The sequence below is a fragment of the Electrophorus electricus genome, chromosome 22, assembly GCF_013358815.1.
Source record: "Electrophorus electricus isolate fEleEle1 chromosome 22, fEleEle1.pri, whole genome shotgun sequence".
NCBI classification, from domain to species: domain Eukaryota; kingdom Metazoa; phylum Chordata; class Actinopteri; order Gymnotiformes; family Gymnotidae; genus Electrophorus; species Electrophorus electricus.
In genome coordinates, this window is record NC_049556.1 from 179,241 (window position 1) to 251,329 (window position 72,089).

The 72,089-nt window shown below is 40.0% G+C and overlaps 2 protein-coding genes and 2 long non-coding RNA genes across 5 annotated transcripts; 2 read left to right on the forward strand and 2 right to left on the reverse strand.

Annotated features, from left to right (window-relative positions):
• Positions 1–16,726: 16,726 nt before the first annotated feature.
• On the reverse strand, positions 16,727–20,482 carry LOC118240602. The gene is made up of 3 exons (XR_004775515.1): positions 20,450–20,482; positions 18,719–18,835; positions 16,727–18,005 (listed from the first exon to the last, which is right to left on the reverse strand). It is a non-coding gene; the product is annotated as an uncharacterized LOC118240602 (long non-coding RNA).
• A 9,228-nt stretch (positions 20,483–29,710) lies between these two features.
• Positions 29,711–43,603, forward strand: LOC118240635 (the record flags this gene model as incomplete). The annotated part of the gene is made up of 6 exons (XM_035521706.1): positions 29,711–29,722; positions 30,231–30,296; positions 30,387–30,467; positions 42,510–42,524; positions 42,913–43,105; positions 43,209–43,603. Coding segments are annotated over exons 1-6 (762 nt in total), but the record flags the coding sequence as incomplete, so codon positions are not given.
• A 274-nt stretch (positions 43,604–43,877) lies between these two features.
• On the forward strand, positions 43,878–49,868 carry LOC118240595 (basement membrane-specific heparan sulfate proteoglycan core protein-like; the record flags this gene model as incomplete). Its single annotated transcript, XM_035521507.1, has 8 exons — positions 43,878–44,094; positions 44,427–44,675; positions 46,326–46,604; positions 47,528–47,632; positions 47,756–47,830; positions 48,785–48,862; positions 49,077–49,136; positions 49,667–49,868. Coding segments are annotated over 7 exons (1,014 nt in total), but the record flags the coding sequence as incomplete, so codon positions are not given.
• Positions 49,869–65,643: 15,775 nt separating this feature from the next.
• LOC118240597 lies at positions 65,644–70,424 on the reverse strand. 2 transcript variants are annotated; one of them, XR_004775508.1, is made up of 3 exons: positions 70,207–70,424; positions 66,696–66,812; positions 65,644–65,993 (listed from the first exon to the last, which is right to left on the reverse strand). It is a non-coding gene; the product is annotated as an uncharacterized LOC118240597 (long non-coding RNA). The 2 variants fall into 2 exon arrangements; XR_004775509.1 differs by lacking the exon at positions 70,207–70,424 and adding an exon at positions 67,562–67,881.
• Positions 70,425–72,089: the final 1,665 nt, after the last annotated feature.

The following is a 72,089-nucleotide window of genomic DNA, read 5'->3' on the forward strand; positions in this document are numbered from 1 at the left end:
CCCACAACATCCCCTGGACACACACACACACGCACGCACACACACACACACACACACACACACACACACACACACACACACACATTAATAAAATGGAGGCATGAGTTCAGAGGGAGGTGAGTGTTGTGGTTTCTGTTCTATTTCAGCTGTGTAGCAGAGGGAGGAAGTGCAGGGTGGTGGGTGTTATGGACTCTTAGAGGTGATAAATAGTGACCTGCTCTCTACTTCATGTTACTGATACTCAGTGGTGTTTAATAATATTCATTTAAAGTGTACAGAATCAGACTTAATTCTCTCTTCTTTCACCTGCACATTCTCTTTTCAACTCTCCACAAACTTTGTGTTGAGTTTGCATGGATCTGGTGTTAAAGTGTTTAGAGTGTGATCATCTTACTGTGGTGTCTGAGTGATGAGGGCTTGATACTAGAACACGTGTGTCTGTCCCTGTGAGACACCCTGAGGAATTCTCTAGTGCTCTTCCTCTGACTGCTACCCTTGTGTGCTGGAGCAGGACAAACTGCTCCAGGGGAGAGAAGTGGATCAGCGCTGCCTCCTGTTCCCTCCCCCAGCATGGAGGTCCTGCAAATGTGTATTCAACACATTTACATTAAATAAATGAGTTCAAATGAATAATATTCTTTATAATAATTATGATGAATAATTATGGCCTCACTGTGTCCTACATACACACCACACAGTGGAGGCACTTAATATAAAATGGAAACCATGGCCTCCTCTCTCTCTCTCTCTCTCTCTCTCCCTCACTCGTTCTCTTCCCTTCACACTCCCCCCTCTTGTTCTCTCGCTTTCTCAGAAATGTGCTTGCACACACACCACATATAGTAAAGACACTTAAAATAACCTTATTATAAGAACTCGCATTAATTCTGAGAAAACAGGTAGCATTGAGACTTTAACACACACAGTCACTCAGTCAGTCCATCATTACTGGGACAGTATGGAGCTCAGTCCACTCCCTGTGGTGCTCTGTGAGTAAATGTTCTCTTTATGCCTTCATTAGAGTGAAAGGTGCCGTATCAAGTTGGTAATGTGCAGGCTGAGGAGCCTGACTGACTGATGAGATTATGTGAGTTAGTTGTGTGGTTCCCTCAGAAGGGAGGATCAGAGTTTCTCTTCCATATGCTCAGGTGTTCTCACTGTATCCAGATGTGTTATGGAAAGGGTTCTGTTTGATGTACTGGCCTGGAGAACAGGAGGATAAGTTCTTGTACATATTTGTGCTCAATATGGGAACAGACCAGTTACCAGTGTACTTCTACACATCAGTGTAACTGATGAAACACGGAAGTAATATGGATGCTTACGACTCTAGCAGATGAGTTTGTCAGAGTTTTAGCAGTAAGACCAGTGAAGAGTGGATTTCAATAAACTACAAAGTGTGGGGTGAAGAAGACCCCCTAGATTCCTAATGTCTCGGTTCACTCCCCTTCCATTGGTCATGTGGTACATCCTGTCATGTGCAGGGAGAGTTCACTGTTGACTGTGTTCAGTGTCTTGTGTCTTGTTTTGTAACCACACCTGCATCCAGTTCTTTGTTTCATTTATGTATGTATTTTATTCCCTGTTTGTGTGTGTGGGGGGGGTCATTGTCAGTCATTGTTAGATGTACTTGAAGTTGTTAGCACATGTTAATGTTTTCGTTTGTGCTTTTGTTTCTGTGCATGTTTAGAGTTCATCGTTTGTATCACACTACATTGCGTGTTTAATGTGAGTACCACAGTGTTTTTTGTTTGTTCTTGATTAATAAATGTCTGTCCACATCGAGACAGATCTGAGTGTCCTGCTCCTTGCCCTGTGGCACTCGGCCGTCACACCTAACTATCAGCATGGGGTTAGTCTCTATGCTTGTCTTCCATTGCGTTTCAAGCCAAACCGTATTTGAGGTTCAAAGTATATACAAGAAGACACTTATATTAAGAGGGGGAAGAATGATCATGACCAACACAGACTGGTAGTTTTCAGCCTGAGGAAAGAGACACTCTTCATTTTATAGATATGAAAAGAAACCCTTTGACAAGAACCTCAACACACACAATTGAACACTGACACAGTAACTCAGCTGAGCTCTCTGCTGAGCACAAGCTCAATTCACAGACAAAACCTCCCCAACAAAGGACCCACTCACACTCACTCAACCAGGAACACCAACACCTACCCCCCTAACGAAAGACCCACTACCACATGAATATGTAGTATTAGCAGAGAGGCGGCACACACACAACTCCACTGGATTCTTTGTCAGAGCTTCATGTTATCAGCAGAAATGGGGAGATGGAGAACAACAGTTCTACAGTCCTGGAACAGCTCACAAACACTTTTATGTTCTACCATTAATACTGCATGACTATTTAACAGTTAATCCCATACAAGAATCTGAGAAACAGATTCACAAATTCAGCAGATTAGTGAATCAGTGTCACGATCCCATCGCTGCATTCATCTTCTTTCTGTTTCTGTTTCCATCCTGGTTTTCATCTCCATGTGATTCCTTGTTTTGGTTTCGTTAGTTCAGCCCCTCGTTTAGTTCTCTGGCCTTCATTAGTTTCCCCTGTTCTTCGTTTCTACCTTGTTAGGTCGTGTTTTTAAACCCAATGTTTTCCCAAGTGACTTGCTGGTGGTTGTTCTAGCCGTTATCTCCTCGTTGTGTTTGTACTAAGCCGTTGTCTGAGCTCTTGTCTTGTTTCACGTTTATTCAGTCAGTGTTCTGGGTTCTGCCTTGTTGTCTGTGTATCTGTACCTTGTTTTCTCTCCGTTTGTCTTTTGATTTATTTTCCAGATTTTGTACTTTTTGTTTAATATATTTCCTGCATCTATTCGTATCAGTGCTATGACCCTGGACTGTCTTAATGACCCAGATTCTGGATTTGCCCTTAATAAATCTCGCTCTTCTCAGTGTCTGCGTCCAGCTCTCTATCGCTCCACGTTACACAGTGTGTGTTCATTCTTCATAAACCTTCTAAACACTTAGAGAATGCTGGATAGGATGTCCATAAGTAACAGATACTGTGGAAGTGTGAAACAGCAGTAGTGAATCTGCTCATACCACAGCACACACCACTGCCCACAGAAACATAAATGACTGACACCCCCTTGTGTTCAAAACCTTCAGCACTCTAAACTACACTAAATGTGTTTTATCGTGAAAGATTCGTTTCTTTCTCTATTTTGGACGTTTGTGAAAACAGCAATCAGTTTCTCCACGCCCTTTGAGTTTAAATGAAAATTTATTAAAAGTTATTTAGCATGTTAAAGTGTCTTGCTTAGTTTTTTTATTTAAATGAACAGTTATACATACTTTTATTTTTACTGTTTTTAAAATGTGTTTTTTAAAATTGTGTTTTTTAATAAATTAATTATTTAATTGTTCATATTCATATGTTGCCTCTTTTATGTTTATAGTGCTGATTTCATTTGTTCAAGCTGCACTTGCTCAAGGTGATTAATATTCTGTTTATATATTATTTAAAACCCAAACTGCCATTACTAACTCTAATCAGCTACATATCATACCTCCCATGCAGCATAAATCTATGTTTACACAATAATTTCTCTTTTCTGTACTGCCATCATTGTCCACTGTTGAGCTGGATGATCTGTAAATGATCTTTGCTCTGTTGCTAACAACACATTCTATAAGATGTTTTATCGTAATCTGTTGCCAAGCAGATTTTTACGACCCCAGGTTGGTCGTTTTGTTTGTATGCTGTATGTACTCTGTTTCAGGTCGTGTCTCGTCGTCCACGTCACCAGGTGCTGACGGCCCTTAGTGACTGCGGTGCCCTTTTGTCCCGATTGGCTGTTCCACGTCACATGTACATCCCACCTGAGTGAGAAGAGCCACTGCAATACCTCCGCATACATCGTTGAAATGTGACTGATTTGTGCCTTTGTTAGTACAGTTAGTTTTTTTGTGGTATTAAGTATGCGAGCATTTGTGTTTCATTTGGTTACATCTGTGTAATTATCGGGAGTGTGTGTTTTGTTTTAGAACTCGTGTTTTGTGGACTAGACCTTCGGTGTTCTGACCTGTGCCTCATACATGACTGTCATTTGTGCCCCATTTGGAAATTGGTTGTGGATGTAAATTGTGCATATAGTGTGTTATACTAATTTCATTATTCTGTCATTATATGTTGGTTGTAGTTTGGGAAGTAGGGAGGTGATGCCATTTATTTTCAGCTTTCTCTTTGTCTTCTGTTTTGGTTCAGGGAGTTATGGGGACATTATTGTTGTTCATTTATGTTTGTCTGTTATTTTCTCGGTTAGGTATGTTACCTACTGTTTTCATTCTAGGACTGTATGTTTATTATTTTGGCACTGTCATCTCCCAAAGCACACCCCTCTAAAAAATAAATATCTCCTTTTTACTTTATGTCCTTTTCCCTGTCTCTCCTTTCCGTTACGGTCCAGAGTCTAGAACGGTTCATAACACATACAAGGAGTGCGGAAACTGCTGTTTTCACAAATATCCTAATTAAACAAAAGTGAAAGAAATGAATCTGTCACGATAAAACATGTTTACAGTACTTTAGAGCACTGAAGGTTTTGAACACAGGGGGGGGGGGGGCGTCAGTGATTTATGTTTCTGTGGACAGTGGTGTGTGCTGTGGTATGAGCGGATTCATTATTGCTGTTTCACAGTTCCAATGTCTGTTACTTATGGACATCCTATCCAGCATTCTCTAAGTGTGTATTCATTCTTCATATAACCTACTAAACACGTTATTAAGAGGAAAGACAGTCCAGGGTCATAGCACCGATACGAACAGGTCCAGGAACAGAAAGCAAAAACAAAAACAAAATCTGGAAAATAAATCAACAGACAAACTGAGAGAAAACAGGGTACAAATACACAGACAAGGCAGAAACCAGAACACTGACTGAATAAACGCGAAACAAGACAAGAGCTCAGACAACGGCTTAGTACAAACACAATGAGGAGATAACGGCTAGAACAACGACCAGCAAAACACTGAGGAAAACACTGGGTTTAAAAACACGACCTAACAAGGTAGAAACGAGGAACAGGGGAAACTAATGAAGGACAGAGAACTAAACGAGGGGCTGAACTAACGAAACCAAAACAAGGAATCACATGGGAACAAAAACCAGGATGGAAACAGAAAGCACATGAATGCATCGCTGTGGGAACCGCACCGTCCGGTAGGGGACGATCGTGACACAGATTCACTAATTTGTTGAATTTGTTTCTGAGATTAGTGTATGGGATTAATTGTTAAATAGTCATGCAGTATTAATGGTAGAAAATAAAAGTGTTTGTGAGCTGTTCCAGGACTGTAGAACTGTTGTTCTCCATCTCTCCATTTCTGCTGATAACATGAAGCTCTGAAAAAGAACCCAGTTGAAGAACTCCACTATATTCTTTTTCAGCAATTCATGTTATCAGCAGAAATGGGGAGATGGAGAACAACAGTTCATCCTGGTTTCCTGTGCAGTCCAACTACAGCAGTTTCACTCTCTGACATGTGATGGACGTAATTCTCATTGTTACTCTTTTTAGGTGATCTCGCATTACTAGATGCTCACACATTACTCAATGAGCACTGGTAAAATGGTGTTTTAAATGCCGTTGTAAGCACGCCAAAACGTTTAGAGCCCTTACAGCGACGCTTTTTACGGCTTTTCAACTGACATATAAACGGTGTAAAATGCGGCGTTTTTAGATGGTTTTTGGAGCAGATTTTACAGCGTAGTGAAAAACATTTTGTGGTGTAAAAGCGTCCAAAACAAATTTTACAAATAAAACGCGTTTCATTTGAGGATAATTTTGACCACTTTGCCTTGTTGTCTGTGTACCTGTACCCTGTTTTCTCTCGGGTTGCCTGTTGATTTATTTTCCATATTTTCATTTCCATATTTTTCTTTCTGTTTAATATATTTCCTGGATCTGTTCGTATTGGTGCTATGACCCTGGTCTGTCTTACGGACGCAGATTCTGGATTGTCCCTTAATAAATCTCACTCTTCTCATCGTCTGCGTCCAGCTCTCTATCGCTCCACGTTACACAGTGTGTGTTTTCTTCATATAACCTTGTAAACACTTAGAGAATGCTGGATAGGATGTCCATAAATAACAGACACTGTGGAACTGTTACGCTTCCAACAGGAACAAGGCGAGAGGTAGAATGCAAAATGCAGGAGGCGGTTTATTAAATGAGGAAACACGAACGGTAAAATAAACAGAGGCTAAGGGGTGCTGAGAGTAATATAACACACGGCTGGACTACACAGAAAAGCACTGACAACAGCGGCAAACCTGACAGAGAGACGTAACTTACCATAGACCAACAAGCAGAAGACCAAACTACAGAGCTTAAATAAGCAAGACAATCAGACACTAAACAGATACACGGGAACAGCGGAAGCTAAAACAAGGAGTGGAATAGGGGAACAGACAGGGGCGGAGAAAACGAAACTAAGGCATGGAACCAGGGAGATCTGGAAGACAGGGAAACCGTGACATCAGGCACGGGAGGAGGGTGGCCATTCGTGACAGGAACTGTGACACAGCAGTAGTGGATCTGCTCATACCACAGCACACGCCACTCTCCTCAGAAACATAAATCACTGTCGCCCCCTTGTGTTCAAAAACTTCAGCGCTCTAAAGCTCTCTAAACATGTTTTATCACGACAGTTTAATTTCTTTCACTTTTGTTTAATTAGGATGATTGTAAAAACGGCAGTTTCCCCACTCCATTTGAAGCAAAGTTTAGACTGTATACTTGTTAAAGTAATAAACAGGATGTTATGATGTTTGTGGTTAAATGAACAGTTATACATACTTTTTTTAACTGTGTCTGCAATGTTTTGCCATCATGTTTTCTTTAAGAAATTAATTATTTCATTGTTCATATTCATATGTTCCTCTTTTTATGTTTATAGTGCTGATGTCATTTGTTCAAGCTGGACTTGCTCAAGGTAATTTATATTCTGTTGATTTATTTCATATATTTGTAATGCTGAAGGGGTGGAGAGTGAACACACTTGCGAAGTGCCGACGCATTGGATGTTATGCGAAACTGAACTAACCAGGGAAGCCATAATATAAGGGACGGAGGGGATATAAAAACTAAATGTGTTTATTAACAGACACAGACTAACAATACCGACCAGAACAAAGAATAAGCAAACATAAGAGGAACAGGCTAATAGGGTGAGGGCGAGACTAAGTTAGACAAAATAACATTAACTAAAGCTCACAGACAATATTACAGATAAGGGAACAGCAGAGAACCAAACAAGGAAAACAACAGAGGGAAACTAAACATCAACGCGGGATGGGGATGCGATTAAACAGGAATATACAAGCTACATGTGATAGAGAACAAATGAGATCTAATGAGAGACAAGCAGGCATTGGAACAAACGACATAACTAAACATACAGGAGCCAGAACAAACGACATATAACTAAACACACAGGAGCCAGAACAAACGACATATAACTACACACACAGTGGCTAGAACAAACGACATATAACTAAACACACAGGCGCCAGAACAAACGACATATAACTAAACACACCTAGGAAAGGGCTTCACACAGGAATGTAATCAGAGACAAACTCAGAACAGCTGGACACAAAGGGGAGGAGACACGGAACCATGGAGACCAACGACAACCTGGAAGTGACTCGGTTGCTAGGGAAACGGGGAACGCTCAGGTCTGCGGACGTGACAAATTTAAACTCTTTAGTTCAAATAAACTCTTGGTAGTCAGTAACATAATACACACTGAGTCCACATGTATTCTGTTTCTTGTGGAGGGCAAAATGGAAACTATAACTATGCTTTTACTCTGCTGTTACAAAAGTGTTTAAGTGACATAAAAGAGCATCTCAGTCCTAATTACAAATGTCACATTACTGGACAAAGTGTCCAAGGTGGTACTGAATGGAATAATTAAGTGACTCACAGTCATGGGTTCACGTTTTACCCTCCAATCACAATCAGATCCCACATAATCTCCAGATAATCTCCACAAAACACAGTGATTAACAGATTAGAATGCAGCATCGTGGGTCTAACCTGTTTGTTATAATATATGTAAATACAGAGTGACTCCAGGAAGACACTGGGGGTCAGTCAGCTGTAACATGCAGTGTTCTCCATCTCTTTCCACAGATTTACCCACAACTACACTGACTGTGGAGCCTCAGAGTCCTGTGTTCACTGGAGAGTCAGTCACTCTGAAGTGTGAGGTTCAGGGTTATGATGCGTGGACATATCAGTGGTATAAGAAGAAAGCACAGAGTCAGTGGACTACAGTGTCTCAGTCTGTGTTTGACACTGTAAACAGAGACACTCTCACCATCAGTAGAGATGCTGTAGTTAATGGGGATCAGTACCAGTGTAGAGGAGCACGAAATAACAGACCAACAACATCACAGTACAGTAACACTGTTACCCTCACTGTACATGGTAAGATTACTGTCATTTCAGGAATTTAATGTCTATTTTATTAATTTTAATTATTGTTTGTTAAATAATTTACACTATTTGTATTCAGTAGCATAACACACACTGGGCACAAAGGAAATTGTAGTTGTAAAGTAATTACACAGTGCATTGTATTAGATATATATTGTATTTACAGTTACACTACATGATACTGGAACTGAAATGCAAACTTACTTCTTTTCTTGTTATCTTAATGTTATTATGTCATTACAAACTTATAATGGATCTTAAAAGTGATGCACAAAATTTATAACAATGAGTGAGCTCTGTTAGAGCAGGTGAAAACAGGGCTGTACTGTGGTCCTACAGGACTTTTATTTTGACAGCCCTACTTTAAAGGCATTTGTTTCCCCCCTGCACTACAAGACCTGATCTCACTAATAGCGCCCCCTTCTGTGCTGAAGAAGAGAGTACACAGTGACCTCACATAGTCTGGAGCAGAGAGACGTGTACTTCTCAGTAACCAGCAGCCAGTGTTCAGTTTTAGTAGGTTTTATAAGATTCCAACACATGAAATTATTGAGAGGTGAACATAAAAGCAGAATTTAAGTACTGTGTGATTTCTACAATGGAACCTGAGCTGGTTCTGACTGTGCAGTATAATTGTATAAAAATATTCAGTAGAGAGACCATCACACTCACATGTGAATGAGTTGGAGTGTAATCCTGACCCCAACCCCATCTCAAAGTCCAGTTAAAATCCAGTAACAATGTTAACAGCATGTCTATAACAGCTTGTTATGTATGCTAAGATGGTATGTATTATACCTGTTACATGTTCAGCGACTTATCAGGTTAACTGAAACTTTGCGCGGTAAGGAGACGTGTGGAGAAGAGCGAGATTTAACAGGAGCAAAACCAGAATCAGAGTCGTTAAAGCAGTCCAGGGTCATAGAGCCAACACAGAGAGCATGGGGACACATGAATAACAAGACAAGGGCTAGGATACACGAAAGCTAGGAAACACAAAGCAAAAGTGCATGAAGGCAAACAGGAAGCAGGCTATAACAAAGACTAGGGAACAAGGAGGCTAAGATAACACAAAGGCAAGGAGTGAAAACTTACAGGCTTTGCAAAAACATCAAAACAACCAAACACATTCAAGCCTAACAATGAACAGCAAAAACACCGGCATCAAGACAGGGTTTAAATACAAGAACCAAAAGGTAAAAACAAGGGACACGTGCAAGCAATCAAATGAGGGTAGGAGGAAAATTAAACTAAAGGTATGGAACCAAAACACACAAGACAGGGAAACCACGCAAGCTAGAACCTGGGAGGGACTAATCATGACATTAACATCTACAGACACTCTAAATAAAGTGAAAACAACTGCATTAATCAGATTATAAACAAATCTGACATAAACAGTTAATTAAAAGTCTGTTGATTAATCTACTGGTTCAATACTGCTGCACCATGGTACTGAGAATCTATTTTAATATATTTAAACTACTTAAATACTTCATCTATTTGTAATCGGAGAATGTTAGTCATTTATTTCATAGATATCTCTATGCGCTCTGCCTTTACATGTCCTGAACTGTGTTTCATCTCCATCAGCAGTTAAACCTACACCTGAACTCACATCAAGCCTTAAAGGAGCTGCACTGGTGGGAAACCCAGTGACTCTGCACTGTAAGCTGGACCAGTCTGCTGGATGGAGCTTTTACTGGTCCAGACACACACAGAACCCTGAGAATGAGACCAACACTGCAGCAAACTCCTACAACATCAGCTCAGTGGCGCCCTCTGATGGAGGCCAGTACTGGTGCAGAGCTGGCAGAGGAAACCCAGTCTACTACACACACTACAGTGATGCACTGTGGGTAAACGTTACTGGTGAGGAACAGTTTATAGTGTATAACTACCGTAGAAATTAAATTTATCAGTTAGATATTCAACAATATCAGTACTTGTCAACCCTCAGTAAAAGTTGGCACAATATTAGATTACAAGTGTCACTACATGTACTGTGGAGTCTTGGACATGTGCACAGATTGGCCACTAGAGGGCAGCAGTCAATTACACTTTAGTAGAAATATGACAATGCAAATCAGAAAATGTTTAATTTTCTGAATAACAGGAAGCTGTCATATCTGCTACAGGACATGCTTTATGTGTTCCTGAATTCATGGATTTATTCAGCATTAAAACATACTGGACCACACAGCAGTGACTTGTTTGAAAGATTTAGATTTAGTTCTGTATACTAGTGAGTTTAAAGTGTATAATTATAGAAAACATTGTGTTGGTTATCTGTGTGATAGATTTAGGTCTGTACAGTAACTCTGACTGTACATGTTAAGATCACAGTCATTTCATGAATTTAACATCTATTTTACTCATTTAAACTCTTTATAGAAATGAGCAGAACACACGCAGTCCACATGTATTGTGTTTACTTATTAAGGGTAAAAAATATACTGTAAATGTACCTTTATTCCAGTAATACTGCATGGTATTATAGCAATGAAATGCAAACTTACTACATTTCTTGTTAATATCATTACCAACTTATAATGGATCTTAAAAAATAATACACAAGACTGTTGTTTTGGCACCCCTGATTTAAAAGCATTTGTTTGCACCCTGCACTACAAGACCTGATCTCACTAATAGCGCCCCCTACTGTGTTGAAGAAGAGAGTACACAGTGACCTCACATAGTCTGGAGCAGAGACGTGTGACAAATCATTTTGATTCATGTGATGTTTTTGTTCCTATGAGTTCAGCTGGTGATTCCTCTTCTCTTGGCCTGGGTGGTTTGGCTGTGGGACTGAGTTTGGTCGTGTTCTTCATCTTACTGACCCTGCTGTGGTGCTACAAAACCAAAAAAGGTCTGAGATCAGCTGCAACTCATTTATGAATAGTTTAAATATTATATGTTTGTATGATACACATCATGAAACCTTTTACAGTATTAAACACTTTTCTTTTATTTCCATGTTGCCTTGGAGCAGAATCTCCGTGTCGCTGTACTGGGAGTCAGTCAGACATTAATCAGACATCAGATCAGACCCAGAGAGAGTCAGGAGGTGAGGGTTGTCAGTCACACCACTGCACACTGCTCAGACCATGAGACAACAGCAACTTTCCTTATTAACAATTAACTTAAAGCTTTATCTTCTCTAAGACAATTTAAATAATCCTTCATCACTTGTGATTCATTCTCTACTGTGTCCAGTAATCTTTCAGTTTAGCTTTATTTTCCTTTAACCCCAGAAGCTGCCCACATATATGACACAGCTGAGCCAGCAGACAGGAGCAGCACAGGTAATGATTTTATTTCCCACTGAGTGTAGCAGTGAAAGACTTGCACAGAGTGCAGCTTTACAGTAAAGAGCAGCAACCTCTTGTAGTAATAAACACACTGCAATCTGTGATAAACACACTGCACTCTATGTCAGATGAACCTGCAGACGACCTCAGTGATGTCACTTATGCTCAGGTCATGAAACACAACAAGAAAAGCAGGAATAAAGGTACATCCACATCTCCCTCACACTGGGATTTAATTCACACATGAGACAAAGGAAACACATGCTGGTCTCCAAAAGCAGCAGCAGTGCATTGTGGGAATGAAGCGTGTATGATGAGATGTTATTGGCTGGTGGGTTAGAATGCTAAAGGTCAGCAAGAGGTCACAACTGTGTTTGCTTTGGTTTTGTTCTCTGTTACTGCAGACACTGGTGCTGGACCCAGTGAAGTCACTTATGCTGAGATCAAACTGAAACCAAAACAGTAAGCAAAGAAAAAAGAAGGTGCATGAAAAGGAGAAACTTTAGTCACCTACAGCAGTGACACACCAAGATACAGCTGACCTGAAGAACTCTTAAGATTCTACGTTTTGATTCACTACTTAGTAACATTGTGTGTTTAGTTACCGACTGTAGGTTATTCAGTTAATGTTGTATTCATTCATTTGGAGGGTTGGAGTTCTTCCTGTGGTCTAATTCAGTCTCTTCTGTCCCTACTAGAGAAGAGCAGTGTGTACTCAGAGCTGAGGCAGGACACACAGAAAGGTCAGAGCTCCAAGATCTATGGTATGATTTCAGAGGTACCAGGCTGTACTGAGCCAATACTGGACGCAAAGACCTAAAGGAACACTATAACTGGTCATAAGAAGACCTTAAACCAGTCCTTCAAAACCAACTAACAGTGAAGGAAACAGAGCTGAAGCCAGTCAGCAGATATCACGCCATAGAGTGCTCACTGATCTCCACTCCATTCATTACTGTCAGTAGCAGCTGCTGTGGTTGGAGGATTTTTAATAAACACGACTCAGTGAAAAAGGAGCCAGTGTTCATTTTAAACCTTGTTTCAAGTGAAACTGACTAACAATGCAAAGTGACTTCTGCTCAGGTTTATAATAATTAAACAATCCTGAAACATGTAAGAGCCCTTCACTGTTTATGTGCATAGGACTGAACCTACCAACTTTGTTAAATATAGGACAGTTAGTGTGGAGCTGAACTGACAGTGATTCTATGTACATTAAACAGAAATAATGACTGATCCTAATGAATGTTTTCTGAATCATCTTTGTCAAGGTTGTTGAGGAACAGCACAGACTGCTGGGAAACAGAGTTCATCCTCCTGTGTTACTCACTCAAGCTGCTACAAGACCAGGAGTTTAAACCCTCTTATCCAAGTGTTCATTCATTTATTTGGTTTAAACACATTTTAAATGATCATGTCAGATACTCATGTCTACAACAGGAAGGTGTTTTATAACAGATGGAGATGTAATAGGTTGGAGGTAAAATCTCTTACAGTGAAAGAATAGTTTCACCATAATGAACATACTAGTCTTAGTGTAGAAATGCTTGATAACATTTTAATTGTTCTGTTTCTTTGTTTTATCATGTGAATCTAAATATGAAGTGTACTGGTTGTAGCATAAACATACCAGGAGAATCAGATTCAGTGGTGTTGGAGTTCCTTCTCTGTAGAGGAGATGAGTGTATGAGTTCTGTGGGGCTTCATAGCCAACAGACTTTCTGTCTTTTCAGCAGTTCTGAAGCTTGTGATTGAGTGACTGTTTATCTTTGTGTGTTTGTTACTAGAGTCACTCAGAGAGACACATTATACTCCACTTTTTAACCTTTGAGCCTAGATTTTTTATTTTTTTTGCAGTGTTATGTAACTGCACTTTGTAAATAAAAGACCTGGAGATTCCTGGTGATCTTCTGTAGTGAGCCTCACTAGGGTGAAGGAATCAATATGTATTTTTTTATTTTGTGATTATTTGTGATTAAATTTTCTATTATATTTCTGTACTTTTCTAAATGTCTCTGTAACTTCTCTGTGCTGTGGTGTCTGTATGTGAGGTATCAAGGTCAGGAGGTGATGACTCTCAGGAGGTGATGACTCTCAGGCCTCATCTACACCTCTCTCTCTCTCTCTCTCTCTCTCTCTCTCTCTCACTCCTCACTCTCTCTCTATCTCTCTCTCTCTCTCTCTCTCTCTCTCTCTCTCTCTCTCTCTCTCTCTCTCTCTCTCTAGTATCAGTATCACAGAACTGGACTGTCTCACCATTACTAATGACACCAGATCCACCCCTTTTACTTTATTATAGTGTCAGTATATAGTGTATATACACTATTACTTTATTATAGTGTCAGTATGACCGAACTGGACTGTTACTGTTGCTTTGTCTTCCTGGATATTTTATCATTTCTCGGGGCAGTGGTAGCTCAGTGTTAAGGTAGTTGACTTGTAATCAGAAGGTTGTGGTTTTAAGCCTCACCACTGCCAAATTGCCATTGTTGAATCCCTGAGCAAGGCCCTTAACCCTCAAGTTGTGTTCTGTCATAATTGTAAGTTGCTTTGAATAAAAGCATCATGGTATTTTTGACCTATGCCTGCTGTTTCAGATTGTGGTACTGGATGTGTGTTTAGGATTTATCCACCACACATTAAACTCACTCGGGTTAAACTTTGGTTCCTCACATGTTTTCTGGTCTTGTGTGTGTGTGGACGTCACTTTGTCAGGTCTGTCTGGTTTTCTCAGTATGTGTGTGAGGGCACTGAGACTCAAAACACAACATCTGAAACCCTTTTAACTGGTTGGATCATTTTATTGATGTTTTAGTAATACAAGACTCTAGAGATTATATTTCAAATAAAGAATTTTATTGGTGTTTTCTTTGTTTTATTATTATTTACTGTGAATGCAAAAGGCAAAGATGTGCTTTATGTACCTTGACCAGATGCAAACATTCTGTAAAGCAACATTCCTGAACTTGATAAAATTGTTATAAAAACATTTATAACTGGGGCCCCTTTCATATACAATGCAATATTTCATGTGCCATTTCACATAAATATTTAACACATATAGTTCTTATACTATATAACATGTATGACGGTGGTTCTTGGTCAAATACCTAAAGAAATAATGTCATTTGAACTTACAGTGATATGCTCTCCTACATATGGAGAATTACCCATCAGCCACCATTCACACAAGTGTTACTCTCCTACTTTAGCACAGTGCAAATTCAGTCATCAAGCTCATTATTTTTCACTGATTTTTGTAGCTGTATAATCAACCACCTTGTGGTTTTGGTTATGTTTACTTCATGATCAGTTTCATCACAGATATGACAATGGTTTTATTTCTTGATAAAGATATTGTACCGACCAGAATCACTGGATATTCTAATAACTATCAGACATAAGCCTCAGTATTATTGGAATTGACAAATGTTATTACATTTACTGAATAATGTTTAAAAATACTTTAAAATATTTTATATATTAACCCATCCTCTGGATTCAGGAAGGATTGTGAAACGCCACATTAAATATATCTAGAGTTACGATGAGCTTCCTCAACCAGGGGAACTGTTAACTAAGGAAAACTTGGACGATCAAAGAAAATACTTTTGAAATTATTTCCCAAATGTAATATCTTTGTCTGCTCCTCCGTCTGATCTGTTTACTTTCTATTTATCCAGACGATATCCGAACTGTAGAAGGACGGCTTTCTGCGCATGCGTATCTACTTCTCCAGTATGAGGGCGGCTCATTAACATTAAAACATTAACAAAAAGACGCGTGGACATTGTGGACTGTTAATTAACCCTTCAGAAGCAGGAACTGTGTTTTATTTTACAGAGTGGGACAGGTTGGTCAAGGCCTGTATTTATTTCTGACGCACAGCATCGTATAATTTCCCAGGTGGAAACTTGTGCTGTTTCAACCAGAACAACCACCACATCAAAACACAATTCTTTGAATTAAAATTTTAAATTAATGTCTGACCACTTCAAAGGTTCAAAAGGCTTTATTGTCATTTCAGCTATATACAAATGCACAGCAAAAACGAAACAGTCTTCCTCCAGGACCATGGTGCAACACAAAACAAGTGAAACAGACAACACACTACACCAGTGAAAACAATACAATACAGTGCAATAATGTCATACAATAAATGCAGGACAGGACCAATACACAATAAACAGACAGTGCCTTTATTTTTACCAGTGCGCAGTATTGGGAATATGTAAAGTGGATTATGCACAGGAGTCAGTGACATGCTATACTGAACATAGCAGTCACTGGTAGCAGCCAGAACAGTTCAGAGTACAGTGCTGATTTAGTACAGCACTCTAGTAGCAAGTAGGAATAATGTGCAAGAGGGCAAAAGGAGTGCATATTGTGTGTGTGTGTGTGTGTGTGTGTGTGTGTGTGTGTGTGTGTGTGTGTGTGTATAAGCATGGATATCACTCTTAGTGTAGAAATGCTTGATAACATTATAATTGTTTTGTTTTGTTTGTTTTATCATGTGAATCTAAATATGAAGTGTACTGGGGATGCCCATTGTGTATTGGTCCTGGGGAAAGGAATTGGACCTCATCAATAAATTAATTTTTCTATAATCAGTACAAAAGCGATTTGGTTTAGTTACCAACAAACAAGGCAAACAACATAGACTAGAGCTAGGAGTAGCAAGACCATTTTTAAGGAGGTATTCAGCTTCATTTTTCATAAGTGTATGTTTGGCTGGATTCACATGATAAGCAATTCTTTCACTGAGTGACTATCACGACATCCACATCGTGTTTAAAAACCACAGTGCGAGAGGGAGTATCCGAAAACAAAAACAGGTGATGGTACATTAATCGTATAACATTGAGTTGGGCCGACTCAGGAAGACGTCCTACATTAGAGGGGATGTCTTTAAAGGATTCGGAGTTGGGTAGGCGAGCAGAAGGACAACAATTTTCAAGCTTAAACCATCAACTTAAGGGAAATACTCAGATAAAGGGGCAGGGATGGGGCTACAACTAGGGGTAGAACAGGTGCACTAATACTACCATTATCATCTGTGGAAGCATAGCATGAAACAGCATTTCAGCATGTTGATGTGACATACACTTTTTCTTACGATCGGGTGTGTGTATCACATAATCCATATCACGTAATTGTGATTTAGCCATATATGGAACAGCAAACCTGGTGTGAAGGGCAGAACCTGGCAAAGGCAATAAAGATAACACTTTGTCTTCTTCCTGAAAGGATCAGTGAACAGCTCGTAAATCATACCTGGCTTTCGTACGGCACTGGGAGTGGTTTACGGTTTTGTGTGCTAGATCACATAAGGAGCGTAAACACTCACAGAACTTGCTAACATAATCAAGGACGTTAGAAAGCTGCTGGTTCAAGCCCCACCACTGCGAGGTTGCCACTGTGGGGCTCTTGAAGATGGCCTGTAATCCTCAGTTGCTCAAGTTGTACTCAGTCATAGTTGTAAGTTGCTTTGGATAAAAGTGTCAGCTAAATGCCATAAATGTAAAGACTGAAGGAGGTGTGTTGGAACTTCCCCTTTTGGAGATGTTCCCTCTACCCAGCTGTCTAGTCATCACAGTTTGGTCCTTGTTCAAGTCTCTCAGATCCTTACACTTGCTAATTTTTCCTGCTTCCAACACATGGAAGTAAAGCCCTGCCTGTTCACTGGATGTCTAATATCTCCATCTTACAGCAGGGGTAGACTTCACTATCCAGTGAACTATACCAGTTTCACATTAAAGCTGAGGAGAGTCAGTGTGAAGTAATGTGTAAAACACTAATCTGTGGTCTAGTTGTTGATTACTTAAAATCTAAAGTCTGTTATGAAATACACTTAGTGTTTCTTTGGCTGCTGAATATCTCATCTGACATCATTGCAATGATAATGAAGACAATTTATATGGTTGTTATTTATTTAACTAGAACATAAAAAAGTAAACTAGTCCAACAAAGTAAAAGATCATTAAAATAAATGAGAATATTCTAACATTGGAATAAATGACACACAATAGTAACATGTGCTTAAAAGTGAAAACATTACTGCACGATGCTTCATATAAACTGGTGGTCAGCTGGCAGTAAGTTAGCAGAGTTCAAACATTCAATCTCACATGTGAAATGACTTCAAGCAAACAGAACAATGTCCTTCCATCTTCAGTATTTTCCTTTAGACTCTCACTCCTCTGAGAATGCATTTTTAGTCAGAGCTGTAGAAAAACATTAAACACAGAAATCAAAGTGAAGGTGTTAGAAAGCTCCCCCTGGTGTTATTGGATTATCATTTAATAAATGTTTATTGCAGTCTTGGTCTTGTAGTTCAGAGAAGGAAAAAAAGCGTGTCTTGTCTCCAACGCAAGCAACATGTCGACAGTTTCAATGATTGTGGGGAGAAAATCAGTATTTTATTATACCAGCATATAAAATAGTTTTAAATGTCTGTTTACAAAAGTGTAAACTATGTATAAAACTTCTAAGTTGTTGGTGGTTGCGGTTCCCATGGTAACCTGCACTGTTTTGTTTTCATTCATCTCTCTGCTCTGTCGTGACTGTGTGTTGTTTGGCTCTAGTTAGTGTGTGTATTTACACTCATGTTTCTTTTAGTATTTGCTGTCTTGCCTAAAGTAACATTTTCTGGTTCCAGTCATTGTTCTCTTCACTCTTGTTTTTAACTACTGGTTTCATGACCATATGCTGTTTTTATAAACCATGATTTTTATAGATTACATATGACAGACACTTTACTGCCATGTGTCCTGCTTGTCTTAGCAGTATTAAGAGTCATGACAGAGTGGTGAAAGTCATAAAAACACAGAGAAGAAAGACCAACCTTACGATGCGCTTTCAGATTCAGACAAATGTAAGATTGGTTCCTCTTTTCTTCCAGTGTGTGTAATGTGTGTCTAAGAGGAAGAGTTCTCACCGTGAGCTCTGTAGCATTTGACCCCCAGCACGATGGACACTAGCAGATATGGAGAGACTGCCAGTAGACTACTGAGCAGACTGAGGATGGAGAATGGAGCTTCTGAATGGGATAGAGCTGATAACACACACACACACACACACACACACACACACACACACACACACACACACACACACATACACACACACTCACACACACACACACACAATTAATCACAGCTGAAGAGCTACAGTGCTTCTGTGACTCTGCAGAGCGTTGAGGGTGAGTGATGGGATAACGACATGAGCCATGTGAACAAAGACGTTTATTTTAAACAGATGAAAAACACGAACAGCTACAAATGAGAAGCCACATGACGAAACATGGAAGTGAACATAATGGAATGGAATGATAAAAAATACAATTAAACTAAAATAAAAATATAAACCAAAGAAAAGTGACACTCATTGCAAACAAGCCGTATAACTTAATTGATTCATTTATTCATGTGGTAGCCACACAACCACTTTACAAAAATTATAATATCAACACTACACAGAACCTGTTGCACTGTTTATTTTAACTGGGTAATAATAAAAGGCTGTGTGTGAGTGAGAGGAGTTATTTATGTGCTGCTGCATATTTGCTCTGCTACAGTTAAAACTAAACTGAGCAGCAAATCCAAAGAGTTTATATCAGATTTGTTTATAATCTGATGAATTCAGTTGTTTTTCACTTTATTTGGGTGTCCAAGTTCATATCTGTAGATGTTAACCTGAGAAGTCACTGAACATGTAACAGGTATAATACATACCATCTTAGCATACTCAACAAGCTGTTATAGACATGCTGTTAACATTCTGTAACTGGATTTTAACTGGACTTTGAGAAGGGGTTGGGGTCAGGATTACAGTCCTGCTCATTCACATTGTGAGTGTGATGTTTGCTCTACTCAATATTGGTGTCCAATTAGACTGCACAGTCTGAACCAGCTCAGGCTCCATTGTAGAAATCACACAGTACTTAAATTCTGCTTTTATGTTCACCTCTCAATAAGATCATGTGTTGGAATCTTATAAAACCTACTAAAACTGAACACTGGCTGCTGGTTACTGAGAAGTACACGTCTCTCTGCTCCAGACTATGTGAGGTCACTGTGTACTCTCTTCTTCAACACAGAAGGGGGCGCTATTAGTGAGATCAGGTCTTGTAGTGCAGGGGGGAAACAAATGATTTTAAAGTAGGGGTGTCAAAATAAAGGTCCTGTAGGACCACAGTACAGCCCTGTTCAGTGTTTCACCTGCTCTAAGAGAGCTGATTTGTTGTTATAAATTTTGTGCATCACTTTTAAGATCCATTATAAGTTTGTAATGATATAGTAACACTAAGATAACAAGAAAAGAAGTAAGTTTGCATTTCAGTTCCAGTACCATGTAGTGTAACTGTAATTACAGTACAGATCTACTACCATGCAGTGTAACTGTAATTACAATATATATCTAATAAAATGTAGTGTAACTGTAATTACAATATATATCTAATACCATGCAGTGTAACTGTAATTACAGTCTATATCTAATACAATGTAGTGTGTAATTACTTTACATCTACAATTTCCTTTTTGCCTAATAAACACAATACATGGAGTGTGTATTATGCTGCTGAATACAAATAGTGTAAATTATTTAACAAACAATAATTTAAGTTAATGAAATAGACAATAAATTCCTGAAATGACAGTAATCTTACCATGTACAGTGAGGGTAACAATGTTACTGTACTGTGATGTTGTTGGTCTGTCATGTCTCTCTCCTCTACACTGGTACTGATCTCCATTAACTACAGCATCTCCACTGATGGTGAGAGTGTCTCTGTTTACAGTGTCAAACACAGACTGAGACACTGTAGTCCACTGACTCTGAGCTTTCTTCTTATACCCCCACTGATATGTCCACCCATCATAACCCTGAACCTCACACTTCAGAGTGACTGACTCTCCAGTGAACACAGGACTCTGAGGCTCCACAGTCAGTGTAGTTGTGGGTAAATCAGTGGAAAGAGATGGAGAACACTGCATGTTACAGCTGACTGACCCCCAGTGTCTTCCTGGAGTCACTCTGTATTTACATATATTATAACAAACAGGTTAGACCCACGATGCTGCGTTCTAATCTGTTAATCATTGTGTTTTGTGGAGATTATCTGGAGATTATGTGGGATCTGATTGTGATTGGAGTGTAAAACGTGAACCCATGACTGTGAGTCACTTAATTATTCCATCCAGTACCACCTTGGACACTTTGTCCAGTAATGTGACTCTTGTAATTAGGACTGTGATGCTCTTTTATGTCACTTATAACGGTTTTGATAAGAGGAGTGAACTCTACTGCCCCCCTGTGTCAGTAGTATGTCCAGGCAGTTACTGTCTCCTGCTCATTCACATGTGAGTTTGATGGTTTCTCTACTCAATATTTGTGTACAATTATACTGCACAGTCTGAACCAGCTCAGGCTCCATTGCAGAAATCAGACAGTACTTAAATTCTGCTTTTATGTTCACCTCTCAATAAGTTCATGTGTTGGAATCTTATAAAACCTACTAAAACTGAGCACTGGCTGCTGGTTACTGAGAAGTACACGTCTCTCTGCTCCAGACTATGTGAGGTCACTGTGTACTCTCTTCTTCAACACAGAAGGGGGCGCTATTAGTGAGATCAGGTCTTGTAGTGCAGGGGGGAACAAATGCCTTTAAAGTAGGGCTGTCAAAATAAAAGTCCTGCAGGACCACAGTACAGCCCTGTTCAGTGTTTCACCTGCTCCAACAGAGCTGATTTGTTGTTATAAATTTTGTGTATCACTTTTAAGGGCCATTATAGGTTTATAATGACATAATAACACTAAGATAACAAGAAAAGAAGTAAGTTTGCATTTCAGTTCCAGTACCATGTAGTGTAACTGTAATTACAGTATAAGTCTAATACCATGTAGTCTAACTCTAATTACAGTACAGGTCTAATACCATGTAGTGTAACCGTAATTACAGTACAGCTCTAATACCATGTAGTGTAACTGTAATTACAGTATAAGTCTAATACCATGTAGTGTAACTGTAATTACAGTACATCTTCAATTTCCTTTTTCTAGTAAACACAATACATGGGGTGTGTATTATGCTGCTTAATACAAATATTGTAAATTATTTAACAAACAATAATTTAAGTTAATGAAATAGACATTACATTCATGAAATGACAGTAATCTTACCATGTACAGTGAGGGTAACAGTGGTACTGTACTGTGATGTTCTTGGTCTGTTATTTCGTGCTCCTCTACACCGGTACTGATCCCCATTAACTACAGCATCTCCACTGATGGTGAGAGTGTCTCTGTTTACAGTGTCAAACACAGACTGAGACACTGTAGTCCACTGACTCTGAGCTTTCTTCTTATACCACTGATATGTCCACCCATCATAACCCTGAACCTCACACTTCAGAGTGACTGACTCTCCAGTGAACACAGGACTCTGAGGCTCCACAGTCAGTGTAGTTGTGGGTAAATCTGTGGAAAGAGATGGAGAACACTGCATGTTACAGCTGACTGAGCCCCAGTGTCTTCCTGGAGTCACTCTGTATTTACATATATTATAATAAACAGGTTAGACACATGATGCTGCATACTAATTCTAATCTGTTAATCACTGTATTTTGTGGAGATTATCTGGAGATTATGTGGAATCTGATTGTGATTGGAGGGAAAAACGTGAACGCATGACTGTGAGTCACTTAATTATTCCATGCAGTACCACCTTGGACACTTTGTCCAGTAATGTGACACTTGTAATTAGGACTGTGATGCTCTTTTATGTCACTTATAACAGTTTTGATAAGAGGAGTGAACTCTACTGCCCCCCTGTGTCAGTAGTATGTCCAGGCAGTTACACTCTCTCCTGCTCATTCAAATGTGAGTGTGATAGTTTCTCTAATTAATATTTGTGTCCAGTTAGACTGTTTGTCGACTACATTATGCTGTTTGTCGACTACAGTTCAGCATTTAACACTATCATCCCCTCCCTACTCACTACTAAGTTGGAGGATCTAGGACTGCATACATCCCTGTGCGACTGGATCTCCAACTTCCTAACTGACAGACCACAATCAGTACGGGTGGGCAACTGCGCCTCATCCACCCTCACCCTCAGCACTGGAGCTCCTCAGGGTTGTGTCCTAAGCCCCCTGCTCTACTCACTGTACACCTACGACTGCACAGCCACTTCCAGCTCCACCATCATTGTCAAGTTTGCTGACAACACCGTTGTCATGGGTCTGATCTCGGACAACGACGAGAGGGCCTACCTGGAGGAGATTAAACACCTAGAAAACTGGTGCCAGGGAAATAATCTCCTCCTAAACGTCAGCAAGACAAAGGAGCTGATTGTGGACTGCAGCAAGAAGCAGGAGCAGCACTACCAACCTGTGAGGATCAATGGAACCACGGTGGAGAGAGTAGATAGTTTCAGGTACCTTGGAGTTCACATCTCGCAGGACCTGTCCTGGTCCCGCCACACCAACTCCCTGGCAAAGAAGGCTCGTCAGCGTCTTTACCACCTCAGACGCCTAAGAGACTTCAGATTGCCCTCCAAGGTACTGCGGAACTTCTACACCTGCACTATCGAGAGCATCCTCACAGGGAACATCACAGTCTGGTTTGGGAACAGCACCAAGCAGGACAGATAAGCATTCCAAAGGGTAGTGCGTTCAGCAGAGCGCATCACTCATACAGAACTTCCTGACCTGCAGACCATCTATTAAAAGCGGTGCCAGACCAAGGCCAGGAGGATTGTGAAGGACCCCAACCATCCCAACAATAGGCTCTTCTCTCTGTTGAGGTCAGGGAAACGCTTTCGCTCCCTGAAGACCAAGACAGAGAGACTGAAGAGGAGCTTCTTCCCACAGGCCATTCGGGCCCTGAATCAGGGAAACTGATAAACTGTGGGGACCACCACTACCATGTGACTGTAAATCTGTAAATTTGTAAGATGGAATTGTACATTGTGTACATATACATATATCTATATATACATTGTACATTGTGCATATATACATATATTGTACATACATTGTTATATATATTTTGTGTGTGTGTGTGTGTGTGTGTGTGTATATATATATATATATATATATAAATATATATATATATAAAATTTATTTATTTATTTATTTTAATTTAGTTTTTTTCCCCTTATGCACCCCTTTTTTTTCTTCAGTTTGGACAGGGCACTCTCAAACCATTTCACTGCGAGTTATACTGTGTATGACTGTATGTGACAAATAAACCAAACTTGAAACTTGAAACTTGACTGCACAGTCTGAACCAGCTCATTCTCCATTGTAGAAATCACACAGTACTTAAATTCTGCTTTTATGTTCACCTCTCAATAAGATCATGTGTTGGAATCTTATAAAACCTACTAAAACTGAACACTGGCTGGTGGTCACTGAGAAGTACACGTCTCTCTGCTCCAGACTATATGAGGTCACTGTGTACTCTCTTCTTCAACACAGAAGGGGGCGCTATTAGTGAGATCAGGTCTTGTAGTGCAGGGGGAAACAAATGCTTTTAAAGCAGGGCTGTCAAAATAAAAGTCCTGCAGGACCACAGTACAGCCCTGTTCAGTGTTTCACATGCTCTAACAGAGCTGATTTGTTGTTATAAATTTTGTGTATCACTTTTAAGGTCCATTATAGGTTTATAATAACATAATAACACTAAGATAACAAGAAAACAAGTAAGTTTGCATTTCAGTTCCAGTACCATGTAGTGTAACTGTAATTACAGTACAGGTCTACTACCATGCAGTGTAACTGTAATTACAATATATATCTAATACCATGCAGTGTAACTGTAATTACAGTACAGGTCTAATACCATGCAGTGTAACTGTAATTACAATATATATCTAATACAATGTAGTGTGTAATTACTTTACATCTACAATTTCCTTTTTGCCTAGTAAACACAATACATGGAGTGTGTATTATGCTGATGAATACAAATAGTGTAAATTATTTAACAAACAATAATTTAAGTTATTGAAATAGACATTAAATTCCTGAAATTACATTAATCTTACCATGTACAGTGAGGGTAACATTGTTACTGTACTGTGATGTTGTTGGTCTGTCATGTCTCTCTCCTCTACACTGGTACTGATCCCCATTAACTACAGCATCTCCACTGATGGTGAGAGTGTCTCTGTTTACAGTGTAAAACACAGACTGAGACATTGTAGTCCACTGACTCTGTGCTTTCTTCTTATACCTCCACTGATATGTCCACCCATCATAACCCTGAACCTCACACTTCAGAGTGACTGACTCTCCAGTGAACACAGGACTCTGAGACTCCACAGTCAGTGTAGTTGTGGGTAAATCTGTGGAAAGAGATGGAGAACACTGCATGTTACAGCTGACTGACCCCCAGTGTCTTCCTGGAGTCACTCTGTATTTACATATATTATAACAAACAGGTTAGACCCACGATGCTGCATTCTAATCCGTTAATCACTGTGTTTTGTGGAGATTATCTAGAGATTATGTGGGATCTGATTGTGATTGGAGGGTAAAACGTGAACCCATGACCGTGAGTGACTTAATTATTCCATCCAGAACCACCTTGGACACTTTGTCCAGTAATGTAATTAGGACTGTGATGCTCTTTTATGTCACTTATAACGGTTTTGATAAGAGGAGTGAACTCTACTGCCCCCCCTGTGTCAGTAGTATGTCCTGGCAGTTACACTCTCTCCTGCTCATTCACATGTGAGTGTGATGGTTTCTCTACTCAATATTTGTGTCCAATTAGACTGGACAGTCAGAACCAGCTCAGGCTCCATTGTAGAAAGCACACAATATTTAAATTCTGCTTTTATGTTCACCTCTCAATAAGATCATGTGTTGGAATCTTATAAAACCTACTAAAACTGAACACTGGCTGCTGGTTACTGAGAAGTACACGTCTCTCTGCTCCAGACTATGTGAGGTTACTGTGTACTCTCTTCTTCAGCACAGAAGGGGGCGCTATTAGTGAGATCAGGTCTTGTAGTGTACGATGGAAACAAATGCCTTTAAAGTAGGGCTGTCAAAATAAAAGTCCTGTAGGACCACAGTACAGCCCTGTTCAGTGTTTCACCTGCTCTAACAGAGCTGATTTGTTGTTATAAATTTTGTGTATCACTTTTAAGGTCCATTATAGGTTTATAATGACATAATAACACTAAGATAACAAGAAAAGAAGTAAGTTTGCATTTCAGTTCCAGTACCATGTAGTGTAACTGTAATTACAGTATAAGTCTAATACCATGTAGTCTAACTCTAATTACAGTACAGGTCTAATACCATGCAGTGTAACTGTAATTACAGTACAGCTCTAATACCATGTAGTGTAACTGTAATTACTGTACATCTTCAATTTCATTATTGCCTAGTAAACACAACGCATGGAGTGTGTATTATGCTACTGAATACAAATAGTGTAAATTATTTAACAAACAATAATTTAAGTTAATAAAATACACATTAAATTCATGAAATGACAGTAATCTTACTGTATACAGTGAGGGTAACAGTGTTACTGTACTGTGATGCTGTTGGTCTGTAATATCGTGCTCCTCTACACCGGTACTGATCCGCATTAACTACAGCATCTCCATTGATGGTGAGAGTGTCTCTGTTTACAGTGTAAAACACAGACTGAGACACTGTAGTCCACTGACTCTGAGCTTTCTTCTTATACCTCCACTGATATGTCCACCCATCATAACCCTGAACCTCACACTTCAGAGTGACTGACTCTCCAGTGAACACAGGACTCTGAGGCTCCACAGTCAGTGTAGTTGTGGGTAAATCTGTGGGAAGAGATGGAGAACACTGCATGTTACAGCTGACTGACCCCCAGTGTCTTCCTGGAGTCACTCTGTATTTACATATATTATAACAAACAGGTTAGACACATGATGCTACATTCTAATCTGTTAATCACTGTGTTTTGTGGAGATTATCTGGAGATTATGCGGGGATCTGATTGTGATTTGGAAGGTAAAACTCATGACTGAGAGTCACTTAATTATTCCATTCAGTACCACCTTGGACACTTTGTCCAGTAATGTGACATTTGTAATTAGGACTGAGATGCTCTTTTATGTCACTTAAACACTTTTGTAACAGCAGAGTAAAAGCACAGTTATAGTTTCCATTTTGCCCTCCACAAGAAACAGAATACATGTGGACTCAGTGTGTATTATGTTACTGACTACCAAGAGTTTATTTGAACAAAAGAGTTTAAATTTGTCACGTCCGCAGACCTGAGCGTTCCCCGTTTCCCTAGCAACCGAGTCACTTCCAGGTTGTCGTTGGTCTCCATGGTTCCGTGTCTCCTCCCCTTTGTGTCCAGCTGTTCTGAGTTTGTCTCTGATTACATTCCTGTGTGAAGCCCTTTCCTAGGTGTGTTTAGTTATATGTCGTTTGTTCTGGCCCCTGTGTGTTTAGTTATATGTCGTTTGTTCTAGCCCCTGTGTGTTTAGTTATATGTCGTTTGTTCTAGCCCCTGTGTGTTTAGTTATATGTCGTTTGTTCTGGCCCCTGTGTGTTTAGTTATATGTCGTTTGTTCTAGCCCCTGTGTGTTTAGTTATATGTCGTTTGTTCTAGCCCCTGTGTGTTTAGTTATATGTCGTTTGTTCTAGCCCCTGTGTGCTTAGTTATATGTCGTTTGTTCTGGCCCCTGTGTGTTTAGTTATATGTCGTTTGTTCTAGCCCCTGTGTGTTTAGTTATATGTCGTTTGTTCTAGCCCCTGTGTGTTTAGTTATATGTCGTTTGTTCTAGCCCCTGTGTGTTTAGTTATATGTCGTTTGTTCTGGCTCCTGTGTGTTTAGTTATGTCATTTGTTCTGGCTCCTGTGTGTTTAGTTATATGTCGTTTGTTCTAGCGCCTGTGTGTTTAGTTATATGTCGTTTGTTCTAGCCCCTGTGTGTTTAGTTATATGTCGTTTGTTCTGGCTCCTGTGTGTTTAGTTATGTCATTTGTTCTGGCTCCTGTGGGTTTAGTTATATGTCGTTTGTTCTGGCCCCTGTGTGTTTAGTTATATGTCGTTTGTTCTAGCCCCTGTGTGTTTAGTTATATGTCGTTTGTTCTGGCCCCTGTGTGTTTAGTTATATGTCGTTTGTTCTAGCCCCTGTGTGTTTAGTTATATGTCGTTTGTTCTAGCCCCTGTGTGTTTAGTTATATGTCGTTTGTTCTAGCCCCTGTGTGCTTAGTTATATGTCGTTTGTTCTGGCCCCTGTGTGTTTAGTTATATGTCGTTTGTTCTAGCCCCTGTGTGTTTAGTTATATGTCGTTTGTTCTAGCCCCTGTGTGTTTAGTTATATGTCGTTTGTTCTAGCCCCTGTGTGTTTAGTTATATGTCGTTTGTTCTGGCTCCTGTGTGTTTAGTTATGTCATTTGTTCTGGCTCCTGTGTGTTTAGTTATATGTCGTTTGTTCTAGCGCCTGTGTGTTTAGTTATATGTCGTTTGTTCTAGCCCCTGTGTGTTTAGTTATATGTCGTTTGTTCTGGCTCCTGTGTGTTTAGTTATGTCATTTGTTCTGGCTCCTGTGGGTTTAGTTATATGTCGTTTGTTCTGGCCCCTGTGTGTTTAGTTATATGTCGTTTGTTCTAGCCCCTGTGTGTTTAGTTATATGTCGTTTGTTCTGGCGCCTGTGTGTTTAGTTATATGTCGTTTGTTCTAGCGCCTGTGTGTTTAGTTATATGTCGTTTGTTCTAGCGCCTGTGTGTTTAGTTATATGTCGTTTGTTCTGGCCCCTGTGTGTTTAGTTATATGTCGTTTGTTCTGGCCCCTGTGTGTTTAGTTATATGTCGTTTGTTCTAGCCCCTGTGTGTTTAGTTATATGTCGTTTGTTCTGGCCCCTGTGTGTTTAGTTATATGTCGTTTGTTCTAGCCCCTGTGGGTTTAGTTATATGTCGTTTGTTCTAGCCCCTGTGGGTTTAGTTATATGTCGTTTGTTCTGGCTCCTGTGTGTTTAGTTATATGTCGTTTGTTCTGGCCCCTGTGTGTTTAGTTATATGTCGTTTGTTCTAGCCCCTGTGGGTTTAGTTATATGTCGTTTGTTCTAGCCCCTGTGGGTTTAGTTATATGTCGTTTGTTCTGGCTCCTGTGTGTTTAGTTATATGTCGTTTGTTCTAGCCCCTGTGTGTTTAGTTATATGTCGTTTGTTCTGGCCCCTGTGTGTTTAGTTATATGTCGTTTGTTCTAGCGCCTGTGTGTTTAGTTATATGTCGTTTGTTCTAGCGCCTGTGTGTTTAGTTATATGTCGTTTGTTCTGGCCCCTGTGTGTTTAGTTATATGTCGTTTGTTCTGGCCCCTGTGTGTTTAGTTATATGTCGTTTGTTCTAGCCCCTGTGTGTTTAGTTATATGTCGTTTGTTCTAGCCACTGTGTGTTTAGTTATATGTCGTTTGTTCTGGCCCCTGTGTGTTTAGTTATATGTCGTTTGTTCTAGCCCCTGTGGGTTTAGTTATATGTCGTTTGTTCTAGCCCCTGTGGGTTTAGTTATATGTCGTTTGTTCTGGCTCCTGTGTGTTTAGTTATATGTCGTTTGTTCTGGCTCCTGTGTGTTTAGTTATATGTCGTTTGTTCCAGTGCCTGTTTGTCTCTCATTAGATCTCATTTGTTCTCTATCGTATGTAGTTTGTTTATTCCTGTTTAATCTCGCATCCTCGCCCCGCGTTGATGTTTCCCTTGTTTGGTTCTCTGCTGTTCCCTTATCTGTAATATTGTCTGTGAGCTTTAGTTAACGTTATTTTGTCTAACTTAGTCTCGCCCTCACCCTATTAGCCTGTTATTGCTCTGTTAGCCTGTTCCTCTTATGTTTGCTTATTCTTTGTTCTGGTCGGTATTGTTAGTCTGTGTCTGTTAATAAACACATTTAGTTTTTATATCCCCTCCGTCCCTTATATTATGGCTTCCCTGGTTAGTTCAGTTTCGCATAACATCCAACGCGTCGGCACTTCGCAAGTGTGTTCACTCTCCACCCCTTCAGCATTACAAATATATGAAATAAATCAACAGAATATAAATTACCTTGAGCAAGTCCAGCTTGAACAAATGACATCAGCACTATAAACATAAAAAGAGGAACATATGAATATGAACAATGAAATAATTAATTTCTTAAAGGAAACATGATGGCAAAACATTGCAGACACAGTTAAAAAAAGTATGTATAACTGTTCATTTAACCACAAACATCATAACATCCTGTTTATTACTTTAACAAGTATACAGTCTAAACTCTGCTTCAAATGGAGTGGGGAAACTGCCGTTTTTACAATCATCCTAATTAAACAAAAGTGAAAGAAATTAAACTGTCGTGATAAAACATGTTTAGAGGGCTTTAGAGCGCTGAAGGTTTTGAACACAAGGGGGCGACAGTGATTTATGTTTCTGAGGAGAGTGGCGTGTGCTGTGGTATGAGCAGATCCACTACTGCTGTGTCACAGTTCCTGTCACGAATGGCCACCCTCCTCCCGTGCCTGATGTCACGGTTTCCCTGTCTTCCAGATCTCCCTGGTTCCATGCCTTAGTTTCGTTTTCTCCGCCCCTGTCTGTTCCTCTATTCCACTCCTTGTTTTAGCTGTTCCCGCGTATCTGTTTTGTGTCTGATTGTCTTGCTTATTTAAGCCCTGTGGTTTGGTCTTCTGCTTGTTGGTCTAGGGTAAGTTACGTTTCTCTGTCAGGTTTGCCGCTGTTGTCATTGCTTTTCTGTGTAGTCCAGCCGTGTGTTATATTACTCTCAGCACCCCTTAGCCTCTGTTTATTTTACCGTTTGTGTTTCCTCATTTAATAAACCGCCTCCTGCATTTTGCATTCTACCTTTCGGCTTGTTCCTGTTGGAAGCGTAACAGTTCCACAGTGTCTGTTATTTATGGACATCCTATCCAGCATTCTCTAAGTGTTTACAAGGTTATATGAAGAAACACACTGTGTAACGTGGAGCGATAGAGAGCTGGACGCAGACGATGAGAAGAGCGAGATTTATTAAGGGACAATCCAGAATCTGCGTCAGTAAGTCAGACCAGGGTCATGGCACCGATACCAACAGATCCAGGAAATGTATTTAAACAAAAAATACAAAATCTGGAAAATCAACAGGCAAACCGAGAGAAAACAGGGTACAGATACACAGACAACAAGGCAAAGTGGTCAAAATTCTCCTCAAATGAAGCGCGTTTTATTTGTAAAATTTGTTTTGGACGCTTTTGCACCACAAAACATTTTTCACTACGCTGTAAAATCTGCACCAAAAACCATTTAAAAACGCCGCATTTTACACCGTTTATATGTCAGTTGAAAAGCCGTAAAAAGCGTCGTTTTAGGGGCTCTAAACGTTTTGGCTTGCTTACAACGGCATTTAAAACACCATTTTATTGTATGATGAGCTCTGCCTATTGGGTTCGACAGCCAATAGATGAACGCATTCACTCACGAACAAGGTCATACCAGACCAGTTCACTACAGATCTTAATCGGCTGCTGAACCAGTGCTCATTGAGTAATGTGTGAGCATCTAGTAATGTAAAATCACCTAAAAAGAGTAACAATGAGAATTAAGTCCATCACAGCTATGTCAGAGCATGAAACTGCTGTAGTTGGACTGCACAGGACACACAGTCAACAAACCAGACACAATAAAGCTGCTGCTGACAGTCTAATTAGTAAAATCTCCAGCCCAGTCTTTCGGGCTCTTCAGGAGGGTGAGGGATCATTCAGGTGAGGTCTTTGTTTTCAAGCACAGCAGGAGTGTCTCTGACTTGCAGGTGACTCCACTGTGGTAGGGACTAACCTGACCAAGAACACACATGAACAGCACATAGAATGGGAGACAAACAGAAAAACAAATGAGCGCACACCAAACAATCTTAAAAAAAATCCAGTGTAATGTTTTATAACTCAGAAAAAAGAACAGACAAGCCAAGCGGACTAGAATGAATGGGGAAAGGACATTGTATATAGATTCTCTCAACAAACGTCTCAAAGCCTATGCCAATAATTAAATATTAAGATTATCATTGTCATATAGATAATTACAATTCAGATTTTATTCCTCTTAAAATCTATATAGTTTTTAAAGAACAAGGCTATTTCTTACTAGCCATCTTCTAACCTGGGGATAACCCCTTCCATTCAGTTTTAACCAGAACAAAAGTCTGAAGTCAGCAGTTGCTATAACGACACTACCCGCACCTCTGATAGCTAGCTAGGCAACAAGCTCGACTGGCTTTCAGTCTAGTGCTAGAAGCAACTCATGACTGACCAACTACAGCTATCTTTGGGTGAGCTTTATTTTGCAGCCATTTATCAGTTAGCTAGTTGTGTCTGGTTAGTATTTTTACGAATGAACACATGTAAATCCCCAAAATAAACAAACTTGAGCACTGGTTCATCAGCCGATTAAAATCTGTAGTGAACTGATCTGGTCTGACCTTGTTCGTGAGTGAATGAAAGTTCAAGTTCAAGTCTATTAACTGTGAAACCCAATAGGCAGAGCTTATTATACTTTAAAACGGCATTTTAAACGCCGTTGTAAGCACGCCAAAATAGCGTAAAAGCGCCGTTTGTGAGCACTTAACGCGAAGCTTTTTACGGAGTTTCAACTGACATTTAAAAGGTGTAAAATATGATGTTTTTGATGGTTTTGGAGCGTATTTTACAGCATAGTGAAAAATAGCACCATATTTTTCCATACAAAATGTTTGGCTTTCCATAGACAACGGCTTAGTACAAACACAATGAGCAGATAACGGCTAGAGGAAAACACTGGGTTTAAAAACACGACCTAACAAGGTAGAAACAAGGAACAGGGGAAAGTAATGAAGGACAGAGAACTAAACGAGGAGCTAAACTAACGAAACCAAAACCAGGATGAACTGTTTTTCTCCATCTCCCCATTTCTGCTGAAAAAGAATATAGTGGAGTTGTGTATGCACGTTCTCTCTGCTACTACAACAGATTCATGTGGTAATGGGCCTTTTGTTAGGGGGGTAGGCGTTGGTCTTAAGGGTAATAATGTATGTCTTGGTCATTTCCTGTTGATCGTCACCTTCCTTTATTGTTTACTTCTGTTACATTTTTTTGAGATTGCCGTATTTTTACCCAGTTAGTCTGTTAAAATGTTAATATACACAGTATGTTACATTCTATCACACCGTTATACTTATTAATTTACCCCAACACACAAAACAGCCCAAGCAGTGGATGTTATCTGCTGATTTTCTATAGGGTTTGTTTGTAGGCTCTACTTGACTGTTTCAACACCACACAGCATGTAGGTTTTCCCACTCATATCTGTGGTCATTCTTTGGATTTGTTGTATTCTACTGACTTCTCAATTCCTAAATTATGTTGGTATGATCCAAATCTCAAATATACAGATTGTCCAGTTTCTATAGTGATAGTGATGTCATGGCTGTCAACCCCGTCCAGGTAGTTATGAATCTTGGGGTTCTTCTTCACCCCACACTTTCACTTGAACTTCATATTAGAGCCCTCACTAAATCTGTTTATTTCTCCTCCAAAACTCTACTCCATGGTTTCAATAGCTCTTGTGTTGAGCATTGTAATCCTCTCTTGACTGGTCTTACTGTGAAAACTCTGACAAACTCATATGCTAGAGTCGTAAGCGTCCATATCACTTCCGTGTTTCATCAGCTACACTGATGTGTAGAAGTACACTGGTAACTGGTCTGTTCCCATATTGAGTACAAACATGTACAAGAACTTCTCCTCCTGCTCTCCAGCCCAGTACATCAAACAGAACCCTTTCCATAACACATCTGGATACAGTGAGAACACCTGAGCACATGGAAGAGAAACTCTGATCCTCCCTTCTGAGAGAACTACACAACTAACACACATAATCTCATCAGTCAGGATCCTCAGCCTGCACATTACCAACTTCATACAGCACCTCTGACTCTAATGAAGACATAAAGAGAACATTTACTCACAGAGCACCACAGGGAGTGGACTGAGCTCCATACTGTCCCAGTAATGACGGACTGACTGAGTGACTGTGTGTGTTAAAGACTCATCACTTCCTGTGTTCTCTAGTCAAAGCACACTTCTGAGAAAGAGAGAAATACTGATAGATAGACATAGAGCGAGGCGGCAGAGAGAGAGAGAGAGAGAGAGAGAGAGAGAGAGAGAGGAGGCTGTGGTTTACATTAAAATGCATTACTATTTTAAGTGCCTTGACTGTCTGTGGTGTGAGTGCTAGATATAGTGAGGCCAAGTCCTGTGTTCTCTAGTCAAAGCACACTTTTGAGAAAGAGAGAAATAGAGGGAAATATACATAGACAGAGAGAAGGGGAGAGAGAGAGAGGAGGCCATGGTTTCTATTTTATATTAAGTGCCTCCACTGTGTGGTGTGTATGTTGGACACAGTGAGGCCATAATTATTCATCATAATTATTATAAAGAATATTATTTATTGGAACTCATTTATTTAATGTAAATGTGTTGAATACACATTTGCAGGACCTCCATACTGGGGGAGGGAACAGGAGGCAGCGCTGATCCACTTCTCTCCCCTGAAGCAGTTTGTCCTGCTCCAGCACACAAGGGTAGCAGTCAGAGGAAGAGCACTAGAGAATTCCTCAGGGTGTCACACAGGGACAGACACACGTGTTCTAGTATCAAGCCCTCATCACTCAGACACCACAGTAAGATGATCACACTCTAAACACTTTAACACCAGATCCATGCAAACTCAACACAAAGTTTGTGGAGAGTAGAAAAGAGAATGTGCAGGTGAAAGAAGAGAGAATTAAGTCTGATTCTGCACACTTTAAATTAATATTATTAAACACCACTGAGTATCAGTAACATGAAGTAGAGAGCAGGTCACTATTTATCACCTCTAACAGTCCATAACACCCACCATCCTGCACTTCCTCCCTCTGCTACACAGCTGAAATAGAAACCACAACACTCACCTCCCTCTGAGCTCATGCCTTTATTTATGTTATTTCTGTATGTGCGTGTGTGTGTGTGTGTGTGTGTGTGTGTGTGTGTGTGTGTGTGTGTGTGTGTTTGTGCAGGTGCGTGCGCACGCACACATGCCTGTGTGTGTGTGTGTGTGTGTGTGTGTGTGAAGGTGTGTGCATGTGTGTGTGCATGTGCATGTGTGTGTGCGTGTGTGTGCGTGTGTGTGTTTGTGTGTGTTTGTGTGTATGTGTGTGTGTGTGTGTGTGTGTGTGTGTGTATCCAGGGGATGTTTTGGGGTATTAATAATCTATTGCTTCTACAGAGTCTTTGTTGTTGTTTTTGAGACACAGAGGTACATAAAGATGAGTGATGGATGGTAACTGCAGGGTTGATGTTAAAGATAGTAAATAAGTATTTGGACACTTGTATGAGGCCCTGTTTACTCTTGAACTCACTGTGCTGAGATGCCTCTTGTGGCTCTCAGTGTCACTACATTTTGTATCCTTCCATTTACCCTTCAAAGAACTTAGAGCTGTATGATATGTTCTATTCTATCATACAGATGTACAGCTCTGTGTTACAGGTGTACAGGTCTATGTGTGTGTATGTTTGTGTGTGTGTGTGTGTGTGTGTGTGTGTGTGTGCTAATCAGACCTTCTCTCATCACTGTAAGTAGTTACATTGCCATATATGGACACTGTTTGCTTCTGTACTCCAGCACACTAAATGTAAAAATGAATCTACCATAACTGTTACCGTGCAGAACCTCGAGGGTATTTGCATCTACACTGTGTGAACCATACAGGAATCACACACCCTTCTTTAGTTTTCTCTAGTTTTTCTAATCAGAACGGTGTGGCTGTCCGGCTGCTTGTACAGTAGACTACACCATGTGTCCGTGTAATATGTGTGTGGGAAAAATGAGGAAATAAAATGATACACATTAACTTTAGACACAATAACTTTTATTTACCGTCGCCTGTCTTGCTACTGACAGGTCAGACGTCTCTACAGCAACATAACAGGGTTTTCTAACTCTGGGGGAATTGTATAGTGACTGCTGTCCCTTTGAGGAACTTGGACTCAGTAGTGGACCAAAAGTCCATCGCACACACACGACTTCATTTAAAAGCTTTTGACTGGTCACTTGTATTGTTTGTAATCAGTGTAATAAAAGCCAATACTATCAAAGCCACTGCTACTGTTGTATAATGGAATATGATTTCTATATAACTAACATAAATAGGTTCATGATCATATATTTGATTTTACAGGTTTTCTATTTCTTTATTTTGTCGTTCCAGAGATCTGAAGAATGAGCTGAAGTTGAGGGGAAACAGTCAGCCATTTAAAATCTACCACATTATTAATAATAAGACTTAGAAAATCTAGCACACGCGTTTAAAATTAACAACGATTATTATAAGAGAACGAACACTGAGCGGTAAGCTGTCGTTTCAACAACATTTCGTACTTTTCTTCAGCTAAATCAGGATGTTCTTTGGGTCGTGTAGCGCTAAAACGCTGTAAATGACGTTAGAGTCGCCTGTTCATCCCCACGAGTTTGACTGAACGGATATAATCTGTATGGCGAACAGGGTATTACAGGCGAGACGAGGAGACATGGCGTCAGTGGACAAGCGGGATGTTTTTTCTAAAGCTATTGTGTGTCTACAGCGTTACAGGCGTGATTAACTAAATACATTTTCAAAAAATAATGAACGATAAGAAAAGCTTGTATGGAGATTGAACCCAGAGCCTTATACATGCAAAGCATGGACTCTACCACTGAGCTACATCTCCCTCTGATTAAGAAGGTGTGATAGACAGTTAATATAAATGTAATTCATAACTCGGTGTAACACTTTATGGAGTTATAACAGTGCTGAACACATCCACTCTAATGTTACACACTGTCTAATAGGGTCCGGCAACCTAGGTTAGGTTAGCTAGGTTAGGTTAGTGTCAACATTTAACACTTTAACATTCATACATTTCAGAAACGATCGTATAACACAGAATAAGCTACATCTCGATAAAGAGAGGAACTCTGACGAGGGAGAAACCATGGACAATAATGGAACAATAATGTTTAATTTAAACATTAACATTAAAGTGCCTAATTAAGCCCTACTATATCATTTAAAGATTTATAGACGCAGTGCTTGAATAAGTCTGGGTTCAGAATGTGTAATTATACACAGGACATCAAATATTCAAATATACATCAGATATAGAGGGGCAGTAGTGAGTAACACTGGGTCTGGGTGTGTTTGTGAGGCTGATTGCTGGTGCATAACCTGCTGGATGGAACTGGCTGAGAAAGACGCTTTACTGTTAACATGACTGTTAATAAAAGTCCTCATTAACATTACTGTTAATAAAAGTTCCCATTAACATTACTGTTAAAAAAGTCCTCATTAACTATACTGTTAATAAAAGTCCCCATAAACTACACTGGTAATAAAAGTCCCCATTAACTACTCTGTTAAGAAAAAAGTCCCCATTACCTTTACTATTAATAAAAGTCCTGATTAACTACTATACTGGTAATAAAAAAGTCCCCATTAACTTTACTGTTAAAAAGCCCCATACTATTAATGAAAAGCCCAAATTAACTATGCTGTTAATAAAAGCCCCCATTAACCATACTGTTAATAAAGGTCCCCATTAACCATACTGTTAATAAATGTCCCAATTATGTATACTATTAATAAAAGTCTCGATTAACTATACTGTTAATAAAAGTCCCCCATTAACTGTAATGTAAATAAAAGTCCCCATAAACATATACTGTTAAAAAAAAGTCCCCATTAACTTTACTGTTAATAAAAGCCCATTATAAGGAGCTTCTCTTGTGTTTCTATCAGCACTGGATCTGTGTTTGCTGAAGGTTCTCTGACTGTAACAGAGACTGGAGGAGGAGGAGGAGGAACCAGGACCTGTACACATGTTAACTGTTAATAAAAGTCCCCATAAACATATACTGTTAATAAAAGTCCCCATTAACCTTACTGGTAATAAAAGTACCCATTAACCTTACTGGTAATAAAAGTGCACATTAACCTTACTGGTAATAAAAGTCCCCATTAACCTTACTGGTAATAAAAGTGCACATTAACCTTACTGGTAATAAAAGTGATGGGCACATCAGGGTAAGAAGAGACGCAGCTGAAGTGATGCACCCATCATGCCTAGTGCCTACCGTACAAGCTGGTGGGGGCAGTGCTATGATCTGGGGTTGCTGCAGTTGGTTAGGTCTAGGTTCAGCAACGTTATGTGCCCACAGAATGAGGTCAGCTGAGTACCTGATATACTGAATGACCAGATTATTCCATCAATGGATTTTTTCTTCTCTGATGGCACGGGCACATTCCAAGATGACAATGCCAGGATTCATCGGGTTCAAACTGTGAAAGAGTGGTTCAGGGAGCATAAGACATCATTTTCACACATTGACTGGCCACCACAGAGTCCTGACTTGAACCCCATTGAGAATTTTTTGGAAATGCTGGAGAAGACTTTGGGCAGTGGTCCAAATCTTCCATCATCAATACAAGATCTTGGGGAAAAATTAATGCAACTCTGGACAGAAATAAATGTTGTGACATTGCAGAAGCTTGTGGGAACAATGCCACAGTGAATGCATGCCGTAATCAAAGCTAAAGGTGGTCCAAATAAATCTTAGAGTGTGTGACCTTTTTTTTGGCCAGGCAGTGCATAAAAGTGTAATTATGTAATCAAATAACATTTGCATCACAGTTACACCTTGAAGAATAACAGGTTATAAAACGCATCAAAATACTAAGGCTTGTATGTTAGAGCTGTACAGCTGTAACATAGAGCTGTACACCTGTAACATAGAGGTATACACCTGTATGATAGAGCTGTACACCTGTATGATAGAGCTGTGCATCTGTATTATAGAGGTGTACAACTGTATGATAGAGCTGTATGATATGTTCTACTCTAAGTTCTGTGAAAAGTAAATAGAAGGATATAAAATGTAGTACCACTGAGAGCCACAAGAGGCATCTTAGGACAGTGAGTTCAAGAGTAAATGGGGCCTCAAACAAGTCTCCAAATATTTATCTACTATCTTTAACATCAATCCTGCAGTTACCATCTATCATTCATCTTTATGTACCTCTGTCTCTCAAAATCAACAACGAAGTAGAAACAATAGATTATTAATACCCAACAACATCCCCTGGACACACACACACACACACACACACACACACACACACACACACACACACACACACACACACACACACACACACACACACAGAAATAACATAAATGGAGGCATGAGCTCAGAGGGAGGTGAGTGTTGTGGTTTCTATTTCAGCTGTGTAGCAGAGGGAGGAAGTGCAGGGTGGTGGGGGTTATGGACTGTTAGAGGTGATAAATAGTGACCTGCTCTCTACTTCATGTTACTGATACTCAGTGGTGTTTAATAATATTCATTTAAAGTGTGCACAATCAGAATTAATTCTCTCTTCTTTCACCTGCACATTCTCTTTTCCACTCTCCACAAACTTTGTGTTGAGTTTGCATGGATCTGGTGTTAAAGTGTTTAGAGTGTGATCATCTTACTGTGGTGTCTGAGTGATGAGGGCTTGATACTAGAACACGTGTGTCTGTCCCTGTGAGACACCCTGAGGAATTCTCTAGTGCTCTTCCTCTGACTGCTACCCTTGTGTGCTGGAGCAGGACAAACTGCTCCAGGGGAGAGAAGTGGATCAGCGCTGCCTCCTGTTCCCTCCCCCAGCATGGAGGTCCTGCAAATGTGTATTCAACACATTTACATTAAATAAATAATATTCTTTATAATAATTATGATGAATAATTATGGCCTCACTGTGTCCTACATACACACCACACAGTGGAGGCACTTAATATAAAATAGAAACCATGGCCTCTTCTCTCTCTCTCTCTCTCTCTCTCTCTCTCTCTCTCTCTCTCTCTCTCTCTCTTTCTCTCTCTCTCGCTCATTCTCTTCCTCTCACTCTCCCCCCTCTCGCTCTCTCTCTCTTTCTCAGAAATGTGCTTGCACACACACCACATATAGTAAAGACACTTAAAATAACCTCATTATAATAACTCGCATTAATTCTGAGAAAACAGGAAGCATTGAGACTTTAACACACACAGTCAGTCAGTCAGTCCATCATTACTGGGACAGTATGGAGCTCAGTTCACTCCCTGTGGTGCTCTGTGAGTAAATGTTCTCTTTATGTCTTCATTAGAGTCAGAGGTGCTGTATGAAGTTGGTAATGTGCAGTCTGAGGATCCTGACTGATGAGATTATGTGAGTTAGTTGTGTAGTTCCCTCAGAAGGGAAGATCAGAGTTTCACTTCCATGTGCTCAGGTGTTCTCACTGTATCCAGATGTGTTATGGAAAGGGTTCTGTTTGATGTACTGGGCTGGAGAGCAGGAGGAGACGTTCTTGTACATGTTTGTACTCAATATGGGACCAGACCAGTTACCAGTGTACTTCTACACATCAGTGTAACTGATGAAACACGGAAGTGATATGGATGCTTACGACTCTAACAGATGAGTTTGTCAGAGTTTTAGCAGTAAGACCAGTGAAGAGTGGATTTCAATAATCTACAAAGTGTGGGGTGAAGAAGAGCCCCTAGATTCCTAATGTCTCGGTTCACTCTCCTTCCATTGGTCATGTGGTACATCCTGTCATGTGCAGGGAGAGTTCACTGTTGACTGTGTTCAGTGTCTTGTGTCTTGTTTGTAACCACACCTGCATCCAGTTCTTTGTTGCATTTATGTGTTTGTTTCCCTGTGTGTGTGTGTGTGTGTGTGTGTGGGGGGGGGGGGTCATTGTCAGTCATTGTTAGATGTACTTGAAGTTGTTAGCACATGTTAATGTTTTCGTTTGTGCTTTTGTTTCTGTGCATGTTTAGAGTTCATCGTTTGTATCACACTACATTGCGTGTTTAATGTGAGTACCACAGTGTTTATTGTTTGTTCTTGATTAATAAATGTCTGTCCACATCGAGACAGATCTGAATGTCCTGTTCCTTGCCCTGTGGCACTCGGCCGTCACACCTAACTATCAGCATGGGGTTAGTCTCTATGCTTGTCTTCCATTGCGTTTCAAGCCAAACCGTATTTGAGGTTCAAAGTATATACAAGAAGACACGTATATTAAGAGGGGGAAGAATGATCATGACCAACACAGACTGGTAGTTTTCAGCCTGAGGGAAGAGAGTCTTCATTTTATAGATATGAAAGGAAACCCTTTCACAAGAACCTCAACACACACAATTGAACACTGACACAGTAACTCAGCTGAGCTCTCTGCTGAGCACAAGCTCAATTCACAGACAAAACCTCCCCAACAAAGGACCCACTCACACTCACTCAACCAGGAACACCAACACCTACACCCCTAACGAAGGACCCACTACCACATGAATATGTAGTATTAGCAGAGAGGCGGCACACACACAACTCCACTGGATTCTTTGTCAGATCTTCATGTTATCAGCAGAAATGGAGAACAACAGTTCTACAGTCCTGGAACAGCTCACAAACACTTTTATTTTCTCCAATTAATACTGCATGACTATTTAACAATTAATCCCATACAAGAATCTCAGAAACAGATTCACAAATTCAGCAGATTAGTGAATCAGTGTCACGATCCCATCGCTGCATTCATCTTCTTTCTGTTTTTGTTCCCATCCTGGTTTTCATCTCCATGTGATTCCTTGTTTTGGTTTCGTTAGTTCAGCCCCTCGTTTAGTTCTCTGTCCTTCATTAGTTTCCCCTGTTCCTCGTTTCTACCTTGTTAGGTCGTGTTTTTAAAACCAGTGTTTTCCTCAGTGTCTTACTGGTGGTTGTTCTAGCTGTTATCTGCTCATTGTGTTTGTAGTAAGCCGTTGTCTGAGCTCTTGTCTTGTTTCACGTTTATTCAGTCAGTGTTCTGGGTTCTGCCTTGTTGTCTGTGTATCTGTACCCTGTTTTCTCTCCGTTTGCCTGTTGATTTATTTTCTAATTTTCGTGTTTTGCTTTCTGTTTAATATATTTCCTGGATCTGTTCGTATCGGTGCTTTGACTCTGGACTGTCTTAATGACCCAGATTCTGGATTTGCCCTTAATAAATCTCGCTCTTCTCAGCGTCTGCGTCCAGCTCTCTATCGCTCCACGTTACACAGTGTGTGTTTTCTTCATAAACCTTCTAAACACTTAGATAATGCTGGATAGGATGTCCATAAGTAACAGACACTGTGGAACTGTGAAACAGCAGTAGTGAATCTGCTCATACCACAGCACACACCACTGTCCAGCGAAACATAAATCACTGACGCCCCCTTGTGTTCAAAACCTTCAGCACTCTAAAGCACTCTAATGATGTTTTATCGTGTAGGATTCATTTCTTTCACTTTTGTTTAATTAGGGTGCTTGTGAAAACAGAAGTCATTTTCCCCACTCACTTTGAAATAGAATTTAGATGAACATTTATTCAAAGTGTAATCTAGCATGTTAAGGTGTTTTTATTTAAATGAACAATTATACATAATGGTAACCAACATGTTAAGGTGTTTTTATTAAATGAACAATTATACATAGTGGTAACCAGCATGTTAAGGTGTTTATGGTTAAATTAACAATGATACTTTTATTTTAATTGTGTCTGAAATGTTTTGCTGTCAGGTTTTTTTCTTTAATAAATTAATTAATTGTTCATATTCATATGTTCCCTCTTTTATGTTTATGGTGCTCATTTCATTTGTTTAAGCTGGACTTGCTCAAGGTGATTAATATTCTGTTTATATATTATTTAAAACCCAAACTGCCATTACTAACTCTATTCGGTTATTAGATGAAACATGAAATGTTGGAATGATGTCATTAGACATTTATGAAAATTTGCTATTTTAAATGTATTAATTTACACATTTAGCATTTTATTTTATAATTAATTAATTTATATAGTATTAAAACATGTGCAGGACCAGACAGCACTGACTGGTGTGGTAGATTTAGATTTAGATCTGTTTAATTTATTTGTATTCAAAGTAACTGAATTAAGAATTCAAATGTTTAATGTTTCTGAAGGTCATGTTAAAGCTGTTGTGAGTGTAAGTCCTGATAATCACGTGTTCAGAGGAGAGACTGTGACTCTCAGATGTGACATACAGGGAGAAGGAGACACTGGGTGGACATACAGCTGGTATAAGGATGGCAACACTATCTACCCATACATCACATCCAATACATACACATTCAACTTTGTTGTACAGTATGACAGTGGTACATACACCTGCAGAGGGTACAGGGGAAGAGACTCTCAGAGCTCAGAGATCAGTAATGCTGTTACATTAACTGTGTCAGGTGAGTTTGGACTCTGAATTCAGCCAATAGACATTCATAGCAAGGTTGTTATTGTGTGTGCGTGATTTTAAACACTCAAGATTTTATATTTGCTGCGTTACAGAGAGACCCCAAGCATTACTGAGTGTGTCTCCACAGAGCTGGCTGACTGAAGGAGTCTCAGTGAGTCTAAGCTGTGAGGTCAGAGACTCCTCTACAGGCTGGACATTCAGCTGGTACAGAGCTGTTCCCTACAGAGAATGTTTAAGTCCAGTAACAGACATTCATGGCTATGTGAGGTATTGTGTTGAGCTCCTCTCAGAGAGTAGCAGAAGAGCTGGAGGCTCCTACACTCTCAGTCCTGCTGCTCTACATCACACAGGAGTTTATGTGTGCAGAGCAGAGAGAGGAGAACCAGCCTATCAGACACAGTACAGCAACACACAGCCACTATGGATCACTGGTGAGGACATACAACAGCTGTGTATGTGTGTGTGTGTGTGTGTGTGTGTGTGTGTGTGTGTGTGTTTGTGAAACATCAATCACTGTCATACACACACACACAATCAAGAGCTTAGTTATATGTTATTAACTAGATTGCATTAGTGGTTTTCAATCATGAAAGGAGGCATCAAACTGGTTGTAATATTTCCATGTTAAATGTGTTCACTACACTTCTGCTATGATAAGACAATAATAATAACGCCTGATGTATAATTTCTGTTTCTAAGGTCTGTCTCCTCCAGTCTCTCTGATCATCAGTCCCAGCAGAACTCAACACTTTAGTGGTGACTCTCTCTCACTGAGCTGTGAGGGACAGAGTGACTCTACTGGATGGAGAGTGAGACGATACACACACAGTGGGAGTGTGTCAGATTGTTCATCAGACTGGGGATCAGTTACAGGATCTACATGCACCATCGGATACCTCTACACAACACACACTGGAGTGTACTGGTGTCAGTCTGAATCTGGAGGGAGCAGCAATCCTGTTAACATCACAGTGCACAGTGAGTCTGCATGTATGCACTCACTAGTTAAGGAGAAAAGGAAATGTTTGATAACTATATTATAGTTCACAATATATAGAACTATCAGTTACTGACTAAGAAAACTGTTAACTAGAGTTAATAAGAAAAGCTGTTAATTTAACATATTCAGGGTGAACTGTGTGTGTGTGTGTGTGTGTGTGTGTGTGTGTGTGTGTGTGTGTGTGTGTGTGTGACATTCTACTTTCTACTTTATTGTGTTAATGTTCTGTGTCCCTGTTATGTATTACTCAGTATTCATGCTGGAATCCTTCTCTCTGTAAAAGATGAGTAAAGTGTTTTCTCTGTTCTAGATGGTGATGTGATTCTGGAGAGTTCTGTCCATCCTGTGACTGAGGGAGATCCTCTGACTCTACACTGTTTACTTCACCTCAATATCACATCACACCTCAGAGCTGATTTATACAAAGATGGATCACTCATCCAGACCCAGACTGCAGGAGAAATCACCATCCATACTGTCTCAAAGTCAGATGAGGGTGTCTACTACTGTAAACACCCAGAGAGAGGAGAGTCACCACACAGCTGGGTCTCAGTCAGAGGTCAGAATTTAAAGATTTCACATGTTTATTATTACACCAATTTAACCAGAGCCTCAAATTTATATTGGCAAGAAAATCATTTTATAATTCTGAATCTTGGAGCAGTAATCCTGTCAACACCACAGTGCAGGGTGAGACTCCATGTAGTGAACTTACGCTTGTACTGAGTTTACTGTGAACACCATGAACACCATGTCCTGTCCCTGACTGAACTCTCTTCAGTTTATATATTTGTATTTTCATATGAATTTGAGTATTTGAGACTATGGATATACATTACTTACATTTAGTCATTCAAGCCATGTAAAGTTACTGTTACCCATCATTTTCTAAGAGACAGAATAGATGTTTTCTATATATTCTATCCACAGCAGAAATAAGAAATCAAACATCCCCATCTTGTGGTGTGAATCAGTATTTACATAAATGTAACAAAGCGTTCACATGGAATCCAGTTACTTTAATTAAGGCTTAAATCTACATGTAATACACTCATTTATTATAGAAAAATAAAATGCTGTTACATTTCTGGATATATTGATACGTTAAACTGTGTTCAAGTAGATAACTGGTCCCAATGGCGTAGAACCTATTTGTAAACTAGGGGCCATTTCAATACTAGGACTGTCAGGGAATGTTTTGGACAATAAAAACTTTTGTGTTCATTTCTGTTGACTTTAAGAACCACCTGTACCGTCACCACCGTTACTCCTACTGTACCGTCACCACCGTTACTCCTACTGTACCATCACCACTATTACTCCTACTGTACCATCACCACCATTAGTCCTACTGTACCATCACCACATTACTCCTACTGTACCATCACCACATCACTCCTACTGTACCTTCACCACCATTACTCCTACTGTACTGTCACCACATTACTCCTACTGTACCTTCACCACCGTTAATCCTACTGTAGCAACACTACCATTACTCCTACCAGATGTGGTTCAGCTGAGCTGCTTGTGAAGTAATACATTCCATTTATTTATTCCTTCAAGTTCACTTCTCGTATCAAAACTATTAGATGCTTTCAAAAAGCTTTCAAAGGTTTAATAAGATTCCAACACATGATCTTATAGAGAGGTGAACATAAAAGCAGAATTTAAGTACTGTGTGATTTCTACAATGGAGCCTGAGCTGGTTCTGACTGTGCAGTCTAAATGGACACAAATATTGAGTAGAGAGACCATCACACTCACATGTGAATGAGTAGGAGTGTAATCCTGACCCCAACCCCATCTCAAAGTCCAGTTAAAATCCAGTTACAGAATGTTAACAGCATGTCTATAACAGCTTGTTGAGTATGCTAAGATGGTATGTATTATACCTGTTACATGTTCAGTGACTTCTCAGGTTAACATCTACAGATAAGAACTTGGACACCCAAATAAAGTGAAACACAACTGAATTCATCAGATTATAAACAAATCTGATATAAACAGTTAATTAAAAGTCTGTTGACTAATCTACTGCTTCACTACTGCTACACCATGTTACTGAGAGTCTATTGTTCTTATTTTAAAATGTTTAAAATACTCTTATACTTCATCTATTTTTAATCTAAGAATGTTACTCATTTCATAGATATCTCTATGCACTCTGCCATTGCATATCTTGAACTGTGTGTTTCATCTCCATCAGCAGTTAAACCTACACCTAAACTCACATCAAGCCTTAAAGGAGCTGCACTGGTGGGAAACCCAGTGACTCTGCACTGTAAGCTGGACCAGCCTGCTGGATGGAGCTTTTACTGGTCCAGACGCACACAGAACCCTGAGAATGAGACCAACACTGCAGCAAACTCCTACAACATCAGCTCAGTGGCGCCCTCTGATGGAGGCCAGTACTGGTGCAGAGCTGGCAGAGGAAACCCAGTCTACTACACAAACTACAGTGATGCAATCTGGGTAAATGTTACTGGTGAGGAACCGTTTGCATTCTATAACTAAAAATATAAAAAAAATAGAAATTAAATTGATCAATTACATATTCAGCAAAAATATGAAATATCAGTACTTATCAACCCTTAGTAAAAGTTGGCACAATATTAAAGTGTCACTACATGTACTGGGGAGTCTTGGACATGTGCATACTTTGGCCACTAGAGAGGAGAAGTCAATAACATTTTAGTAGAAAAATGACAAAGCAGATCAGAAAATGTTTGATTTCCTGAATAACAGGAAGCTGTCATGTCTGCTACAGGACATGATTTATGTGCTTCTGAATTAATGGGTTTATTCAGTATTAAAACATCTGCAGGACCAGACAGCAGTGACTTGTGTGATAGATTTAGATTTAGTTCTGTGTACTAGTGAGTAACAGTTTACAGTGTATAATTATAGAAAACATTGTGTTGGTTATCTGTGTGATAGATTTAGGTCTGTACAGTAACTCTGTTCACCTGACTGTACATGGTAAGATCACAGTCATTTCATGAGTTTAACATCTATTTTACTCATTTAAACTCTTTGTAGACAGTAGCAGAACACACTCAGTCCACATGTATTGTGTTTACTTATTAAGGGTAAAAAATATACTGTAACTGTACTTTTATTCCAGTAATACTGCATGGTATTATAACTGTGAAATGCAATCTTACTTCATTTCTTGTTATTATCATTACCAACTTATAATGGATCTTAAAAATGATACACAGGACTGTTGTTTTGGCACCCCTGATTTAAAAGCATTTGTTTCCGCCATACACTACAAGACTCGATCTCACTAATAGTGCCCCCTACTGTGTTGAAGAAGAGAGTACACAGTGAGCTCACATAGTCTGGAGCAGAGACGTGTAACAAATCATTTTGATTCATGTGTTGTTTTGGTTCCTATGAGTTCAGCTGGTGATTCCTCCTCTCTTGGCCTGTTTGGTTTGGCTGTGGGACCGAGTTTGGTTGTGTTCTTCATCTTACTGACCCTGCTGTGGTCCTACAAAAACAACAAAGGTCTGAGATCAGCTGCAGGTCATTTATGAATAGGTTAAATATTATATGTTTTTATGATACACATCATGAAACCTGTTTACAGTATTAAACACTTTTCTTTTATTTCCATGTTGCCTGGTGCAGAATCTCTGTGTCGCTGTACTGGGAGTCAGTCAGACATCAATCAGACATCAGATCAGACCCAGAGAGAGTCAGGAGGTGAGGGGTGTCAGTCACACCACTGCACACTGCTCAGACCATGAGACAACAACAACTTTCCTTATTAACAATTAACTTAAAGCTTTATCTTCTCTAAGACAATTTAAATAATCCAGGAATAAACGTACATCCACATAACCCTCACAGTGGGATTTAATTCACACCTCACACACACAACATCACTCTAATATACATATAAGTAACATTTTCTGTATAACTACACACTGGAGAATACAGTCTGATCTACATCACTATTATATATATATAAGTAACAGGTTCTGTATAACTACACACTGGAGAATACAGTCTGAGCTACATCACTCTATTATACATATAAATAACAGGTATATAATTACACACTGGAGAATACAGTCTGATCTACATCACTCTATTTTATATATATATATAAGTAACAGGTTCTGTATAACTACACACTGGTGAATATAGTCTGATCTACATCACTCTATTTTATATATATATATATATATATATATATATATATATATATATATATATATATATATATATATATATATATATATATATATATATATAAGTATCAGGTTCTGTATAACTACACACTGGAGAATACAGTCTGATCTACATCACTATTGTATATATATAAGTAACAGGTTCTGTATAACTACACACTGGAGAATACAGTCTGATCTACATCACTATTGTATATATATAAGTAACAGGTTCTGTATAAATACACACTGGAGAATACAGTCTGATCTACATCACTCTACTGTATATATACTACTATATATATCTACTATATAATCATCACATGAGACAAAGGAAACACATGCTGGTCTCCAAAAGCAGCAGCAGTGCAATGTTGGAAAGAAGTGTGTATGATGAGATGTTATTGGTTGATTGGTTAGAACACTAAAGGTCAGTGGGAGGTCACGCCTGTGTTTGCTTTGGTTTTGTTCTCTGTTACTGCAGACACTGGTGCTGGACCCAGTGAAGTAATTTATGCTGAGGTCGAACTGAAACCAAAACAGAAAGCAAAGAAAAAAGAAGGTACATGAAAAGGAGAAACTTTAGTCACCTACAGCAGTGACACACCAAGATACAGCTGACCTGAAGAACTCTTAAGATTCTACGTTTTGATTCACTGCTTAGTAACTGTGTGCTTAGTTACCCACTGTAGGTTATTCAGGTCATGTTGTGTTTAATCATTTGGAGGGTTGGAGTTCTTCTTGTGGTCTAATTCAGGCTCTTTTGTCCCTACTAGAGAAGAGCTGAGTGGGGGCAGACACTGTATACTCAGAGCTGAGGCAGGACTCACACAAAGGTCAGAGCTCCAAGATCTATGGTATGATTTCAGAGGTACCAGGCTGTACCGAACCACTACTGGACCTAAAGACCTAAAGGAACACTATAACTGTTCATAAGAAGACCTTAAACCAGTCATTCAAAACCATTTAACAGTGAAGGAAACAGAGCTGAAGCCAGTCAGCAGATATCACTCCATAGAGTGCTCACTGATCTCCACTTCATTCATTACTGTCAGTACCAGCTGCTGTGGTTGGAAGATTTTTAATAAACATGACTCAGTGAAAAAGAAGCCAGTGTTCATTTTAAACTTTATTTCAAGTGAAACTGAATATCAATGCAAAGTGACTTCTGCTCAGATTTATATTAATTAATAAACAATCATGAAACATGTAAGAGCCTTTCACTGTTTATGTGCACAGAACTGAACCTACCAGCTTTGTTAAATATAGGACAGGTAGTGTGGAGCTGAACTGACAGTGATTCTATGTACATTAAACAGAAATAATGACTGATCCTAATGAATGTTTTCAAATCATCTTTGTCAAGGTTGTTGAGGAACAGCAGAGACTGCTGGGAAACAGAGTTCATTCTCCTGTGTTACTCCCTCAAGATTCTACAAGACCAGGAGTTTAAACCCTCTTATCCAAGTATTCATTAATTTATTTGGTTTAAACACATTTTAAATGATCATGTCAGATACTCATGTCTACAACAGGAAGGTATTTTTATAACAGATGGAGATGTAACAGGTTGGCGGTAAAATCTCTTACAGTGAAAGTGTAGTTTCACCATAATTAACATACCAGTCTCACTCTTAGTGTAGAAATGCTTTATAACATTATAATTGTTTTGCTTGTTTGTTTTATCATGTGAATCTAAATATGAAGTGTGCTGGTTGTAGCATAAACATTCCAGGAGAATCAGATTCAGTGGTGTTGGAGTTCCTTCTCTGTAGAGGAGATGAGTGTGTGAGTTCTGTGGGGCTTCACAGCCAACAGACCTTCTGTCTTTTCAGCTGTTCTGAAGCTTGTGATTGAGTGACTGCTTATGTTTGTGTGTTTGTTACTAGAGTCACTCAGAGAGACACATTATGCTCCACTTTTTAACCTTTGATCCAAGATTTTTTAAACATTTTTTACAGTGTTATGTAACTGCAGCACTTTGTAAATTAAAGACCTGGAGATTCCTGGTGATCTTCTGTAGTGAGCCTCACTAGGGTTTAACCCTAACCCTAATCCTGGTGATCTTCTGTAGTGAGCCTCACTAGGGTTTAACCCTAACTCTAATCCTGGTGATCTTCTGTAGTGAGCCTCACTAGGGTGAAGGAATCAATATGTATTGTTTTTATTTTGTGATTATTTTTGATTAAGTTTTATATTATGTTTGTATTTCTGTACTTTTCTAAATGTCTCTGTAACTCTTCTGTGCCGTGGTGTCTGTCTGTGAGGTATCAAGGTCAGGAGGTGATGACTCTCAGGAGGTGATGACTCTCAGGCCTCATTCATACCTTTCAAGTTTGGTTTATTTGTCACATACATAGTCATACACAGTACAACACGCAGTGAAATGGTGGTACCTCTCTCTCTCTATCATCCTCCTCTCTCCTCCTCCTGTATCTCTCTCTATCTATCATCCTCCTCTCTCCTCCTCCTCTCTCTCTCTCTGTCTATCCTACTTCTTCATCTCCTCCTGATCTCACTTCTGTGTTGTTGTATTAACTACTCATTCTTAGATTAGCACCCTTCTTTTTGATGAAGAAAAATCTGATCTGAAGTTTTTAAATGTGCACAAATAAACATAAGGACTCTGAGGATCAGTACAATCTCATGACTCTTCATTACTGAATTTCTAATCCTAATCCTAACCTTAATCCTAATACTGATGATTGTCATGATCAGTCCCTCCCAGCTTCCTTGTTCCATGTTTTCCTTGTCTTGTGTTACTTTAGTTCCATGCCGTAGTTTCATTTTCTCCGCCACTCGTTTGATTGCTTATGCCTGTCCCTCGTTTCTCCCTTGTTAAGTTCATGTATTTAAACCCTGTTGTGTTCCCGGTATTAATGCTGTTCATTGCATGTTTATCTGAGTGGTTGTGTTTCTTTGTACTCTGTGCCTTCGTGTTTCCTAGTCTTTGTTATAGCCTGCTTCCCCTGTTTGCCTTCATGTGTTTTGTTTGTTTAACCATGTATCCCCATGCTGATAATATGACTCTGGACTACTACATCGACTCAACAACAAGGGAATATGGAAGCTGGGAGAAACTAATCATGACAATGATGTTCTCTAGTGGTCATCCCCAGTGAGACTCAACACTACAGACTGAAGGATATGAAGTACGTATCACAGTCATTATCACAGAACTGGACTGTGCCACCATTAATAATGACACCAGAACCACTACTATTACTTTATAATAGTGTCAGTATCACAGAAATGGACTGATCCACTGGTTCAGGAGGACACTACATCTGGTCACCACAGATCAGCCCCACTGCAGTACTGAGCTTCTCCCCCTTGTCAATCACTCCATCGTGTTGCACCCTTGTTTGGTGATTAGTATTATTGTGTTTAAGCTTCTTGTGTAGTTTAGTTGGGGAGTCTTGCTGCTACTTTGTAGCAATCCCGAAGTGTTCTTTAAGTCTTTATAAGTCTGACTTTTTGTGATCTGACTTGTTTGTTACTGTTGATTTGTCTCCCTGTTACTTTTTTACTTCTGGTATTTTTGACCTATGCCTGCTGTTTTACATTGTGATACTGGATGTGTGTTTAGGATTTATCCACCATGCATTAAACTCTCACTTTGGTTAAACTTTGGTTCCTCACATGTTGTCTGGTCTCGTGTGTGTTTAACATGGATGTTACGTTCCTCTTTGTTGTCAGGCCTGGTTTTCTCAGTATGTGTGTGAGGGCACTGAGACTCAAAACAAAACATCTGTACCCTTTTCATTGGTTGGATCATTTTATTGATGTTTTAGTAATACAAGCCTCAAGAAATGATATTTCCAATAAAGAATTTTATTGGTGTTTTCTTTTGTTTCATTATTATTGTTAGACACTGAAGCCTTTCTGCCTTCAGCCACCCAATGCAAGGTCTCTGCTTATCAGCCATGACATGATGGCTTGACCGCGAGCTGGTCTCTCAAGGTCATCTGCTCCCTCTTCTTGCGTACTTTACCCCTCCCTTTCTCTTACAACAGCAGAGAACACAGCCAGGGGGTTCAGGAAGCCTTGGGGGAGCCGGCACCACGTGTATTGCCCACCCTGAAATGTAAATGCGAAAAGTGGTTGGCTGTCTGGGGGGACTGGTAGAGAGAAACAGGCAGAGCAAATATCCACAACAGTAGAATAGTGGTGGTGTGCAGGTATAGAGGTTAAAATGGCAGACACATCTGGCACCAGCTGGGCTATAGGAACTACTATGTCATTAATGTGCCTGAGATCTTGTGTAAATCTCCATCCCTTACCGCCTGGTTTACGCACTGGGTTTACAGGGGTATTGTAGGGTGACACAGTGGGAATGATTACACCTTGGGTAAACAGGGAGTCAATGATAGGTGACAGACCTGCTTCTTTTTCAGGAGATAGCAGATACTGTTTACAGTAAACAGGGGTACCATGCTTGAGTCGAACCTTATAGTGAGGACAATGTATAAACCCCACATCATTCTTATGGGCAGCCCACAGAGATTTAGGAATGTCTTCCAGCTCAGGAAGTATAGAGTGTTCTGCTGTGTTGCTAGGCTGGCCCAGCATTTCTGTAAACATAGAGATATTTGGTCTGGAATGGATCATCATTTTGCCCTGCTCAACAGAGAGAGAGAGATTCATTTTAAACATCAAATCGCGACCCAACACCACCTGAAGAAGGATACCTGGGAAGGGCAAGAAGAAGGGGAAAAGACGCACTTCCCCAAATTGTGTCCGCAATATCTGTGTTCTCGGGTACCTTCCTGACTCCCGCAGTAGGAGAGCATGGTCCAGTTGCGGAAGTGGAGGAGTCACACGGGACTATGTCTGACCAAAACGACTGGTATAATGATTTCCAGTCCTCGGAGTCGGGCACTGCGGACTTCTCCCTTATCGCAATGAGACCATCACTCATCCTGGTGTCAATCCATGGAATCACAATGGGGGAGGGACCCGCTGGGTACTCAGCGGTGGAATCCGTAGGGTCCTACATGGACCTCACAGAGGGCTATGCGGAGTATGGAGAGCAAAGGGAGTGCAGTGACGTCACTCTGGAGTTGGACCGGTGGTCCGATCGTGAGGAGGACCCGTCGATGGAGGTGGAGGAGGTACCTCAGCGGGATCCCTCCTCTCAGACTGATACCATGGGCTCCAATGGTGATGAGCCCCCAGCAACCAAGGCCTCTCCTAAGGCTCTGCCCAGGGCAAGGTGCTCTAGGGGGAGACCTCCCCTCCCGAACAACATCACGAGCTCCGAGGACGACGAGCCCCCAGCACCAAGCTTCACAGACTGTTTAATTTGTGTAGTGTTGTGCCTGTTCCCGTCACCATGTCTCTCCCCGTTACCATACATGTGCCTGTCCTGTTGTTCTGCTCTGTGTCCATGTCAGTCCCCATCAGTGTGTGCATTCCTGTGTCTGTCATTGTGTTAGTCCCAGTGTTCCTCCCTGTGCTCCTGCTCATGCTAGCCCGGGGCGGACTGCCCTGTCCTCTGGCCTCGCCGTTTGACGTTGGTCTCGGATCTGCAGCCCGTTCGGCTGGCGCACCAGGAGTCACGCCCTTCAGGGAGAGGTTCTGTCACGTTATGGCCCTGCCCCCTCCTCAAACGTCTTGGTGTGTGTGTGGGTGTGTGATCGTCCATGTTGCTACAACCTCTCATGTTATCCACCTGTTTTGCATTATGTGTAATCGTCTTTAGTGTATATACGTCTCCTGTGTCGTAACGTGTTTGTTGGTGTTTGAGATGCGCATAGCGTTAGGGCCTTGTCTTTTGTTTTTGCATGTTCATAAGAATAAACACCTGTTTCACCGTGCCTCATCCCTGCATCCCACGTATCCTCGAAACATCACAGGTTAAATGGAGAACCAGGAATAACTACAAACTGTTGCATCAAAAAAATTGAGGGGTCATCTGGACTTTTAATGGGCAGAGAGTGCATTTTAGGACAGTCTGCAGGGACCCCTGAGCTAAAGGATGAATAAGTGGCACTGGAGTCCAAAAATGAATAATGAATTATTGACCAGCAGATCAATAACAGGAAGCAAATGAATATCATTAACTAGGGTGGCATTTAAACCTGTAAACTGGTTCGGATCAGAGCATATATGTGTCCTATGTCTATTATCTAAATCTACAGGATGACGGGGGAAAAGTGAGGCATGTTCTAAGGATCTACATAGAAAGGAAAGAGACAAGGTTAGTAAAGATTAGATGTTTCTGCATGAATGAGCCACAAGCTGTTCCCATACCAGCCATGAGCCAATTCTGTGCTTAAAGAGAGAGACAGGGAGAGAGATAGAGAGAAAGGGAGGGGTAAAGGAGACAAGAAGAGGGAGCAGATGACCTTGGGCGACCAGCTCGTGGTCAAGCTGCCATGTCATGGCTGATAGCCAGAGACCTTGCTTTGGGTGCCTGAAGGCAGAAAGGCTCCAGTGTCTAACACTTCCCTCTTTGATTCCAACAGGAATCACATATCAAAATATATAGACCTTTCTAATACGCAGGCACCAAGGCAACATTAGCATGATTAATCACAGAGTTAGAGATGCAAATTATGAAGAAGACAGTAGTGACAATAAACAGGTGCCACAAACAAGAATCAACACAATAATCAAGATTATGGGTGAACATATGTTTATGAGTCAAGATCCCCAAAGGTCGACAATAGCTGACAAGGCCCGTCAGCCAACTGAACCAAGAATCATCAGCAGGTGGCGGCTCAGTAATAGCAGCTTTCATGTGTGAAATGATGTCAGTAATGTTGTTATAGTAACTAGGGATGTCAAAGCAACACGTTTCATTAATGACCTTGCAGATGCCTCCCTCTTTTGCCAAGAGAAGATCTAGGGCTGGGCGGTTTTGCGAAACAGCGGATCTTCTCTACCTCATCATTGAGCAATGCCAGGGCATTGAGGTAATAAAAGAGTGTTAACAGGCAAATGTAACATTCTCCGAAGGGTGCTTCAATATTGCTTGTTAATGTTAAGTTGCAATAAAAGACAGACCAGCTGTTCTCTTTAATAAATTCTGAAGTCTGAATCTTCAATCCCCCGCTGACTGGGGATTTAGGAAGGACATTTATTGGTGGCCCAGTACTACAGGGACCTTTGGCTGTGGACCCACACCGTTATCAGCACCAACTGATCTATGACCTAAGAGCTGCATTGTTCTGTGTGAGGGTTGAAAGTTCCAAAAGTGCATTTTGAAGGTAAGCAGACACCTTTTAAAGTTCTGCATAGTTGGAAATTTCAGACCTTTGTTTACAGAGTTTTGTAGTGGTTGGGCCTAGGTGTCACGGAACGCTTGCCTTCCGCGAGGCACGTGGTTTGGCTAGCCACGTGCACTGGGAGGACTTTCGTTTGTGGCCACGCCTGCACACACCTGCACCTCGTTTTATCTGTGTGTATTTAAACTCATGTCAGGGTGTGCAGCGTTGTTGATGGTGATGTTATATGTTAAACAACCAGTCAGTACAATGATTTAGATTTTTTAATGTCTGACAGTTTTCGGCGAACACCATCATTAGGAATGGTTGAATATGGTATATTTAATTTGGCTACGGCATTCAGCATTTTATACCACCCTAAAGGGCGCCGGTCATCAGATATCTTTTGGGTGGCGGTTAAGTTTTTAGTCAAATACAACATGTGGGCTCCTTTAAAGGTTATTCCTTTGAAAATAAACTCTCCTTCATCATTTGCCGATGCATCACCAGATTTTGCGATTTTGTCTATGATGTAGGAAGCATTTTTTCTAGCTTTCGTAGGGACATTACCTATAACCTTTAGCGATTTCGTCTTCAACCATCCGACCGGTCTCTTCGTTTACCCTGGTCACCGGCTTATTTTCAGGTTCGGTGGGCAGGGATAGGGTCACTCGAGCCATTTCTTCTTCTCCGCTTTTAACGATATTTTAAAAAAATTGCAACTAAAAAAACTTAGATTTTTCATGAGGGTCCAAGTTAGACCTGGTTAAATTATGTTGCATCATTTCGTCTAGGTCACGGTCTGTCACGGTTTTTATCGGACGCGATGTTTCTAAGTTTTTCCATCTGATGATGCGGTATCAAAAACATCTCTGCAGTATCCATTTAATCTTTGCACACTGCTATCAAACTGTTTATAAAGGGTACAGCAACGCTAAGCAAGGGTAAGAGGAAACCTCCGGAATGATTAATAGCTTTTCTTTGTATCTATAGATGATATTTTATTAGAAAACAGTTTTATCCACTTTTTGTCTTTTCAAAAGCCGATACTGATGAGCCATCAGAGGGATGTTACCACGGAGTAGATTAAAAGCCAGTTCGCAAATGGAAAGTGTGAGATCCGCCGACGCATCCCGAGGATTTAAGTACTCTGGAAAGTAAAAAAGTTTCTCAAAACCTTTGACATCTTCATCATTCTTTTTCATATTATTCCATTCATGTTCCCACATTATGGGGACAGACAATTTGTGAATACACTGCAGTGTCTGAATTTTATTAAGACTGTTTTGATGAACATCTCCGAAGGTTTCTGAGGTTTTACTTAAAGGGTGTGGCATGCACGATGGAAAGCACGTATCACATCCATGATAAAAGCAGCTGAGAAACTCGAATGCTTTGCGCATTTTACCCTCAAAGTAACCATCTACAAAATAATTTCCAATCTTGGCTTCCCCATTGTTAAGTGCATGTTGAATGGGTATGTTTATTTTAGACATACTCGAGCCATGGTATAGATGGCGTTGAGACGTTTCTGACAGTTGATGTAGTTATCTAGGGGAGGTATGTGAAAACAACAAAACAAAGTGTTTTCGGGCAGGAACATGGTGCAGAATATTTTCATGCATACGGATGCTATGGTAATCGACTTGAACGGGTCAACGCCTGTGTCTCTCAGAATCTCACCCTTGAAAATTTTACACTCTGTTTTCAAAATCTTTACATCGTTACAGTAGTATTCTTTCAATTTCTTTTCTTAAGTCAGACTTTCAGTGATCGTTTCATACCAAATCAAAGAAATCTTGCTTCTCTTTGGGCTTCATCGTATCCACACCGTAAAACTCAGGCCTAGGCTATGACCCCACATAGTTCTGATTCTCTAGGTTGTTTGTAAAAGTGTGGGAATGTTCCTTTTTAATGTCTGTAAACCCCATGGCTTTTGGAATAGTGCTAAGTTTCATAGATAGGAATAGGAGACTGTCCATAAATCTCTGCTGATAAGCCGTGTCTTCAAAGCACAAAATTTCCCCCCCTTGTGCTATGATAGTAGGAGCAATCTGAACACTGCAATGTATTCTGAGTATAACTATAGCATTCTGGATCAAGACATATGTTACAATAATACTCGCATGTGTGTTTTCTCATACTTGTGAATCCTTTGTAACAAAAACGACAGATGTATTGAAACCCGAGAAGACCCTCAATATTTTTAACACCATAGTAATGGTTGTTGTGTAAGAATAAAATGGTTCTCATGGGATGTCCTGCTAGTTTAAAAAACAGTAACTGCTTTTGTTGAACGTCTGATACAACACAACTATATTACAATTCATTAACTTCTCAAATCCGGTAATATCGTTAAAACTAACTGTATAATTATCAGATAATCCTACACCCTGCTGTATCTGACTAGCAGCATTTTCAATGTATTTTGGTGTTTCCTGAGGATTCAAAAGTTGTGCAAAGCATAAAGCAAAACATCTCTCTGAATCACAAATTCCATGCTATCACTTGCCAGGATCTCAAGATGCTCTGCATTTCTTTCTTGAGCGTGGTTAGAAGAGTCTAGTTCCACAGCCCCGTTCTTCAACTCATGTTGTGATGAAACATTCATATTGGGACCTTGAACTAGAAAATTTACAGCATCTCTCAAGCCAGCTATTTCATTAATGGTATCCATCATGCCATTTTAACCTCTAGAATATAATTGTAAAATTCTGCAAAAATATTAACGTTACCCAGTGAGGCAAAATTAACTTTCCTCCTAATTTCTGTGTTGAACTTTTTCTCTACGAATTATTCTAATGGCAGGAGTTATACCATACCCCATTTGTTCCGTTTCCATACAGTTTTCCGTATTATCTGAAGGGAGAAATTCTACATCAGTTTCATACGTTCTAGGACTCTGTTCTTCGTTATCAAAACTGGTTGAAGAATTCTGTGAACCCAGTTGTGAGCACATTCACCACTTAAGAGCCTCATTTAATGCCGCCAAGCACTGATTCAGTTCATAGAAAATGTCATTTTGACTAATCTGTGTCTTCAGATTTTTTTTGAAGCGTTACCTAGTGGGTTATTTGGACGTTTCTGAGTATGATGCCGTATATTCAGTATGCATGTGTAGCAGCAATATTTCTTCTGATGTACACTGATTTAGAAATCTCAACTTGGAGTGACTTGGAGAATCAGGCAATGGGAGGGAGTGGGATGGGTGAGTGAGGGAGAATGAGACACACAACCGAGACCCACACGCATGTTTGAGTATCAGTACATGACAGGCAGCGGAGCACAGCAGACATTAAAGACTGGGTGGTACGTATTGGTTTAAGACTTTTATTTACTTTAATCACTTGAATATTTCTCAAATAATTTTTTTAAATGATCCCTCATTGTGTTTTAATTTATTTTCATCTTGTCACATCTTGTATAATATTAATTTATATATATTTATTATTATGTGGAGGGGGATCAAATCAAACCAAGCTATAAATCATTTTTTTGACAGTTTGTGAATTCCATTACTGTCACACAAAGGGGGGTGACGGCTAAAACAGTTTTGTATACTGGAAACGTGTAAAACTGAAACTCCTCCTAGATAGCTGTTTAACCAGTGCTAGAAGTAACTAGGGTAAAAAAAACAAGCTAAACATGATGCCTTGCTCGCTCCTGAATATCCCTTTCAGTTCATGCCTCTTTGTGGTTGGTTGAAGTACCTGCTAGTCATTGTAGACAGGTTTTCCAAGTGGACTGAGGAGTTTCAATGTTCTAAGGAAGACGCTCGCACTGTGGTTAAAATCCTAGCCAAGGAGATATCGAGGTATATTGGGTAATAGAGTCAGATCAGGGACCCTATTTCATTTCCAACGTAACTCAGAAACTATGCACCTACCTAACTATTGACTGGAAGTTTCACATCCCTTATCCAGTCATCTGGCATTGAGAGAATGAATCGTACCTTGAAAGAAAGGTTAGCAAAGGCTATGATGGAAACAGGAAAGAAGTGGATAGATCTACTGCCAGCAGTGTTGTGAGATCAGAATGATGCCCAGTGCCACCACTATATTGTCACCATTTGAGGTCATTTTTGGTAGACCATTTACCACCCCAGTGGTCAGAGGTAACCCAGGTGTTTCTCATTCAGGTGACACAGACATGATCTTGGTGGACTACACCCAAATGTTGATTGAGAAATTGAACAGTGTGCATGGTGATGTCTTGCGTGCTCCCTCTTACCACAGACAAGCCTACTCATCCATTAATTCCTGGTAACACTGTTTTGGTCAAATCACTGAACCCTCAGAAAGTTGCTAAAGCTGCGTACGAGCACCCAACAACTGTGGTTGCAGTGACCCGAACTGCTGTGCTAACATCAGGATCAGCACAGTAGATACACGCCAGCTCGCTGAAGAAATCACAAGTATCTGACACGTCCAACAAGCCAAATGCACCTTAACACATATAGTACAAAATTTGTTATATGATTTCATGCTGAGGGAACCCCTCAGCTGCACCACACACCAAGAAACTACTCCTTGGCCCTGTTGATGTCAATACACTTTAGCATTGGTATTATAAATTGATAGATATCCTATCTGCCGATTAACTTACTTTTGCAGACTCTTTGGTGCTTTCTCTCCTTGTTTTCCTGATAAGTGCATGAAAAACCTTACTGTAGGAATGATGGGCCCCATCTGTGTGATAATATTGGCATTATTTTCAGTCTCAAAAGTTACAAAAGGGGAGGTAGTGGGCTTTCAGAGTCATCAACAGCAATGTAATGGTAATTTAGACTGTGTGCTCTCTCTGGTAGTGGCAGGAGAGGTAGAACCAGGGAAGGACTGTCTTGTATGTTAAGCATTCTATACACCATGGGTACCAGTCCCGATAGATGATGTTACTGCAACAGCACTTAATCGTAACTCATCAGACTGTCAAATATGGGAGTAGGGTTTATGCTAAATGTATCTAAGGCCGTAGCTACCAGTGGTACTCCCTGCCTGGGCCTTGGATGGTAGTTCATGGCCGGACCACAGGACAGACAGCATTAGTAAGCGGTATTACCCCAGATTCAGAAATATGCCCCTAGCAGTATTACCTGTGACAGGTAACCTGTCTATGTTCTGCAGGCTTACATGATGGGCTATTTTTAGGCCACATGCCATGTAAAAATGAGGTATGGGCATTAGGCCCAGGACTGGGAAGATGCACAATAAATAATATAACAGGCACACAGTCTCTTTGCCCTGCGATCCTGGGGACTGCAGCATCTTCAACTATTATGTGGGTATGTGGTAGGATGGCATATTCCAGCCTACCCACCTTGATTGTTAGTAATACCCATCATCAATTTACCTGGAAAGGATGTTGTACCCCAGCATTAACTATCTCATCTCTGGTCATATACATGTTCGCAGTCAACATCTGTCAGGGCTAAAAGGTCTGTAATTACTGGCACCCCTAACGGGTATGGTGGGTATGTACTGGCCAACCCATGGACTAACCCTGGAGTGATTATGGGTTGGAATTTGTTCCTGGGAGGAGGAACAACTACAGCCCTTAAAATTAATGCTTTGGCATGGCAGGTACTTTAGCCAATAGGACTGAAAGCACCCTGACATTGCTCAATGATGAGGTAGATAAGATCTGTACCGCTGTCTTGGAGAACCGCCTAGCCCTAGATCTCCTCTTGGCAAAGGAGGGAGGCATCTGTAAGGTCATTAATGAAACGTGTTGCTTTGACATCCCTAGTTACTATAACATTACTGACATTTCGCACATGAAGACTGTTATTGCTGAGCCTCCACCCACCGATGATTCTTGGTTCAGTTGGTTAACTGACATTGTTGGCACTTGGGGATCTTGGCTCATAAACATATGTTTTCCTGTACTCCTGATTATTGTGTTGATTCTTGTTTGTGGACCCTGTTTATTGTCACTCCTGTCTTCTTTCATAACTCGCATTTCTACCTCCCTGATTAATCATGCTAATGTTGCCTTGGTGCCTGTGTATGAGAAAGGTCTATATACTGATATGTGATTCATTTGAAATCAAAGGGGGGAGTGTTAGATACTGGAGCCTTTCTGCCTTCAGGCACCCAACGCAATGTCTCTGCTTATCAGCCATGTTATGGCGGCTTGATCACAAGCTGGTCGCTCGAGATCATCCGTTCCCTCTTCTTGTCTCCTTTACCCCTCCCTTTCTCTTTCTCTCTGCCTGTCTCTCTCTCTAAGCACAGGATTGGCTCATGGCTGGTATGGGAACAGCTCGTGGCTCGTTCATGCAGAGAACATCTAGTCTTTACTAACCTTGCTTTTTTCCTTTCTACATAGACCCTTAGAACATGCCTCACTTTTCCCCATCATCCTGTAGATTTAGATAGTAGATATAGGAGCATCCTCACAGGAAACATCAGAGCCTGGTTTGGGAACAGCACCAAGCAGAAGAGACAAGCACTCCAGAGGGTGGTGCTTTCAGCAGAGCGCATCACTTATAGGGAACTTCCTGACCTGCAGACCATCTATTACAAACGGTGCCAGACCAAAGCCAAGGGGATTGTGAAGGACCCCACCCAGCCCAACAATAGGCTCTTCTCAATGTTGAGTTCAAGGAAGCAATTTCGCTCCCTGAAGACCAACACAGAGAGAGTGAAGAGGAGCTTCTTCCCACAGGCCATTTGGGCCCTGAATTGGGGCAACTGATGAACCTAGGGGACCACTCTGTGCACTGCGTATGATATCAATATCATCATAAAAAGACTACAATAACTAAACTGTAAACTGTAAATTGTAAATTGTAAAAAATTGGTAATTGTACATTGTGTATATACACATATATGCATATACATATATACATTGTACATTGTGTATATATACATATTATACATATGTTGTATCGCTGTATCTCCTCAGCTCGGACAGAGCAGTCACAAAGCATTTCAATGCGAGTTATACCATGTATGACTATGTACATGACAAATAAACTTTGAAACGAAGTTAAAAACTTGAAACTTGGTTAATTGGGACTTTTATTAACAGTGTAGTTAATATTTCCCCAAATTCCAGTTGAGTTATTAGTTGCATTTTATGCAGAAAATAAAGATGCAGAATCAATGATTAATTGAAGAGAATAGCAGGTCCCATCTTTATTTCCAGTTCAATGTGACATCCAAAGGAGGCATAGTCCGGGATACATCTAACAGTCCCAAGAGGGCATGATCTTTATACACTCTCTTCAGGGACAGTTACACAACCACCTTTCTTTTTAACATAGTACCTTTCAGGCTTCGACCATTATTTCCAAATCATGCATTATTTAACATATGCAAATTGATATTTAATACTACCAGTTAGAGTTTGGTACCATTATATCTAATCATAAACTATTTTATTTTTTAAAAAGTGATCTCATTCAAACCACCTGCTGCCCATGGTGATAATATTGTTTATTCTGGTGCCAGGCTGAGATGTCCCTGCCTTAGACCGAGGCCTTTGACTGAGGCCTGTAGAGGTCTGACACAGAGACCATCTGAAGCCTTACTGAAGCCTAAAGAGGCCTACATCCCCACCATCATCACCCAGAGAGAGGTCAACAAAAAAAGGCACAGGGGTTAATGGGGTCACAGGGGTCACCAGTCTGAACTGGCATGATACCTGTACCAGGCACTATTCTTAGCTTTTTACAAAATGTCTGAGGCTTTGATCCTCATTTAACTCTTGACTCTTGATACAATTTCCCACTAACAATACTGTTAATAAAATCCTGAGTAACTATACTGTTAATAAAAGACCCCATTAACTATACTTATAATAAAAGACCCCACTGCCTATACTGTTAATAAAAGTCCCTATTAACTATACTGTTAATAAAAGTCCTCATTACATATACTGTTAATAAAAGTACCCATTAACTATACTGTTAATAAAAGTCCCCAATAACTATATTTTAATAAAAGTCCTGATTATCTATACTGTTAAAAAAAGACCACATTAACTATTCCATTAATAAAAGCCCCCAGTACCTATACCAATAATAAAATTCCTGAATAACTATACTGTTAACAAAATTCACCATAAGCAATTAATTACAGAAAAGACAGGAAGTGTCTAAAGTAATGTTGTTTTAATAGAAATTGAATATTCATATTTAACCACTCACACTTTATTTTAGCCAGTTTTATTTCTGTCTCCTGTGACGTCTATTTCTTAGCATTGACATTAGTAGTAGCAGTAGACATTACTAGAATTTTAGTAGTGATGTTGGGACCCTATCTGATAATATCCCCAAAACACTTGCAGTGCATCTGTCAGAGAGTGAAGCTGGTCTCTGCCTCTCTCCAATGATGTCTAGATAGTCACATGAACCTGATGGACTGTTGAACTGGCTTCTTCAAGTGTGATCAGTTGAGAGAAGAGATGACACAACACTTTCAGCTTTTATTACACATCTATACAGTGTCCAGATCATGTTTATTTTTCCCTTAACAAAGATGACAGGGGCTGGAGAATTAAAGGACTTTGGTCCTGTATCCCTGACATCAGTGCTGACTACATGCATGGAGATGTGGTGGAGTGTAACAGAGTGTTTGTGGGTAGAGTGTGTACACAAGGAAAATATCTGACCCAGAGTGCTTCTCCTCTCTGTTTGTGTTTATAGTGCATCCCTTCATACTCACACATACACACACATTTTAGATTGTTTTGTACAAAAAAAACATTGTATTAAAAAAAAAATCAGTTTGTATACAATATGCTTACAGCCCTGCCAGAAATAGAAATACTAAGGTCTGTATGATAGAGCTGTACACCTGTATTATAGAGCTGTACACCTGTATGATAGAGCTGTACACCTGTAACATAGAGCTGTATGATATGTTATATTCTAACTTCTGTAAAGAGTATATAGAAGGATATAATATGTAATACCACTGAGAGCCACAAGACGCATCTCAGCACAATCAGTTCAGTACTTATCTATTATCTTTAACATCAACCCTGCAGTTACCATCCATCACTCATCTTTATGTACCTCTGTGTCTCCAAAACAACAACAAAGACTCTGAAGAAGCAATAGATTATTAATACCCCAAAACATCTCTTGGATACACACACACACACACACACACACACACACACACACACACACACACACACACACACACTCACACACACACACACACTCAAACACACACACATACACACACCCATACATGCGCGCACACACACACGCGCACACAAGCGCACACACAAACACACACACAAACACACACACAAACACCAACACTATCCCCTGGAGAAACACACACGCATGTACTGTACTGCAAGACATTACATCACAAGCAAACCAGATTATTTATTACAGCAACAGCAGTAACAGTTATCAGACCACAGTATGAAACATTTAACTCTACTATATGAATACTGTGTAGACATGTAGAGAGTTTCTGTAGAGTAATAAAGACTTGATGCTTGTGTGTGTCCAGGTGCTATTCTTATAAATTCCTCTAGAGTGTGTTTAAAGAAAAGCTGTACAGGTGGTGTTCTTTGACTATTTGGGCCTCAAGTCTGGTTCTGGTGGGTAGGGAGGCTGCTTGTAAAGGCTCTGGTTCATAAACACCCCTGTCACGGTGTTGGGAGAGTCAATGCAGCTACCCAGCTGTCTAGTCATCACAGTCTGGTCCTTGTTCAAATCTCTCAGATCCTTATGCTTGCCCATTTTGCTCATTTTTCCTGCTTCCAACACATGGATGTAAAGACCTGACTGTTCACTGGCTGTCTAATATACCACCCCAATTCCTCCTGAATTTACTGTGCTGGGATGATGTATCTGACCATCAGTGCCACTACATCCTACAGCAGGGGTGAGTGATCTTACCTGCACAGAGCTGGTGTGGCTGCTGGTGTTCATTCTAACAATCATCTGATGACCTGTCTCAGGCAAGTCCAAGTTATTATGATCTTTGTAGTGACCTCACTACCCAGTGAACAGTTTCACATTAGATCAGAGGAGAGTCAGTGTAAAGCAATGTGTAAAACACTAATCTGTGGTCTAGTTGTTAATTACTTAATATCTAGAGTCTGTTATGAAATACACTGAGACAGTGTTTCTTTGGCTGATAAATATCTCATCTGACATCAGTGCAATGATAATGCAGACAATTTATTCGATTTTTAAATTTAGTTAATAAAATAAGAACATAAAAGCAGTAAACCAGTCCAACAAAGTAAAAGATCACAAATATAAATGAGAATATTCTAACATTGGAAGAAATGACACACACAATAGTAACATGTGCTTAAAAGTGAAAACATTACTGCACGATGCTTCATATAAACTGGTTGTCAGCTGGCAGTAAGTTAGCAGAGTTCAAACATTCAATCTCACATGTGAAATGACTTCAAGCAAACAGAACAATGTCCTTCCATCTTCAGTATTTTTAGATTCTCACTCCTCTGAGACTGCATTCTGGCTTCTGGTTTCAGTCAGAGCTGTAGAAAAAACATTAAACACAGAATTCACAGTGTAGGTGTTAGAAAGCTCCCCCTGGTGTTATTGGATTATCATTTAATAAATGTTTATTGCTGTCTTGGTCTTCTAGCACAGAGAAGGAAAAAAAGCATGTCTTGTCTCCAACGCAAGCAACGTGTCGACATTGTCAATGATTGTGGGGAGAAAAGCAGTATTTTATTAAACCAGCATATAAAATAGTTTTAAATGTCTGTTTACAAAAGTATAAACTATATAAAACCTTTAAGTTGTTGGTGGTTGTGGTTCCCATGGTAACCTGTACTGTATTGTTTTCATTCATCTCTCTGCTCTGTCGTGACTGTGTGTTGTTTGGCCCTAGTTAGTGTGTGTATTTACACTCATGTTTCTTTTAGTATTTGCTGTCTTGCCTAAAGTAACATTTTCTGGTTCCAGTCATTGTTCTCTTCACTCTTGTTTTTAACTACTGGTTTCATGACCATGTGCTGCTTTTATAAACCATGATTTTTATGGATTACACATAACAGACACTTTACTGTCATGTGTCCTGCTTGTCTTAGCAGTATTAAGAGTCATGACAATGGAGAAACTCATAAACAAACAGAGAAGAAAGACAAACCCTATGATGCGTTTTCAGATTCAAACAAATGTAAGTTTGGTTCTTCCAGTGTGTGTAATGTGTGTCTAAGAGGAAGAGTTCTTACTGTGAGCTCTGTAGCATTTGACCCCCAGCACGATGGACACTAGCAGATATGGAGAGACTGCCAGTAGACTACTGAGCAGACTGAGGATGGAGAGTGGAGCTTCTGAATGGGACAGAGCTCATAACACACACGCACACACACACACACACACACACACACACACACACACACACACACACACACACACACACACACACACACACACACACACACACAGAATTAATCACAGCTGAAGAGCTACAGTGCTTCTGTGACTCTGGGGAGCATTGAGGGTGAGGGATGGGATACCAACGTGAGCCGTGTGAACAAAGATGTTTATTTTAAACAGATGAAAACATGAACAGCTACAAACAAGAAGCAACATGACGAAACATGGAAGTGATCATAATGGAATGGAATGATAAAAAAAATACAATTAAACATAAATAAAAATAGAAACCAAAGAAAAGTGACACTCATTGCAAACAAGCTATATAACTTAATTCATTCATTTATTCATGTGGTAGCCACCAAACCACTTTACAAAAATTGTAATATCAACACTACACAGAACCTGTTGCACTGTTTATTTTAACTGGGTAATAATATAAAGGCTGTGTGTGAGTGGGAGGAGTTATTTATGTGGTGCTGGATATTTGCTCTACTACAGTTAAAACTAAACTGAGCAGCAAATCCAAAGAGTTTGTGGGAGCAGGTTTTCTAGAAAAGGGAATCACACAACAACAATGGATGCTTAACACTTTCTTGTCTAAATAATAATGATTCATATAGTAAAATATCCAGTCAGGCATAATTATATCAACTCAGATCTCGCACATAACCAACACCATGTTTTCTATTATTATAGTCTGTCAACTGATACTCACCAGTAAACAGACCTAAATCTACCACACTAGTCACTGCTGTCTGGTCCAGTACATGTTTTAATGTTGAATAAATCCATTAATTCAGGAGCACATAAAGCATGTCCTGTAGCAGATATGACAGCTTCCTGTTATTCTGGAAATCAAACATTTTGTGATCTGTTTTGTCATATTTCTACTAAAATGTTATTGACTGCTCCCATCTAGTGGCCAATCTGTGCTCGTGGCCAAAACTCCAAAATACAGCCATGGCCAAAGGTTTTGAGACTAGCAAATTTTGTTTTTCACAAAGTTGCTTTTTTGCTGCTTCAGTTTTTATGGTAGCAATTTGCATTAACTCGAGATTGTGAAGAGTGATCAGATGAATTGCAATGAATTTCAAAGTCATTCCTTGCCATGAAAATTAACTTAACCACAAAAATTAAGCCACTGCATTTCAGCCCTGCCGCAAAATGGCCTGCTAACATCATTTTACTGATCTTCTCATTAACCAAGGAGAAAGTGTTAATGAGGACAAGATAGCTGATTTAATTAAACAATTCATGGAATCATCAAGAACTCCAAGGAGAGAGGTTCAAATGCAGTGAAGGAGGCATCAGGGTGCCCAAGAAAGTCAAGCAAGCAACAGGACCGTCTCCTAAAAAGGATGCAGCTATGGGATCGGGTCACCACCAGTGCAGAGCTTTTTCAGGAATGGCAAAGGCAGGTGTGAGTGCATCTGCACACACAGTGAGGCGAAAGCTTTTGGAGGATGGCTTTGTGTCAAGAAAGGCAGCAAAGAAACCACTTCTCTCCAAGTAAAACATCAAGGACAGACTGACATTCTGCAGGAAGTATAGGGATTGGACTGCAGAGGACTGGGGTAAAGTAATTTTCTCAGATGAAGCCGCCTTCAGATTGCTTGGGATATCTGGACAAATGATTGCCTGGAGAAGAAAAGGTGAGCGCTCCCATGAGCCTTATGGCATGCCAACAGTGTGGCATCCTGAGACCACTGATGTGTGGGGTTGCTTCTCATCCAAGGGAGTGGGTTTGCTCAAATTTTTGCCTAAGAACACTGCCATGAATAAGGAATGGTATCAAAACATCCCCCAAGAGCAACTTCTCCCAACAATCCAGGAGTGATTTGGTGAACAATGCTTTTTACAGCATGACAGAGCACCCTGTCACAAGGCAAAAGTGATAACCAAGTGGCTCGGTGAACAAAACATTGAAATTTTCGGTCCATTGCCAGGAAATTCCCCAGATCTCAATCCCATTGAGAAAGCTGTGGTCAATCCTCAAAAAGAGGGTGGCAAACAAAAACACAGAAACTGTGGTCAACTCCAAGCACTGGGTTTCCTCTACCAGCTCTGCACCAGTACTGGCCTCCATCAGAGGGCGCCACTGAGCTGATGGTGTAGGAGTTTGTTGCAGTGTTGGTCTCATTCTCAGGGTTCTGTGTGTGTCTGGACCAGTAAAAGCTCCATCCAGCAGACTGGTCCAGCTTACAGTGCAGAGTCACTGGGTTTCCCACCAGTGCAGCTCCTGTAAGGCTTGATGTGAGTTCAGGTGTAGGTTTAACTGCGGATGGAGATGAAACACACAGTTCAGGACATGTAATGGCGGAGTGCACAGAGATATCTATGAAATGACTAACATTCTCAGATTAAAAATAGATGAAGTACTTTAGTAGTTTAAATATTTTAAAATAAAAACAAGAGAATCTCAGTAACATGGTGTAGCAGTAGTGAAGCAGTAGATTAATCAACAGACTTTTAATTAACTGTTTATATCAGATTTGTTTATAATCTGATTAATTCCGTTGTTTTTCATTTTATTTGGGTGTTCATATCTGTACATGTTAACCTGAGAAGTCACTGAACATGTAACAGGTATAATACATACCATCTTAGCATACTCAACAAGCTGTTATAGACATGCTGTTAACATTCTGTAACTGGATTTTAACTGGACTTTGAGAAGGGGTTGGGGTCAGGATTACAGTCCTGCTCATACACATGTGAGTCTGAGGGTTTCTCTACTCAATATTTGTGTCCAATTCGATTGCACAGTCTGAACCAACTCAGGCTCCATTGTAGAAATCACACAGTACTTAGTAAGTACAAAGTAAGTTTGCATTTCAGTTCCAGTACCATGTAGTGTAACTGTAATTACAGTACAGGTCTAATACCATGCAGTGTAACTGTAATTACAATATATATCTAATACAATGTAGTGTAACTGTAATTACAGTACAGGTCTACTACCATGCAGTGTAACTGTAATTACAATATATATCTAATACAATGTAGTGTAACTATAATTACAATATATATCTAATACAATGTAGTGTAACTGTAATTACAATATATATCTAATACAATGTAGTGTAACTGTAATTACAATATATATCTAATACAATGTAGTGTAACTGTAATTACATTACAGGTCTACTACCATGCAGTGTAACTGCAATTACAATATATATCTAATACAATGTAGTGTAACTGTAATTACTGTACATCTAAAATTTCCGTTTTGCCAAGTAAACACAATACATGAAGTGTGTATTATGCTGCTGAATACAAATAGTGTAAATAATTTAACAAACAATAATTTAAGTTATTGAAATAGACATTAAATTCCTGAAATGACAGTAATCTTACCATGTACAGTGAGGGTAACAGTGTTACTGTAGTGTGATGTTGGTCTGTTATTTCGTGCTCCTCTACACTGGTACTGATCCCCATTAACTACAGCATCGCCACTGATGGTGAGAGTGTCTCTGTTTACAGTGTCAAACACAGACTGAGACACTGTAGTCCACTGACTCTGAGCTTTCTTCTTATACCACTGATATGTCCACCAAACATAACCCTGAACCTCACACTTCAGAGTGACTGACTCTCCAGTGAACACAGGACTCTGAGGCTCCACAGTCAGTGTAGTTGTGGGTAAATCTGTGGAAAGAGATGGAGAACACTGCATGTTACAGCTGGCTGAGCCCCAGTGTCTTCCTGGAGTCACTCTGTATTTACATATATTATAATAAACAGGTTAGACACATGATGCTGCATTTTAATCTGTTAATCACTGTGTTTTGTGGAGATTATCTGGAGATTATGTGGGATCTGATTGTGATTGGAGGGTAAAACGTGAACCCATGACTGTGAGTCACTTAATTATTCCATCCAGTACCACCTTGGACTCTTTGTCCAGTAATGTGACTCTTGTAATTAGGACTTTGATGCTTTTTTATGTCACTTATAACGGTTTTGATAAGAGGAGTGAATGTCCAAGCAGTTACACTCTCTCCTGCTCATTCACATGTGAGTGTGATGGTTTGTCTACTCAATATTTGTGTCCAATTAGACTGCACAGTCAGAACCAGCTCAGGCTCCATTGTAGAAATTACACAGTACTTAAATTCTGCTTTTATGTTCACCTCTCAATAAGATAATGTGTTGGAATCTTATAAAACCTACTAAAACTGAACACTGGCTGCTGGTCACTGAGAAGTACACGTCTCTCTGCTCCAGACTATGTGAGGTCACTGTGTACTCTCTTCTTCAACACAGAAGGGGGCGCTATTAGTGAGATCAGGTCTTGTAGTGCAGGGGGGAAACAAATGCCTTTAAAGTAGGGCTGTCAAAATAAAAGTCCTGCAGGACCACAGTACAGCCCTGTTCAGTGTTTCACATGCTCTAACAGAGCTGATTTGTTGTTATAAATTGTGTGTATCACTTTTAAGGTCCATTATAGGTTTATAATAACATAATAACACTAAGATAACAAGAAAAGAAGTAAGTTTGCATTTCAGTTCCAGTACCATGTAGTGTAACTGTAATTACAGTACAGCTCTAATACAATGTAGTGTAACTGTAATTACAATATATATCTAATACAATGTAGTGTAACTGTAATTACTGTACCTCTACAATTTCCGTTTTGCCTAGTAAACACAATACATGGAGTATGTATTATGCTGCTGAATACAAATAGTGTAAATTATTTAACAAACAATAACTTAAGTTATTGAAATAGACATTAAATTCCTGAAATGACAGTAATCTTACCATGTACAGTGAGAGTAACAGAGTGACTGTACTGTGATGTTGTTGGTCTCTCATGTCTCTCTCCTCTACACTGGTACTGATCCCCATTAACTACAGCATCTCCACTGATGGTGAGAGTGTCTCTGTTTACAGTGTAAAACACAGACTGAGACACTGTAGTCCACTGACTCTGAGCATTCTTCTTATACCACTGATATGTCCACCCATCATAACCCTGAACCTCACACTTCAGAGTGACTGACTCTCCAGTGAACACAGGACTCTGAGGCTCCACAGTCAGTGCAGTTGTGGGTAAATCTGTGGAAAGAGATGGAGAACACTGCATGTTACAGCTGACTGACCCCCAGTGTCTTCCTGGAGTCACTCTGTATTTACATATATTATAACAAACAGGTTAGACCCACGATGCTGCATTCTAATCTGTTAATCACTGTGTTTTGTGGAGATTATCTGGAGATTATGTGGGATCTGAT